This window comes from Schistocerca piceifrons, chromosome X, assembly GCF_021461385.2.
Source record: "Schistocerca piceifrons isolate TAMUIC-IGC-003096 chromosome X, iqSchPice1.1, whole genome shotgun sequence".
In the NCBI taxonomy this organism is placed as follows: Eukaryota; Metazoa; Arthropoda; class Insecta; order Orthoptera; family Acrididae; genus Schistocerca; species Schistocerca piceifrons.
This window is the reverse complement of record NC_060149.1, coordinates 874542453-874614541: the sequence shown is the minus strand read 5'-3', so window position 1 is coordinate 874614541 and position 72089 is coordinate 874542453.

Genomic DNA, 72089 nt, shown 5'->3' with positions numbered 1-72089 from the left:
AAATATGTCGTCTCAGGATCCAAATGTGGTTGTACGAATAAAGGAAAACATGACGCAATTGAAGGGAACGGAAAACGGTGCGAAAACGCCATATGGTGCAATAGAAAAATCTGAAAATGATCATTTTTTGACAGTCAGAGAATTACAACATTAAAAAGGAAACGGGAACGGTTTACACCCCCGCATGTTCATACATCAATTGCATATAGTTTTACCAGAGCATTGGTCACTTAACCATAAACTTTATTTCATTTATGGTCACATGGAGGGCGCAATAGTTGAAACCATGCAAAGAGTCGCAGCAAACTCTCAGTCGTATGAACAATTTAAGTTTGCATTCTTGGAGCGATACTGGTCCGCGGAAACCCAAAATAGGATAAAGTATGAATTGTTACAGAAGGAGTCATTTGAAAATTATGGGGAAAACAAGCTAATTAGATTTTTTGGAAGAACGACGAAAAAGAATCAGTGTTTAGACAATCCATGCAGTGATGGGGAACTGATACGAATGTACACAATGAAGTTACCTTTGAGTTATCAGCAATCGTTGGTTGGCAGAGCAGGAGGTAATATATGGGTATTTAAAAGGATGTAAAAAGAACTTGAATTCATCTTCAGGGAAGATAACGCGAAGAAACAACGTGCAGTAAGAGAAACTAATGGTAAGGGGCATAATAGCAACCGATTGGCCATTAATAATGTTTACAACGGCAATAATAATGTTGGAAAAGGTAATCGTTTTGGGGAGAATAGAAATCGCCCATGGGATAACAATAGCTATAGTTTGGGCAACTCACAGAGGTCAGACAATAGCTATGGTTTTGGTGACCCACGGAATTACAATAATGGCTTTGTTTCCAGAAACTATGGTGGTAACTATAATTAGCGATGTTGTGACTTGGCAAGAAGGCCAAGCCATTAGGAGAGGAAGCCGAAAGGCACGCGTTTAAGCTCACGCAGGCTGTCTTGAGGTCTGGAACAGTTAAAGGAGTTATACTAGCAAGAAAAGTACGTAGCTGCTGGAATACTTAACTTTAATCCATAATTGGTGAACATCGGTCTGACGGTACATGCATCACAAGATAAATAGCAAATGATAATGGCGCCTTGCTAGGTCGTAGCAAATGACGTAGCTGAAGGCTATGCTAACTATCGTCTCGGCAAATGAGAGCGTAATTTGTCAGTGAACCATCGCTAGCAAAGTCGGCTGTACAACTGGGGCGAGTGCTAGGAAGTCTCTCTAGACCTGCCGTGTGGCGGCGCTCGGTCTGCAATCACTGATAGTGGCGACACGCGGTTCCGACGTATACTACCGGACCGCGGCCGATTTAAAGGCTACCACCCAGCAAGTGTGGTGTCTGGCGGTGACACCACAAGCGATATGGTCACCGTGAAAATCAAACAGGAAGGTTTAGACGTTTTCCACCACAAAACCCAAAGTATTCGGATGCACTGGAATGCCTAGAACGTAGAAAGGTTGGGAGAATCAGAATTCAGTATTATAACACACGCGTGATAAACCGGTACAGGAAGTCGAGTTGAGGCCATCAAACCTTGGTACAAAACAGAATTGACGAGATGAACGGTACGAAGACCTGTCACATGAGATTCAGTCTCCAAATGAAGTTGATTTTATAATTAAATGTGAAAATTTACTAAGCTTTGATGAACAAGATTCTGAAGTAATTTTAGGGGCTGATCAGATACAAATTCCAGCATGCTGGGAGACAGTTGACTGGGAATAGTCCGATGAAGATGAACAAGAGTTGTCAACAGTTAATGTAGGCAGCTATACAAAAACTGATGATGACGAAATTGTGGAGGATGTAGTTCATTTACATGAAACTGCGAGACAAATGGTAAGCCAAGAGTATGGCTCAAATGGCTCTGAGAACTATGGGACTTAACGTCGTAGGTCATCAGTCCCCTAGAACTTATAGAACTATTTAAACCTAACTAACTTAAGGTCATCACACACATCCATGCCCGAGGCAGTATTCGAACGTGCGACTGTAGCGGTCGTGCGGTTCCAAAAATGGTTCAAATGGCTCTGAGCACTATGGGACTTAACTCCTCAGGTCATCAGTCCCCTAGAACTTAGAACTACTTAAACCTAACTAACCTAAGGACATCACACACATCCATGCCCAAGGCAGGATTCGAACCTGCGACCGTAGCGGTTGAGCGGTTCCAGACTGTAGCGCCTAGAACCGCTTGGCCACAACGGCCGGCTGCCAAGAGTATAGTGCACCATTCGCAACACCAGTACTGATACCCAAGTCAGATGATATATACAGGACAGGATCGTATAAAGAGGTCATAGAGGCATTTGATGAAGAATATGGACAAATAACTACATACCAGAACATTCAGATGACAGGTGTTAAGAGTAATGAGGAGAGAAAGGTGACTGTAACAAACCAATGGGAAATGCAGGCCCAACACATTGACAGTTTAACATATGACTTGATAAAGGAGGCGTTATGGTAAGAGTATGAAACTAAAGCTCCTCATAAGGTGCAACTGATCGTTCCGGTTGAGATAGGTGGCATGATTGTAGATGCCATCCTCGATACGGGAAGCGAAATGAGTTCGATTTCGGAAAACCTTACTGAGAAATGTGACGCTGAACAAGCGCTATCACTGTTGCGGACGAAACGTGTTAAAGCACCGACAATGGTTGCGTCGGCGGTGATTACTAGGCAAACGCGTGTAACTTTTTCCTGTCATGGGAAAGACATAGAAGCGAACATGGTAATTGTGCCGAAGCTATCTGTGCCCATAATCATTGGAGCCGATTTCATGCGTCAAAATCGTGTCACACCCAATATGGACGTAGGGTATATGATGCTCAGGAAGGTATGTCTTACTTTTTAAGAAAAACTCAGACATGAAGAAATACTAGGTGCTTACAAACAACTGACCAAGCAACTGAATTTGTATCAATCGGAGGAGGGACATCCACAGTATAGGGGGGCGAAAGAAACAATACCTGCAGATGACGAAGTAATGGTGGAAATTCATCAAGAAATAGATAATAAGTTGCGACAAGTAAGGGATATTTCAGATACAGACAAAGCCGAATTATAAGACAAAATGCCGAGGTGTTTCTACCAAAACCCGGTGCCATTAACAATTTTCAATACGAATTCAAGATTAGAGATTACAAGCCACTTAGAGTACTGCCTTACACTATTCCACTGTGTTATCGAAGACAAGTATTTTTAAAATTATACAAGATGCTAGATGATGGCATTATTGAAACTTCAACCTCAACATACAACAGTCCATTGCAAATTGTGGATAAGAAGTATGGAAGTATTAGGTTGCCATTGATGCACGACAGATAAATTACATTATCAATCCCTAGACCGAGCGCCCAGAAAAATTGGAAGAGCTATTACAAAAGTTCTTTGGGGTCAAGATTTTCTCTTCCATTGATTTGAGTGCTTGTTTTTGTCAAATAGGACTAACACCTGAATGTAGAAAGTAGTTGGCTTTTATCGCATTTGGACGAAGTTATCAGTTCAAAAGGCTTCCTTTCGGACTGAACATATCCTCTGCTGCCTTTATAAGAGGTTTAGGAACTGTATTGGATAAAGAGCTGCAACAGCGTCTCACTTAGTATGTCGATGACATATTAGTAGTTCAACCATCATGGAAACTTCATAATGAGGTACTCAATAAATTTCTAAGGACATTAAAAGAATATGGAATAACTGTGAACATAATGAAGTCCAGTTTTGGCAATAAAACGGTTGAGTTTTTAGGCAATGTTATTACTGAACAGGGAATTGAACCAAACCGTAGTAAACTGCAAGCAATACAGAATATAGGCACTCCATACAACAGAAAGACATTGCATGGCTTCTTGGGAATCATTAATTTCTACAAAAGGTTCATTTGGATAGAGTCCCTTGCTACCCTACGTTTATGTGCGTTAACTAGTAGAAAGATGTCTTGGGTGTGGGATGCGCAAGCAGAACAGGAGTTCCAACAACTAAAAAAGTCACTGGTAAAGGCACCAATTTTAGCGCATCTCGATTTGACGAAGGAATTCTGTATGGCGACCAACAGTGCTAAAACAGGCCTGAGTGTGGTATTCTTTCAACAATATGAAGAAGACGGACAGTGGCTAAGAAGGACGATAGCTTTCGCTAGTCGAGTACTTACCAAATGTGAAAATAATTACTCTATCACAGAGTTAGAAGTCTTATCAGTAGTATGGGGGTTCCATAGATTCAGATACTCCCTGTTTGGTCGAAAAACCAATGTGTTTATGGACCATGAGGCATTAGAATTTATGTTCAATGTAAAACCATTACCAGGAAGATTAAGTCGGTGGATGTTAACGATGCAGGACGTGCTTGGACCATCAAACATCATAGCTGATATCCTCTCCAGATTGCCGGAAGGAGTTAACGAAAGCAAAGTGAGTAATACAGAAGAAGAGCAAGTAGCCATATATTACTTCAAAAATGTGGCATCTGAAAAATACGTCACCAATACTTTAAAACAGTTAGGCAGGGAACAAGATAAGGACCCAGATCTCGCCATGGTTAAAGCTAAGTGGAAAAACCGGGAATCATGGGCCATTAGACAATTCTATCTCATAAAGGACAATGTCTTATTCTACAGACGTAATACAAATACAAGCTTATGGGTTGCCTGTATACCACAGCATCTGATAAGTCAGTATATTTGGTATACTTGTAAGTGAGTGGGTGTTGTGTTGACGAGTTGCGACATGGATTGATCTGACAAGTATCCTTCGGCTCCTGCAAGAAGCAATTTTCACCCCACACTACGACAGAAGTCAGACATACGCTCCTAATGTACCAAAACGAAATGCCTGAAAAACTTTCAGCAATAAATATCTTCTGCAGTCGTCCGCTGTAAGGAAAATACATAAAAACATTTTATTTTCTTATTTAACTAGTGGTATAGTTGGGTACTGGAGTATTGCTAGTTAATGTAAGAAAAACATTAAACGAACGGAAAATATTATTTATTGCATGATCTGAGAAAATCAAGTGAAAGTTTTATTTATAAACTGATACACAAATTTCCGGGTTCTTTTCGGAATAGGAGGTACCTCTTATGGATAGAAATCCTATTAATGAAATTTATATACAAAGTGTGGGAAAGCTCTTATAACCCTTATCTTTAAGAATGTTATTTACTCTGCAGAATGGTTGAGAGCTGTGCCTACTTAACTTGAACCATTATCTGATTGAATTTTTCTAAGCACAGTCGAGGATGTTGTGTGAGAAATGTAATGGTGTGACGTGAATGAAGTATGTTATTCCTAATGGAGGAAAGATGGGACTCGCCTATGCTGTAGTGCACAATACCTTGAGCTGCGACGACTGCTACCAGCGTCGTTTGCAAATAACAAAACTATCTCTTTCTATCTGGATTGACCTTCGCCAATCGAACTATCACTACACCTTGATGAAGTCAAGGACTCCTATCTGCCCCTAATCTAACTATTGGCGTCATACACCGGTTAGATAACCAGTCCACCGCAATGCCACTCAATGTTCGCTCGCAGGCACTAACTAATACTTTGTGTGCGTTCACACTGCACATAAAGTGTCACGGCCAACACAGTGAACAAACACTTAATCCTGAGCGACTCAATATAGAGCACCAATCCGATTCGCTAGCGACAGAGGTGCTCTGTTAGTGCAATACTGAGTAGAGACTTTGTTCTTCGCTCTCTGCATACACGCACGAGTGCACTCGCTCCTGCTACGTGTTCCCACTTCAAGAGCGTCACCGGGACCACCCTCTCCATGCAAAACGCAAAAGGATATATCATCTGCTGTCTTTCCCTCACTCCTCCAGCTCATTGCATCGTAAATAATCGCTGACATCGAAACAAGTGTCCAAGGAATAGAAAAGCAACTGGAATCACTCAACAGAGGAAAGTCCACTGGACCTGACGGGATACCAATTCGATTCTACACAGAGTACGCGAAACAACTTGCCCCCCTTCTAACAGCCGTGTACCGCAAGTCTCTAGAGGAACGGAAGGTTCCAAATGATTGGAAAAGACCACAGGTAGTCCCAGTCTTCAAGAAGGGTCGTCGAGCAGATGCGCAAAACTATAGACCTATATCTCTGACGTCGATCTGTTGTAGAATTTTAGAACATGTTTTTTGCTCGAGTATCATGTCGTTTTTGGAAACCCAGAATCTACTAGGTAGGAATCCACATGGATTCCGGAAACAGCGATCGTGTGAGACCCAACTCGCTTTATTTGTTCATGAGACCCAGAAAATATTAGATACAGGCTCCCAGGTAGATGCTATTTTTCTTGACTTCCGGAAGACGTTCGATACAGTTCCGCACTGTCACCTGACAAACAAAGCAAGAGCCTACGGAATATCAGACCAGCTGTGTGGCTGGATTGAAGAGTTTTTAGCAAACAGAACACAGCATGTTGTTCTCAATGGAGAGACGTCTACAGACGTTAAAGTAACCTCTGGCGTGCCACAGGGGAGTGTTATGGGACCATTGCTTTTCACAATATATATAAATTGCCTAGTAGATAGTGTCGGAAGTTCCATGCGGCTTTTCGCGTATGATGCTGTAGTATACAGAGAAGTTGCAGCATTAGAAAATTGTTGCGAAATGCAGGAAGATCTCCAGCGGATAGGCACTTGGTGCAGGGAGTGGCAACTGACCCTTAACATAGACAAATGTAATGTATTGCGAATACATAGAAAGAAGGATCCTTTATTGTATGATTATATGATAGCGGAACAAACACTGGTAGCAGTTACTTCTGTAAAATATCTGGGAGTATGCGTGCGGAACGATCTGAAGTGGAATGATCACATAAAATTAATTGTTGGTAAGGCGGGAACCAGGTTGAGATTCATTGGGAGAGTCCTTAGAAAATGTAGTCCATCAACAAAGGAGGTGGCTTACAAAACACTCGTTCGACCTATACTTGAGTATTGCTCATCAGTGTGGGATCCGTACCAGATCGGGTTGACGGAGGAGATAGAGAAGATCCAAAGAAGAGCGGCGCGTTTCGTCACAGGGTTATTTGGTAACCGTGATAGTGTTACGGAGATGTTCAACAAACTCCAGTGGCAGACTCTGCAAGAGAGGCGCTCTGCATCGCGGTGTAGCTTGCTGTCCAGGTTTCGATAGGGTGCGTTTCTCTATGAGGTATCGAATATATTGCTTCCCCCTACCTCCCGAGAAGATCACGTATGTAAAATTAGAGAGATTCGAGCGCACACGGAGACTTTCAGACAGTCGTTCTTCCCGCGTACCATACGCGACTGGAACAGAAAAGGGAGGTAATGACAGTGGCACGTAAAGTGCCCTCCGCCACACACCGTTGGGTGGCTTGCGTAGTATAAATGTAGATGTAGATGTAGAAATAGTCTGCCAATCAGTGTTACTCTTACAAACGGGAGAATGGCGCTCCATTTAAGCCAACCAATCCGGAAATATACAGCATCTGCGTTAGGCATTCACTGTCCACCTGAGAGAACTCTGAAACTGCGCACTAGGTCCGTCAAAACATGCGTACGCTGCAATACAGCGGGTTTTGCTTTTAAGGTGAACATGCAGGCCATTATCCCTTTTCTGTGGCAGAAAACTGTTTTGGTCCCTGGGTTGTCGTCCGGCAAGTGCAGCTGCGTGCTAACTCACCCTCCTACGTACTTTCCGGTAGGCTGGTTGCCTCCAACCGAACAAAAACTCCTGTGGGTGTCGTGTCTTGAACGTTTGTGTACGCCAGCCTCGATTTTTTAATCTCGGTGCGCACTTGCGATTTATTTATTATATTTGCAAAATGGTTCAAATGGCTCTGAGCACTATGGGACTCAACTGCTGTGGTCATAAGTCCCCTAGAACTTAGAACTACTTAAACCTAACTAACCTAAGGCCATCACACACATCCACGCCCGAGGCAGGATTCGAACCTGCGACCGCAGCGGTCGTGCGGTTCCAGACTGTAGCGCCTTTAACCGCTCGGCCACTCCGACCGGCATTATATTTACATATCGATTAAATGGAAATATGTAAAACTGAATCTACCCTATCGAGTTTGGGCTTGAATGAAACGTCTTGATGCGCAGAATACGATGGTGAGGTCGGAATATGTAAGAAATTAAGGTCAGGAGACCACGCCACCTTACATACTCATTTGAGTAACACTCATTTTGGTCATAAGAAATGTTTTTTTACAATTAAAGATATCTTGTCACTTCGCAAATATACAGTGAAGAATCGGATAGGTTCTGGCTAAATGTAAGAAATGCCAGAGAGCTAAACATGTAACTTTTCAAACGAGGCCACCAATGTTCCCTATCATTCCAGAGAAACTGAGACGCATAGCAGCAACAGGTCTCATGGATCTATTACCTCGTACACAGAGAGGTCATGTATTCATTTTCGTGGTCCTAGTATTAACATCGAAATACGTGACGTTTACTCCCTTGAAGAAAGCAACTGGGAGCAGTGTAAGCAAGCCGCTGACACAAGATTTCCTTCGACAAGTTGGTCGTGTCGATAAGATGCTGTCAGAAAATGGACCACAACATCGTTCAGCGCAATGGCAAAACACTCTGCGACGACATAAAATGAAATCTATTTATATTTCCAAATATATGCCAAGCGCCAATCCACTAAACGAACGATGAAGGATTTAGGAACCCCCTGTCACTTGTGTTGTAGCAAGCAGCATAATACGTGGGACAGACATTTGTCTGACTTCCTGGATTTGGTAAAGGAAATGCCACATGGCAGTACGTTATTACCTCCAATAACTGTTCTGAAAAATAAGTCAGCACCAGACAAAATCTGGGAAGTAATTAAATTCGCACCAGTACCTAGAGTACGCATCAACATCTAGTAAAATTGGCACTGAGCAATTTGTAGGCTGCAGCATTAAATAGAAAAATCCCGAGCAGGCAAGATGGCTACATCACGAGTCTTTTCACTAGGACAAAAAGTACTTGTGAAAACCCACTGTCTCTCTAGCAAGAAAAAACATCAAAGCAATAAGTTGTTTTCATTACATAAAGGCCCAATGGAAGTAAGTAAAGTGGTTCATGATAATGCGGTCGAATTGATTAACCCAGAAACAGGAAAATCATTGGGCTTGCACAATGTGAGCCATTTGAACTAGTATAAAGGGTAAAGGCGCAAATATTAACTCCACAAGAATAATTAGTTGTATCAAATATCCAGACTCCAATAAGAGCAAAATCTAGAGGTCAAGGAGTAGGGAAGCTAAGAAAATGCATAAAAATTTCTTTTTAATTTGTACTTATCTCATTAACATAAAAAAGGATAACTTTCTCAGCAGGATAGTTGTGAAGGAAGAAGAATAACGTAAGAACTAAGTAACTCTTCTGCAAACGAAATGTGTTATGAGGAAAGAGCAGTAAGCACGGAGAAAGATAGAAATTAGCATGTGGATAGCTTGACGAAATAGTAGTAGATTCTCTCCTAACATGTAGTGAACTAGAAAAAAGTTGACTTTTTTAATAGATGAAAGGAAACCAAGAATTAGGAGTGAAGTAAAGAATTAGAGAAGAAGGAAATATTCATTTGTGGTTTGTTCCGTCACAGACGGTGAACATTTAGTTGGGGAGATAATTTGGGGGAAAATGAGAAGCATTTATGATTTGTGGAAGGTACCACATGTTGCTATTAAAATGAGATGTCATGGAAATACATATAAAAGATTGTTAGGAGATAAGAATTAATAGTGAGAATTGAATTATTAAGGAACGCTAGTTATTTCCTTGAAGGATGTAGACATAGGAGTGTGAGTTTAACACAGGGATGATTTCAATAAGGGCGAGTATGAAATGGGGAGGAAGTAATATTAAAGTTTCCTGTGTAGGAGCAGGAGATAGGGATAACTATGAACTAAGAAAAGTACAAGCTCTAAAATCATGGAATTGGACAGAGGAGAAAGTTTAAAAAAAGGTAACAAGAAATAGAGAAATACTGTATTTTGAAGATCTGTTACAGCTTATGCCGAAAAGAAGAGATTGCAGAGAAAAAGACGCTGGAGTCGGAGTCAAGGTGCGGAGTTATTATGATCTGTGTACCTGTAGATAGAAAAAAAAGACTTACTAATACGCTAACCTTCATCACCATCAATTTTCCTCTTACTATCCATTGTGATGAAGATGAGGAAACCATAACCTTTATATTAATAGAAAAAAATGGTACATATAGAAAGGGGATAGATGTTGATCTAGTAAACAAGATGTACGGTTATGAAGAGTATAAAAATGAGAACCCTATGTATACTTTAAATACGGAATTTTTGTAAGGTCTCTTAGTAGTTTAGTGTTTGTAAAGCTTATAATGTATCGTAAGGGAGAAAGGTCTGTGATAATATAGGTACTAATGCCATGTAAATTAGAGAAATTTGGGGATGTAATATGACCAAAAGTGGGCACTATCTTGTATTGTACATGACGTCATCAAGCATGATGCATCATCATTGAGGCCAGATCGACAGCAGAACTGAGTTGAATGGTTAGGCATGAGAGGAAGGAACATTGATTGTGGGTGCCTGGTACGTCAGATTTCGAGATGACGAAAAGAAATTCCTTGGTGGAAGCAACAGTCCAAGAGGATAACACCTCTGGGCAAAAGTATGGGGATCTACGACGAATTCTGAATAAGGTCAACGTGTACCATGACGTGATCTTTAGTCACGTGAAAGTCACATGCGATCTTTAGAACAACAGTTTTGCTAAAGAGCTAGATCCTTAGGACTTCTGTCACAAACTGTTAAGAGATATACCGAACTTAAAACTAGAATCGGATCATTTGTCATAATATTGGCTAACTTCAACTTGTACACAAACTTCTATTTAAATTTGATATTGTTGTGTTCGGTGTAACTGCGGCTCAGCAGGACGTAATGCGTTATCTTGACAACTGTCTTAACATTATCATGTCACAACCTATGAAAATTCGTGTACTTCTTTGACAATAATTCTGAAATTAAACAAATTGTATACAGCTAAACACCATTGTGCTCTGTCCTAAAATTACTGTCCATTCCTAACCCCAGTCACTGATTCTAGAGACGCTAATGCACCCACAGGGTGTTTTTGCTGATGTCCAACAAACGTGAAAAGGAGTGGAGTGTCAGAAACGATTTTCGTGTCACTGCTCCACGGCTTTCTAGGAAGTCTTGACACTTTCATAAACAGATGATATTACTCTGTGAGAAAACTGCTTACGAATACTTTTTTGTTTCATTCTGGAGGACGGTATGGTAAATAGGAATCGGAACAGTCTGCCACATTGAGTGCTGGGGCTCCAGAGTGGCCTACCTGCCTTCAGTATGACACCACAAGGTCTCTGGTTCCCACAAGAAAGCGTCTCCGTGGATATATTTCTCCAGCTGTTTGTACGTCTCCAGTATGAAGCAACGATTAATATAAGTTGGAAAGTGCTGTATTTTCATTAATTCTGCTTTCCCACATTCATCAGAACATGTTTTAAGCCCTAAGTTATAGTAGCACACAGGTTTTAGACGTAGGCTTCACTACTGGTTGATTCGTGAACAGGATTACACCATGAATAAGATGATGAAGCAAATCACCGGCGTAGACAGTGCTGGAAGTACTTGCGTGGCAGACAGCATATCAGCTGATGATGTCATGCTGGGCCGGCCGTTGTGGCCGAGCGGTTCTAGGCGCTTCAGTTCGTAACCGAGCGACTGCTACGGTCGTAGGTTCGAATCCTGCCTCTGGCATGCATGTGTGTGATGTCCTTAGGTTAGTTAGGTTTAAGTAACTCTAAGTTATAGGGGACAGATGACCTCAGATTTTAAGTCCCATAGTGCTCAGAGCCATTTGAACCATTCGATGTCACGCTGGTACCTTCCTTCTGTAACGAATCATATATTTGGCACACGCTCCCCTCTTCTTCTACCGCTTCTCCTTCTACTCGTCACTCATCTCTGCATCCTCCCCACCAAAACAACACTAAATCGTAATATTACTTTGCTGAGCTAGTGACGCTTGTGAAGATGAATGTAACATAGTCCTTCAAGCATCAGTAGTACAGAGGGCTTAAATTGTCAGTCGCGCCTGAAAACACCACCTACGTGTTGTTAGAAGGGAACCTCTTAAGAGACACGACCATGAAATTAAGCGACAAGTTCGTAATGAGAAATTCCGTCACCGGAGACCTAGGTGTCTTCCCATACGTGCAACAAGATTATAGCGCACTTATTGAAGAATTGAGAAAAAGAGGTAGGGACTGTCCAGTTACGCCAATCACGATTATAAAGTACTTTAGCCCTCCCTCAAATTTTGGAGATTTTGTGGAAGCACAGAACAGGAGCATTGCAAAATCCACAGGAAGCTGGCGAGTGCAGGGTGTTGGCATGCCGGTTACAGCAACAGGACTGATTACACAATGCGTGGCAGGTCATGGCTGGCACCGCGAACCTGCAAGTGCAGCATAAAACAGGGTTCTTACACAGCGGGTTGTGCGGTTTCTCCATGGGCGGGCCATAGAAACATTCTCGTGAGCGTGACCGGAAGTGGCGCTTTGGCACAAATGACCCACTGTCTCGTATAAATAGCTGTGACTTCTTAGCAGAGTTGTTCACAACTCGACAGATCTACGACGACGAGGGGCCTACGCCAGACATCGCTGCACCATGGGTCAGCAAGACTCCACAACGAACCCAGTCAGCCACCAACTTCTAGGACGAAGCCCTTCTCGCAGCTTCCAGTCATCTTCTGTGCCACTGGAGCCACTCGCAAACAGTACGGCACATGTAACTGCTTTGCGTGCTGCAAGTTGGCTGCAGGTGTCAACATTCCGTGGCCTATATCTCAGGGCCCACCAATTCATCATCAGCCGTGGTCACATTGCCTGTACCTGCTGTACCATACGTCGCAATAGGGGGTGTCTGCCACGCTGTGGTGTGGTTGTATGAGTTGTAGTACAGTGATCGACGTTTTTAATAATGTTTTACCAAGTTTCCATCAGTCTGCATCGTCGCCATAACCCACCGCCGCTGAACAGCCCTGCACAGAAGTGGTCTATCACCACCAGTTTGGCGTCGCTACCAATGCAGACAATAAGGACATATCACACTGCTAGCCTATCTGCGATCATGAAATACTGTGTGAGTGCATGGGAGCACAGACCTTTATTCGCAACACCAGCACTGGTAGTTAACAGGGTTGACAGGAGCATTTAGTAGTGTGTCAATTTTGTGTAATTATTAATAAAAACATTTGAAAGCACTTTTGTTGACTGTTGTCTTTGAAGGAAGCCACATTTGCATACATTTGCCCTTGGGGGGCCGCCCTCATTGCCTACCTCGCCGCCGCCGCCAGTCAGCCCACATGCTATTTGCTCGTTTCTTTCGTCAGTCGACTCGACTGAATCGAGTTATCGACTCGTTGTCCTTTCCTATGTAGCACCAAGACCACCTACAATAAATCAGACCACAACACAGAAACCAAAATGGTGGCAGTCTTAGACCAAGTATTTCAGCGGTACCTTAATACGCTTTTTTTACAAACTTCATAAATGGAAAGTAGGTTCTAAACTGCGTAAGAAATGTCATATTGTTATATATTATTCCATATTCAAACGCAAATAAAAAGTTGTATTTACCTCACAAATTATGCAATAAGAACTATGACGAAGTAAAATTTGGAGATGCAACTCAAAATCAAATCCAAATAGACTACTACACAACACATGAAAATTGCATATTTGGACACTAACAATAATTTGGGAAATAGAAGCTACATAGCAATAATAAGTGAAGGGTGCAGCTAAAGCTCAAAATCAAACAGCACGCAGTTAATTCTATTCATTCACTGTCATTATGTAATATGTTAGAAGTGGTTTGATTTTGAGTGTCTGTTGAATTTATATGCTGCTCAGCTCGGCCTCTTTGCGTTTTGTTACTTTTGTTGCAATGTCTTCATGAGTGCCTCTTTTTTGTTTTTCGTGTGTTCGAGCAATTTCCCTTGAAACAAAGTTTTCATTCAAGAGTTTAGAATAATTATTATTAAAAATATTGGAAAGCACTTTATTACTTTTATTGGCTATTGTCTTTAAAGGAAGCCACATTTGCACTCATCACTGAGGTTACAAGTGGCATTTTCACACAATTCAGTTCCTAAGGCAAGTACTGCACTCTTTGACTTTCAAGTTTGAGAAATTCTGATTCATATGTGCTGCTAATCAGAACTTGAGCAAGTTTATGTATATTACAAGACAAGGAAATCATAATGGAAGAAGGACATTTTAATCCCCCACGATTCAGTTCACTGAAGTAGGATAGGAGTTCTTTGGGTTCACACTGCAGCGAAATTTCATCCTCTGTCTCTAATATTTCTTCACAATCTGAGCATTTTCCTCCTTTTCTCAGCTTTTCAAGTACTGTTTTGCTAGTGTAGCTAGCAATACAGACCAAGACTTCCAAATCTTCATCCATCATGGGAACGTTTGCTAGTTCTTCTAGAGCACGTTCTAATTTACCTAAATTTTAATATGTGTGGTGTTTTAGACTCTAATTTACTTTTGCTGCAAAATCATTTAAAGTAATTTCACCACGTTTAGTAGATCTGAGTTTTAGGAGATTTATTACTTTGAGTTTACTCTCAGATTCCAAGATTTGTTCGACTGAAACATTATATGTGCAGCCACTGAGCCATCTATAAGCTCCAAATCTTGCTGCTAAAGCATCAGTGTGTAATTTTGCTGTAAGAATGTGCAACCAATTGTAAGTGTTAAAAATATATCTGCATAATTGAATCGTTGTTGCAAGTGTGTGAGAGAAAGCAGTGTATGTTTCATTGGTTAGTCTTCCATGAGTATGCAAGGCATGCCAGATATCAACATATGTTTTCAAATTTTCAAGAAACAGAAGTTTGGAGTCAGTGGTTTCAGTGATTGGGCTAGCAGTGTCATCTGATGGGCATTTACCTATCATGACATGATGCACAACAAAAACTGTCCACAATTTAATGATTAATGCAATTAGAAATCTGATTCCCTGACTTTTCAAAATTTTTTTGGTGCCACATTTTTAGAATCAAAAACACTGAAAGCAAGGGAAACATTCTGTCTCTCAATAGAAGTTGGATATACTGCCTTTCTCACTAACTTTGCGGCAAGTTTCAACAGTTTATTTTTCTCAGAATGAAACAGGTTCCTTAAATCTGAAAATTTTGCGTCACTGACACTATATTCACATCCAGCATTTCCTTTATCACAGCGTAGAAAGGCGTTAATGAAAGCAAATGTTTCCTCAATATTTGGCACTATGAATCATTCATTTTTTTTTCATTCAACCAGTTATTTCTGATACATTTAAGCAAGTGCATACTGTCAAACAGAAGAAAGAGAGATATGGACGGAGCAATTGGATTTTTAATACATGGCTGTAAAGTGCCGCTACACATAAACTGATACAGTTTCCTATTAGTGCTATGGTTATCTGTTACCAGACACATTACATCATACCGAAGCTCATACATTATCTTTTATACACAAATTGTCATTTTCAGTAGTGTATCAGAATTAACATTTTAATGGGAAAGAGAGCTACTACTTCCTTATAATCAGAATGTAAATATGACGCCATGAAAACCTGTATTGTACCTACTCTTGTAGTATCTGAAGTATTCTAACAACAACGAAACATCTATCCTGCCTTATAACAGAAATTTGAGTTAACATAAACTTCATCTAACATCACTGAAATTACCTTGTCATTTTCCTGAAGCAATTTATTTTTTTCCCTCAAGAAATCCATCTATGATCGACCACTACAAGGTTGATTTGGACCAATTTTGCCTAGAAACCACCTTAAACAGGCAGGATGAGATAATGTTAACACATTTGTTTTTCTCAAGTGGTGGTAGGCACCAGGAAATGAGAAGCAAATGGTTGCTGCCCATATGAAAAGCTAAGGAGAATATCTAATTTGCTTTGTTACTGCAAGTTGTAATTGCTCCAAAACAAATTTTGTTTTAAGGGCTATGTCATCATCAAAATCACTACCAGCTTTCAGTGCTTGTTTGTGAACATTGACTAAAGTTATAACCTTGTCAATGTTACCAATAGAACTATCTGTGAAACCATTTACGTGACTCGCCAAATTGTCGAATTTCGTCGATTTGTCACATTTCAAGCTATCTTGCTGGCCAGACTGTAATATCCATTTCAAGGTTTCTGTAGGCAAACACATTTTTGTGAAACACTTTTACTTCCAAAGAACTTGATATCTTGAAGCACACAAACTAATGACATATTACTGACTGAATCATCCTTTAATTTAATAAAGACTCGTAGTCATCACTGAAAAGTGTAAATGGATAAACATTCGTTTTCTGCACTTCGCTTTTAAAAGGCTGAAAGTCAGGTATATTGTCATTTTCGCACCTATTACTGAAACTACATCCATCACGTTCCAATAGCTGTTGAACACGTTCTTCAGGATTCTTCCTTTCCTTAGGAACTGATACTGTGGGATAAGAAGGTTGATTGGGAACGATAGTTGGAATTGAATCATTTGTTTGGTTTGGTTTTTTCGTGTTACACGTATGGGTTCACTATTTTCCACAGGAAAAATGTCTTCTCTAAACGAAAACTTAGGTTCAAAATGCTTAATGCATAACCATAGTTTTATCATTCACATCAAAATTATCTCTATGAATTAGTTTAATACATTTGTTCCTCAATGCTGTTTCCTTGGGAAACTTAAATGTTGACGTATCGTATGTTTTGCACAGTTGGATTTACAACCTGGTACACAACAGCTACGGCCCATTACAAGAACAGTTTACACTTTAAATTATGACGAACGTACTACAGAATCTAGAAAATAAATACTAGCAGAGCACGTGTGATGACATTTACAGCATATAGGTAGAAATAAATGCTTCAGCTAATAATCTCTTGAATGTCACGTATACAATGTTACACACACGTTACGAAAACACAAGCACGCTGGTTTGTTTCCCCCACGATTGCTGCCATAATGTCAACTATCGATATCTGCCTTAAGGTCTGATTTACCGTAGGTGGTCTTGGTAGCACGCACGTCCGCGTCATCGTATTTTATACTTTTCTGTCTTGCACATAGATAGCTAACACATACCTACGAGAAAAGTTGCGGCCAATAGTGATCTCGATACGTTATTCTGTCTTGTGCATGTTCGAGAAAAGTCGCGAATATTCTACTGTTTTCTTGTACAGAGGACCTCCGATAGATAGCGTTATAAATACGGACCATTCGCTGAATAGGAAGCCAGTTTACATTTAGAAGCAGAAATATTAAGACTGAAGATTGAATAAGTAGAAAGTCCTAGTTGTAGAAGAGTGAAATTTAGTCAAGAGTGAGAGTGATCAGTTTGTTGTGAAGTATTAATAATAGTAACTCATAGTAATTTATCAATTAAAATGTTGTTACGTAGTGACTTTCGAGAAGATATAGGCCCGCCATCGAATGCACTAGAAAGGAACAGCATTGGAAACTCCCCCTTTTATTATACTTCGTAAGGTACATACTGGCTTGTCGCTTTAACAGTACGCATTTATTAACACTCCATAAAGGTCTGGAAGCGAACATTCTGACAGCGAATGTTCTCGAAACAACCGAGCCACATATGTAAGGGAAGCAGAGTCGCTACCAGGCAGTCAGTTTGAAAGCTTCAATCGTCGCGATAACTTGGAAGTGATAAAAAGTGAACATCTGCGATTATTGGCTATTACCACTGACTTCAGTCAATGTTGTGCTTAGTGATATTAGAAAAACGCGGAGTGTGATCGTGTGTGTTTCAGTGCTAAGTGTACTAGTGTTGCATTTTTCATTGCGAATATAGTGTTTATTCGAGAATAATTGGCATCTAATTTACCTAAGTCGTAACAATGTAATAAAATCGATCGTTATGTAATAAGAAAAATAAAAGTAGAAACATCTGAAGATTCTGGTCACCATTCTGCCCCAAAAACACCATCAGATGTACAGGCAGAGCCCTGCACTTCGTCGAAACTTCCACAACGAAGTTCATCGAATGATTCCTTTAATCCCACGGATATTTGCAGTTATTTGGATATATGAATGTCAGGAAGTATTAGTGATGATATAAAACCCAAGCCTCTCAGAGCTTCAAGGAAACCTGAAAAAGGTTATATCTTTCCTACTTCCGAGCACAACGAGATGGGACGGGTTGAACGTAGACAAGTGCACGATAGTCACATTGAACAGTATCCATGGGTGGTGTTCTCAAAAGTTAAAAAGGGACTTATTTGCATTAACTGTTCAATTTTTTGTGAATAATAAAATGGTCGGATGAAAGAAATCCATTATCACTAAGAAACTTGTGACTCAACCACTAGCAAAGTTTGGCAAACTCACTAGTAAAGATGGTGACCTTGAGACCCATTCTCAGCTCAAGTACCAGGTTGAAGCGTCAACCGATGCAAAATTATTCTTATCGACACGAGACAACCGCGAACTTGAGGTCATAAATCAACTGTCAAGACAGAGAATGGAAAGCATTAGGCAAAACAGAGACCGTCTTGTACCTATAATAAAAGCAATCATATTTCATGGAAAGCAAAATATTCCTTTACGGGGGCAAAGAGATGATGGAAGTCTATTAGAAAACGAAAATAATTGTGGAAGTATAGTGACTAACGAGGGAAACTTTAGAGCGCTTCTAAGATTTAGAATTGACACTTACGTAAGTAAAACAACATGTAACGAACTTATTTCTTGCTGTGAAACAGTGACGTTATCGAGAATGCTGGAGGAAGCCAAAGATTCTCGTTATTGCAGCATACTCTTCGATGAGACTACGGACATAGCGCACATCGCCCAACTCAGTTTAGCTGTAAGATATCTTGATGGTGGCAGTCAATTACACGAAAGATTTTTGGGTTTCGTTGACATCCATAAAGACAATTATTGTAGCCGAGACATTGACAATAAACCTCAAGAGAGTCAAGATGAAGAGCGTAGCGTTACTGGTGAAGTGTTAGGTACTACGATTCTAAGGAGAATGGAAAGCCTTTCTTCTGTCACTAGAGAACTGTGTGGGCATAGGCTGTGATAGTTGCTCACTTAATATGTCAGAACTGAAAGGAGCTGTGGCAACAATAAAAAAGAAAGCAATAAACGTCCACGTAGCACCGTGTCGAAGTCATCAGCTCAACCTTGCTGTCTCTCGCAGTTGCAAAATTACAAGTGTGAGAAACTCACTTGGTACTATTGAAGAAGTAGTATCGTTCTTTACAGCGTCTAGCATACGGTTCGCAACATTGAAGAGTCACCTAAAACAGTCGCTGCAGTCACATTGTCAAACGAGATGGGTTGAGCGACATGATGCTATTATACAATTCACAGCTGATCTTGGAACAGTTAGCAAAGTTCTTAAAGAAATACAGTACTGGAGAGATAGAACAACGGCTGCCAAAACCAATATTCTCCTTCGAGCTCTCCCTAATTACGAGTTTATTATCACTCTATTTACTCTGAGTGACATTATGAGCGTAACACATCCAGCTTGGGCATCGGATGGCAAAAGCACAAATAGATTCGACGCTCAAGGTATACGACGGCATGAGAGCTAATACTGATAGCCATTTTGCTCGTATTGTTGAAGAGGTGAAGTCAGTTATGGAAGAGTTAGACGTGGAGATGAGTGTTCCTCGTCTTACGGGCAGACAAAGACACAAGGAAAACTACGATCACAATGATGATGCTATGACATATTGGAAAATAACTGTTTTTATTCCAACACTGGATCATGTTACGACTGACATGAGGCAATGTTTTGCTGAAGAAAATATTTATCATTTAAAATTCAACATACTTTTGCCCTTAGAACTATTGAAACATGCCGGTAATGATCTGGCACATAAATTGAATTAGTACTTAACTGAACTGGCGTTCTTTGAAGAACAATCACTCTTTGTCATTAATAAGTGTGTTATGGGAGAGATTCTTCAATACAAGCAAACGAGCATAAACGTCCTTAATGATCATGTTTCTGTTATGCAAGCGTTGTCTGTTTGTCCTAGGTCTGACTATCCTACATTGCACACGCTGTACAAAATATTTGCTTGTCTATCTGCATCTACTGCTACAGTAGAAAGAAGTTTTCAACACTGCGGCTTACGAAGGCATGGCTGAGGTCGACAATGAAGGAGGATCGACTTAATGGCTTAGCTCTGTTGAAAACTCACCCTGACACTGATTGTCCTATTGACGATGTAATTAACCAATTTACCAGGAAGAACAGGCACATTGAATTTATCATTTAAGGAAGAGAACCACTATTGTAACTTTTTTATATCGTAAGATGGCAATGTCTTGTATATGTGTAAAATCAGTTTAAATAAAACTTACTTAAGCTTTGCATGTGATTTGATTATTTTTTATTACGGTAAAAGTAAAGACAGCTCAAGATATCTTTAGCGCTCCCTCCTTGAGATTTTTCTGTATCCGCCATTTGTCAGTTGAGGCGTTACGGGTAATACTTGCAATACGTCCACTAGATCTCCAAATAGGAAAAAAGTACCATGTATTGGTTGAAGAAAGAATAACATCATGAGGTGCAAAATGTAATAGGAATACAGGTCGCAAGCAAGCAGCAAATTTACAGTCAGATTCTCCACCTGTGGCAGAAACAATGGGATGATGCCTATCAGCGAGATAACCTATAGCTTCCTCCCACATATAAGACAGAGATTAGGAATGAGATAATAGTGTGGCACAGAGAGCACAGGTGCATTGTTTTGGTGTGGGTTGCACACATTCAGGGGAAAGCATACATTCTGGGCCAAACTAGATTGACATTTGACCTCTCCGACTCCACTTAACCTATCGTTATGCTGACTCATGACACCTTGGCCGTTGATATATACCTGCTCGGGATAATCCATCCTTCTCAGAAACCCCAACCACCCCAATTCCCCTCCTCCTTCCTCAGCACTCTTGAAAATCCCCAACACTCCGTCCCATCCTCGCCAATACAAGCACACTTTTGATATCAAACTAATTGACCAACTAATTAAATTGATCAATTTATTACCTCCTCCGCCTCTGGGTTGGGAATCCCCCAGTCCACCCCTCCTCTTCCCCACATCCTCCCCCCCCCCCCCAACAGAAAAAAACTGCGGAGAAAAGCACGCAGTCGGTGCAGAGCTGCCGGTGTGGAAGGTGCAAGTATTAGCCTGTCCTGCAACTACATGTCCTAATTATGTAATTACACTGCTGCAGATTGGAAGTGTTGTCTTGTTGGAAAATTTCCGCGTGTGTGCTCAACCTTGACGTACAGGGATCGACAGAGCTAGTGTGTAGTGCTACCACCAGAGAATTCCCACCCATCGCCCCCCCCCCTCTCAACAAAAACTGGCGGGAAGAATCTCTGAGATGGTGGACTGGAAGTATCCCATGCCTGGAAATTCAACAGGATTGCAACGACAATAATATATCGCTTATTTATAAAATTCAGTTTGCAGGGGTTGGATCCCCCTTTTATTTGGCAGGAAAAGCTCATAATTCTCTGCTGTTTTGGAAGATGCAGGCTTGTATAATACATCAAAAAGACGTAATTAAATATGTTAATAGACTGATGTTTTTCCAATCGCACAAGGAATCACGTCTCGAAATCGATGTCAACATAACTCATCACACATAATTACACTGTCACAGATTGCGCTAAACATATCGGGCGATCTCCGGGCTACACCACACAGTGCATGACTGCTGTCACCTCGTGCGCTGCCCCATGAAGGACCACGAGCCATCTCGTGGTATTAGCACATCACAAGTGCCTACTTCCAGTTACAAGTGACTGCGGAGCAGAAGTTAGCCTCCTTTGATATTTGATACTTGGGAAACCACCTCCACTTTCACTAAAAGGGCTACTTCAAGTTTGTGCATGAATCAACGTGTCGAAATATGCAAATGGAGGTTTTTCATCCCTCCTTAGAACTGTGTGTTCCTATTGGCTAATGCTGGGGATAAAAGGAGAGCTGACACAATTTCGATATCAACAGTAGAGGGAAATAGTCCATTTTCACTACCCCATCAAATTCATTGTTTACCAATTCACAGGATCAAATAGATCGCTTATAACACTCACCATCACGTAGAGTTTTGCTCAGGGTCCTTAGCTGATAGGTTCAATGAAGGGGTTGTCTGTTTAAAATAGATAAAATCTCTGACTTTATCCTATGAAGATAAGAATACTCGTACTTTCTGACTCTTATCGACTTAGGGGGACAGGCAAATCAGAATAAAATCTTACCGATTTTTTTTAAGTGTTTTCGCTAAGGAACGTAGTTTTTGCTCCTCATCTCTGTTGATGACTATTTCCTACACTAGGAAGCGATATTTGTGTCGTGTGATGTAGGCAGTGTAAAAGGGTTTACAATACGTCCACATGTATATGACCCTCACAGAGTAATTGAGAGGGTGATTTAGCAATAATACAGAAATTGAGAACTATGCAGCATGTCATTGGTTGATAGCATCACGAGATCGACGCTATGAAACGTTTTATTGACATGACAGCTCGTCGAGAGTGGTAGCTTGGACCTTGAGTAATTGAGCAAAATGCGTTAAAATTACGGAAAACCCGGTAAAATTTGGGAAATTGCAGGGAAAATAGGTAAAGTTGATGGAAATAGGACAAGAAATGTGGAGGGATGAGGATACTTACATGGTCGCCTTGGTGTATGAAAATCATTCCATTCCTCCACCAGTGGGATTGACAACTGATGGTGCATAGTATCTGTGCTCTGTGGGTTTAAGTCCTGCAGAATACTTCTTGTTCTACATGTGTTTATGCACTGTAAGTCACATAAATGAAAGACTCAGTGTTCAAAGATTTGGGGGTCAGGTTGACTACCACCTAGGACACAGAAACAGTTACCACGTACCTGGGTGCAACATGCACCGCAAATGTGAGGAATCAATGCTATGGGCCTATTCGATAACATCGAGACATCTGCTACCACATCACTGTGGAAAATTAGATTAAATGTAGAGCTCATCACCTTCGGATAGCTGTTGGGAAGTGCTCCACAATGTCGCAGGCTCTTCCAGTTTCCATGTATTGAGGTCCTTCCACATTTTTGTCAATAAGAAACACCGCCTCTCTCTTTTATTGCAACCACTCTGTGTGTTGTGGGAGTAGCTTAACTTACACCATGTGATGGCCAGCTTTCTATGAGAGCTGATATATCGAAACGCCAGTTCAGCACTTGACACAGACAAATAAGAGACAACATTCATCCATGTGTTTTGTGGGCCTGTAAATAAATGGAGTGATATAGTAGCTGGACTAAATTTAGATTTTCATCTGAATGCTTACTTCGCAAGCCATCGCACGGTGCGTGGTGGATGGTACCCTGTACCATTATTAGTCATTCCATTTCCTATTCCACTCTCAAATATAGTGAGGGAAAAACACTCATTACGAGTGCTAATTTCCCATGTCTTTTCTTTGTGGTCCTTATGCGTAATATATGTTGACGGTGGTGGAATCCTGCTGCGGTCAGCTTCAAATATCGGTTCTCAGTAGTGTTTCTCGAAAAGAACATTGTCTTCCCTCCAGGGACTGCCGTTTGAGCTATGTGGCGAATATAATCCAACTTCTGGAAAAAAATTACTCGTCATGCAAAGTGACTCTCACGATCAATTTAAATAATTGGTTTATCAGTTTGATATCAATGATGCGCCGCTGGGCGGGTGGATGTGACTCGGCTAGAGTACTACTACGCATGTGATTCGGGAGTTGGAGAAGCAATCAGGCGTTTTTTCGTTGCGTCGATACCTTTTAACGAAATTTCAATCTCCAAAGTACACAGGGAAAGGTGACCATCGTAATAAAACCACGTATACTACCGAATTTATAAAGTGACACACAGTATAAAACTGATATTTACAAATGTGTGCTGTTACCTTAAGAGACTTCACATGTGACGAAGCATTTCGTTAGTTTCAGAGAGTTCGAAAGCAAGGAAGCATATTGTAACAGGGATAGATCTTAGCACTCCGTCATGAGCTAAAAATGAGTTTAATGTCCTAGTCCAGTGATGCAAGACGTAACAAATATTAAATTGATTATAAAAGATTTTGATACCTGATGAGAGAATACTTAGAGGACATATAGCCTAATCCATTCTGTTACAGGGTTTTCACAACAATTAACGATACTTTAGTGATGTGAAAAGGCGTATGTGCCCCGATTTCTTCTGTCTTCGAAAATAACTCGTGTAAAAGGCTGAAATCTACACTTCACATTAGAAGTTTGAGGTGTATGGTCAACAATATCCTGTCTCGGATTGATTAAAGTAGATTTTTTAAACTGAAGAGACTCTATGTGATGATGGAATTGTCATTAGAGCTATACGTCGAAGGCGTGCCTGCTTGTCTCACAGTGTGCTGCAGCTGGCAGCATGAATGAACACGAGGCTTCAGTCGACCAGAAATCATTGCTTAGCTTAGCCTGTGGTAGACTGTTTGTCACAAAGAGTGCTCCGAACTGTCGGCTGTTGGGTGCGGCTGCAGTGACAAGTCCAGGCGGCGGCGCTCGCTGGGTAACTGATTAGCAAAGAAATCAGTATGCTGGGTGAACAGCGACAGAAGCGGAAGTATGTGTACCGTGAGAAGATTCTATATTACGGGTGTTTGTGCTGGACGATTATTCCACCACGTAAATTGACCAGTTCACTGCTTGGTGACAGTCTCTCCGACCTATGAGCATTACTTAAGGCCGGTGTGTGGATGTCACGGGATGAGCGTGGAGCAAGCGATGCATGTGTGGGATTCTCCTGAGTGGTGCCCTTGCCGCTCTCAGCTGTCGGCGGAAAGTGTGCTCTTTGCAATCGCAAGTGTATGTGATTGGTAGGATTTTTTCACCCGATATGTTTAGTGTAAACGTTGTGGTGGATGAGTGTGCTTGTGTTGTTAAACGTCGGTGCATACAAGTAGATGTATACTGGGAACACGAACGCACTTTCACAAATAGAGGCATTTTATGTACAAATAACCGTAAAAAATTAAAAATCCCATTTTTAGATAAAATAGAAGGCAATTACTCACACGTAAAACTACATTTTTGTATATAAATAACTACAAAACTCCAATTTACACACTCATCATAACCAATGAGCGCAAATTGACAGATATAAACATAATGATGTAGCTGAAATTATACTTTCAATTACCATCGAAGTATAAAGAATATAAATTAAAAATATACATTTAATAAGGTAGCTGAAATTATACTTTCGACTACTTTCAAAGTAAAGCAATGCACAGTCAGATGCAGAGTAAAAATTCCAGATTGTACTTCGCACGAAATACTCAAGGAATACACAGAGTGAATTATAGATCATGAAACTCATTATAATTATTTTTCTTTATTCCTTTATACCTCAGTTTAATATTGCCTTACCCAGAAAACTGAAAGACCACTTAGTTATTATTTTATGATACCTGACTGGCAAAATAATTTTAAATTTTTATCTAGCTCCACACATATTTTTCTCAATATCTAGTATTTAAATACAACCTGTAATGCAATATGATTCACTTGCTTCTAGCTCATTTATCTTTTCAAAGAATTAGAGCTGTTTGCATTATTGAGCTTGTTCAGAAAGTTTCCATTTATATAGATTAAAAATTTCATAAGTTTACAAAATTTTTAATCTTATAAATATGATTAATGTGTGAGATGAATTTAAATTTGACATTTTTGTTGAGAGAAATAATAAACCAAGGAAGAAACTAGTTTAATATAATATTTGCAAATAATATTTTAAATCATTTTCAATTATTGAACATTTGAGAAGTCAGGATCACACTGACAGTATTGATGTATTAAAACGAATTTATGGAGCAGATGAATACAATATTAGATTTGATAGTTATAAGGAAAGTTCTATAGAGATATGGGAAGAAATAGAAAACACAGATTCCCTCCTTTCTATGACTGTAAAAAAATAGCAACTCATAATTTACCAAAAATATTACAAAATTATATTAAAGTCTATTCATTATTTTTAAAAGTTTCTCACTCAATAACCAGAGATTTAGAGGACAGAGTACAATAAAAACAAATTAATAAATTTATTCAATTTATGTAATAAACGTGGTAAGGATTTTTATTCTACATTAGAAGCAATTGAGAAACTTTTTCAAAGTCCAAAAGGCACTGTATCATAATTTTCTGTTGTTGTGCTTCTTGAGTAGAGTCTCCATTTATACAGAAAAACTGTTATTTATATTTTTATATTAAGTTATATACCTTATAAATAGACTCAGAAAACACGAAGAATTCTACATAGGTTTATGCTGTTGACGAGATAGCAGAAATGACGTATAATGCTGGCCGGAGTGGCCGGACGGTTCTATGCGCTACAGTCGGGAACCGCATGACTGCTACAGTCGCAAGTTCGAATCCTATGGGAATGATGTGTGTTGATCACAAAATATTGCTCCAGAAGTTGCACCACTGTGGAATAAGGGGAGTAGTCACAATTGGTTCACCTCTTACTTTAACAATAGGCATTAAAAGGTCATTATTCACAGTGTGGAGAATGGCTTGTGATGTGGGGTCTGAGTGAGGTATGGTCAAATGGGGTTCGAGGGGGGGGGGGGGCGTTCCCCAGGGATCGGTCTTGCTGCCACTCTTGTTCCTTATTTGTATAAATATGTCCTCTAGTATTATGGTTAACTCTGACGACACTAACTTGTTACTAAGGGATGTTGTGTGCAGCATTGGCTCGGTTTCAAATAGTGCAGTTCATGACGTTAATACATGGCTTGTAGAAAATAAACTAACGCTAAACCACAGTAAGATTCAGTTTTTACAGTTTCTAACACACAGTTCAACAAAACTCGACCTTTTTAATTTCACGGGATGGGCATATGATTAGTGAAACTGAACAGTTAAAATTTCTAGGTGTTCAGATAGATAGTACACTTTCGTGGAAAGCCCACGTTCAGGATCTTGTTCAAAAACTTAATGTTGCCATTTGTACTATTAGAATGGTATCTAAAGTAAGTGATCGTTCGACACGAAAATTAGTCTACTTTGCTTATTTTCATTCTTTTCATCTTTTGGGGTAGCTCTTCCCATTCCAAAAGGATATATTTGGCTCAGAAACGGGCGGTTCGGGCAATAAGTAGTGCAAGTACGCGAACCTCTAGTCGACCCCTGTTTACTAGTCTGGGTATTTTGACATTGGCCTCTCAGTATATATATTCTTTACTATAGTTTCTTCTTAACAGTATCAGCTAATTTCCAAGAGTAAACAGCTTTCATTCAGTTAATACCAAGCAGAAATCAAACCTACATTTGGCACGGACTTCCGTAATTCTTTTACAGAAAGGTGTGCAGTATACTGCTGCATCCATTTTCCATAAGCTACCATAATAATTCAAAAATCTTAGAAGTAATCCACGCACTGTCAAATCGAAACTCAAGAATTTCCTCATGGGACACTCCTATTCTATTGAGGAGTTCCTTGAAAATTTAAACTGATTAATATGTTATATTGTTGATTGTGTTTATTTAAACTTGTGACTTGACTTTTTTTTGGGTTCATAAAAATTTATTTTATCTGTTATTACTTTTATGTTGTAATTTCATGTACTGACACATTCCATGAAACTTTAGATTTTCTCCTCAATTTGATCCTACAGAACTGGACGTGCCAATGAATATATAAATAAATATAATGCAATGTTTACTTTGTTTATCGTTGCCATTGCTCTGGTTTGTATCAACACTACAAATGCTGTAGCGCTGTTGTGAGTTACTCGTTGACTAAGCAGTTCAACTATGCTCCATAGCCTCATGCTGCACTCACCATTGGATACTTCCAATCCCGCGCCCTGTTGCTATTAACAGCCAATATTGTGGTTGCATGGTATAGATAATACTCAGGGAGTCAAATGCCATAAACACTGTTGGCCTTTTGCGACCTCGCACTCAAGGAGTTTCTTGTTAGAAATATTGTAACTTTCACTTCCCATGGGGTTCGTAGAGGCCACTGTTTCTAACATCACATCCCTGCAAGTACCGCATTGCTATTTTTGTAATTACTGTCAGTATTGATGTTGATACAGTCACTACCAGTAAATTTCAAATGTGTTCCACGTTAGAATACAAGCGCTTCGTGCACGTGTTATTCAGAATTATGATGCAAAGTTCCTTTGGGTATGCATGCATGACCAAAGGAATGGGCACTGCAGTGACTACAGTCATTGGAGCATTCATCTTCAGGCTTGCCTCCCCCATCCTGTCCCTGAACCACTCTCCTCCGAGTTGTTTGTGTGTGTGTGTGTGTGTGTGTGTGTGTGTGTGTGTGTGTGTGTGTGTGTAGCTGGAAGACAGGTTAAATAAAGCATCTTTAGTTCTATAATGGTGCCCTTCTAGAGGTAAAGAAAGTAACTTAACCAAAAAGAAAACAAGAAAATTAAAGCATAAATAAAACACAAATGCCAGCCTTCCAGCGGAATCAACATTTGACAGTACACCAGCTGCTACCCTCGATCAACATGAGCACAGATCCTTGTAACCTGTCATTAGGACTGTTACGGTGCTCGCATATTTCCAAGTCCGTATCGATCTTAGTGCTGAGTTTTCACTCAGACGGCGTTTTGGCGTTAAGGGCCGCAGCTTAGCTGGAGGCATGTGAGGAGGAAAGAGGTGGCTGCCTTGGAGTGGAGAGAGTTCGGCTCGGCTGGGGTTGTTTGCGTCTGGACGCTGAGTGGGGCCCGATGGGAAGACCGGACCGCGATTTTACGGTTAATAGTGTGGATAGCGGCGTGGTGTGCCGTTTAAATTGATTCGCAAGGGGAGCAAAATCTCGCCTGTTGTAGTTTGTCGAGCCTGAGTTTGAAATACCTTCTATATGCAGCGGGATGTCATTTCGTCCTCCTGTCTCTCCGTCGCTGGGATTGCTATCCTCGTTTACCGTCCCATGGATGTATATCGATGGGGTACGCTGCTCTCTGTACTCTACTAGACGCTGGTGATGGAAGTGCGTCGTTAAGCGGCACGTGAGTCTGCGTGCTTTATGTTTGATCTTCAAGTGCATAGTCATCGAGTGGCACTCCTTAGAGTTTGCCTTGCGCAGTTAGATTGGAGTTTATATTGTCTGGACGCTTGGCACCTCAGCAGGCGGGTCGGAGCCACCTTCGCGACTAAACGGAAGACTATTGACTGAGAGTTCTTGTGCTTTTCATATTGTTCATAAATTGTTGTTTTGGTATTAAGTTGGCTGAGGTTTCTTATGGATCTCCCGGAATTTGGTCTGTTGTCCGGCCCGGGCTAAGTCTCGTTATTTTAAAAGTCGGTCCTTGTTTTGACGTAGTACGATTTTGGTTTACTGCCTGGTGGTTCTGGTAGTACGCCGGGTCGCTGTGGTTGAGTTGCATTTTGTATGTGGCTGTGTGCTCGGAGCCGTGGAGTACCATTTGTGTGAACTGCTTCACTGGGGAGTACTGATCGGGCCATTCTTGGTCCCCTGCTGTATGAAATGATTTTATTTTAATTTTAAAGTAACATTATCACTTAAATGCTTTAATTCTTCTTGCGTCAATTGCAACTTGGGTACTGAGAAATTTAGTAGTGTAATTACGGAAGTTTTAATAGTGGCACGTGACCCTTTACCTGTATCGTTATCTGTTAATTAACGAAAGACCTTAAGCTCATAGTCATATGATGTGATTTTCTTAAATTATTGTACTTTTATGTCATGTTATTGTTTTTTTTTAATTTGCTGATCACTGGTGTACTGTTACAAGTATTAAAATGTTTCAGGTAGCTATTACTTGGGTGGAACGCGCGGAACCACAACGGAGAGAGTAGTTGCGTGCCTTACGTGTCCGTTGTTGGCGCAGCCTGGTGTCTGTTGTTTGGTTTGGTGCACCTGAGTTAGGTATTGTGTTGCCTCCTCCCTTGCGGCCCCGCCGTGTTCTTCTCATAAACATTTCCTTCAAGGCATTTTAGTTAATTTTATGCTAGTATTATTTTAATTTCTTACATTGGTAAAACTGTGCGGCCTTCATTATGCACACTGTTTGTCATAGCGGAGTTCATGTGCCATTGTAATTTCTTAAACTCCATTGTGTGTGCCCTTCGTGATAAATATTGTTTTTCATAATAGATTTGAGTATAGCAATTATTATGTCTCACATATCATGATGTGCGTGTGTAATGGTGCAATAAATGGATGACTGTTATTTCTGTTTCCGGCGCCCTTCATGCCTCCTTTCTTGTCCCTATTGATACGCTATCCTTGTACTTGTGAAGGTAACCACATCAAGGATCTGTACATCTTCACAAAGAAAGGGTTTATATGGTTCTGTCACTTTTTCCGGTCCATTTAGTAAAATTAACATGCACATGCGGTTAACGTCTCATTCCCGGCACACCCCGACTGTGGGGAGAGTCCAAGAAGACACTACCCAAATAATTAGCAAAGTATTGGCGGTAGCAGGGGTGGCGTCATAGACGAGTGAATCGTTCCAATAGGAAGGTCCAAACATCGAGAAAGTGTTTGTCATTATCATGGTAAAGATACAATATGGTCAAACCCTTGACTCATATCACGGCATTCATCTCAGCATTTGGATAAAACGTCATATCTGGGATAAGAAGGGATGTCAGAGTCACTGCTGTAGAGGTCATTTGCTGAATGAGGGCCAACATCAGTCTCGTCAACCTCCATGGTGGACTCACATTCCAGACAGCGTTCATCTGTATCAGATAGATGGCACTGAGGACATCATGGAGAATCAGCCATACATATGGAATGGCGTCTCTGGCTATTCATATGTTTGTGGTTGACCACCAAATACCAGGCTGGTGTGATGTCAGAATCCTGAAGAGTGCCATGTAGTGAACACTAGACCACTGGCTAAGTAACTGAGGGTAGATGGCTTTCAATTAGATGAATTCCTCACATCATGCAGCAATAAACATCATGGGCCCTCTGCAGCCACTCAATCGGCAGATCGGTCATGACATAACTGGAGTCCACAAAAACTCCTTTAGCTGAGATAGTATCAGCGAAATATGCGCCACTGTATATGGCGACGTATAGACCAGCTACTCTAACCAGCACATTGACCATTCCAAGACTGCCTTTAGTGGTAAGGACGGTGAGTGTGTCGTATCGCACTTTCATGATCATTTCCACACTGGTTAAGTAACCAAAGACTACCTGTAAACTGCGTGCTGTCGTTTCAGCATCGGGAGCACCATGGCCAGATGGGGCATCCTGGCCGCCGGATAGATGCTGACATATGCCACCTACTGGACCATGTTCAAAGGTCACAACAAGATGCTGCTGACATCTGAATGTATGCCTTGTAGGAGGCAAGTATAGGTAAGTGTGCCATCCGTCTACTGTCACGTGTAAAGATCACATTTGATTATATCCTGGAATGGGGATGAGGCTAAGCTCCCTTCTGGGAAGCTGCTGCCGATAATCATTGTTCCTGACTTCTCCGAATTCAAGCAGCTGCCGGCTATGGTCCCACACTGTGCAATCCAGTCCTGTGATCTTTGTGCTTTGTCTCGTGTACACACTCAAAATACTAGATCATCCACATACGCACAGCAGATAAGGTAACGTCTTTCAACATAAGTCCCTGCAGCCGACATCATAGTCTGTATCACAGTGGCTTCATGGCAATGGCATACACAACCACCAACAGTGGACAACCTTGCCTCACAGATCGGACAATAATGATTTTGCCCACTATACATCCATTGATCATAGCTGTGAAGTCGCACCACACAGAAGGCGTATGACTGTGTATGAAGGACGAGGGGTGGGGAAGGCTAGCATTGCAGCAGCACCTTCTCAAAATAATCGTGGCGTGCCCTATTGAAAACATGCTCGAAGTCAACTGATGCTAAGGCTCCATGTATGCAACAGTACAATGACATTGCAGTAATAACTGAGCGTCGTCTGTATGTTGCTTTACTGCAGAGACACATATGGTATGTAGAGAAGACTTTGTGCAGGACACCTGAAGTACAGCTAGCCAGAAGTGTGGTAAATATGTCGAAATCGCTGTTGAGCAACGTAAGAGGCCAGTAATGGTCAACACCCCTTCCGGCAGATGGCTTGGGCGCCAATATAAGGATGCTATCGACAAAGACAGATGGCATCTGCACTACAGAGTTCATCAGTTCTTGTTACGTTGCAACCCATCGGAGCAACATAACATCACGAAACGTATGATAAAACTCTGTTGGGAGACCTTTGCTGAGGGTGTCGGTGCCGTATTCCGCCATTATGGGGTCCTTGAGGGTCGGTTCCGCATTTGCATCAAGGGTCCAAGGTAACAAGCGGATGACTTCACCCGCCGCCGTAGCATCTTTGTCTTCTGAAATATATAACGGCCGGTAATGATCCAAGAAGGCATTGGCGATATCCTTTAGGACCGTCAGGCGCCGGCCATCTGGCATATCCAGCACAGAGATCAATACTCTTCGATATCTGCGACGCTCTCGGATAATGTAATGCATGGCTGGCGGTTCAACCCCGACCTGGTCTTGACTATGCGCATGCACAAGAATGCCCTTAAGACGAAGTCATTTAACCATTGTGATCCTTGCTTGCAGTCGATGGACCTCAGCCTGACGTCCTGGTGATGGTGGATAGGTGGATATCTCCCCCAGTACCATGAAATAAAATTATCTGATGTGCCATCACACAGCCTCTCGAACGCAGTTCATCATCACACACCACATTGCAGGTTTTGCGCAATCGAGTCAACACTGGATCGTGGAAGGAAACATTGGAAGCCGCTTCTCATAGTTCCTCCACGTCTCCACTATCGTCTGCCAACACTCTGAATCGTCGAGTAATGCGACATTCATCTTCCATGTGCTCCTGCTGTGTCACAGCTTTTGTCGTGGGAAGGAGATGATGCAGAAGTAGGCATCATGATCGGTAAAAGCTGCCAGCCGTATCTCAGCATCAAACGCCACTGCCGTAAGTCCGTGGGGACATAGAACCAGTCAAGGAGACTCGCAGAATGCCCAGTAACGTATGGGTACCTCTGTCTGTTGCCTCGGATACTCCGCCAAGTGTGAACGAGGCCGAGGTTTTGTACCAAGCGTTGCAGTTCCTAGCATGTGCTAAAGTGTGATATTTGATCCAGTGGTAACAGACAACTGAAGTCGCCCTTAGGATGATATGATCGTAGCGTCCCTCGAATAAGGGCGCGACCTCTGCCACATAAAATTTCGAGCGGTCTTTCCTCTTGTCTGTACCAGAGTGGGGCGAGACATACACAATCATGACACCCTGATATGTGATAGCAAGTTCTCGTGCTGATGGAAGATAGGTCACACCATCGATCGTGATGCTTTCATTCACTAAAATGGCATTGCTACTGCCATTATCCGTTCATGGTGCCTTATAAAAGTCGCATCCATAAATACACTCCTGGAAATGGAAAAAAGAACACATTGACACCGGTGTGTCAGACCCACCATACTTGCTCCGGACACTGCGAGAGGGCTGTACAAGCAATGATCACACGCACGGCACAGCGGACACACCAGGAACCGCGGTGTTGGCCGTCGAATGGCGCTAGCTGCGCAGCATTTGTGCACCGCCGCCGTCAGTGTCAGCCAGTTTGCCGTGGCATACGGAGCTCCATCGCAGTCTTTAACACTGGTAGCATGCCGCGACAGCGTGGACGTGAACCGTATGTGCAGTTGACGGACTTTGAGCGAGGGCGTATAGTGGGCATGCGGGAGGCCGGGTGGACGTACCGCCGAATTGCTCAACACGTGGGGCGTGAGGTCTCCACAGTACATCGATGTTGTCGCCAGTGGTGGGCGGAAGGTGCACGTGCCCGTCGACCTGGGACCGGACCGCAGCGACGCACGGATGCACGCCAAGACCGTAGGATCCTACGCAGTGCCGTAGGGGACCGCACCGCCACTTCCCAGCAAATTAGGGACACTGTTGCTCCTGGGGTATCGCCGAGGACCATTCGCAACCGTCTCCATGAAGCTGGGCTACGGTCCCGCACACCGTTAGGTCGTCTTCCGCTCACGCCCCAACATCATGCAGCCCGCCTCCAGTGGTGTCGCGACAGGCGTGAATGGAGGGACGAATGGAGACGTGTCGTCTTCAGCGATGAGAGTCGCTTCTGCCTTGGTGCCAATGATGGTCGTATGCGTGTTTGGCGCCGTGCAGGTGAGCGCCACAATCAGGACTGCATACGACCGAGGCACACAGGGCCAACACCCGGCATCATGGCGTGGGGAGCGATCTCCTACACTGGCCGTACACCACTGGTGATCGTCGAGGGGACACTGAATAGTGCACGGTACATCCAAACCGTCATCGAACCCATCGTTCTACCATTCCTAGACCGGCAAGGGAACTTGCTGTTCCAACAGGACAATGCACGTCCGCATGTATCCCGTGCCACCCAACGTGCTCTAGAAGATGTAAGTCAACTACCCTGGCCAGCAAGATCTCCGGATCTGTCCCCCATTGAGCATGTTTGGGACTGTATGAAGCGTCGTCTCACGCGGTCTGCACGTCCAGCACGAACGCTGGTCCAACTGAGGCGCCAGGTGGAAATGGCATGGCAAGCCGTTCCACAGGACTACATCCAGCATCTCTACGATCGTCTCCATGGGAGAATAGCAGCCTGCATTGCTGCGAAAGGTGGATATACACTGTACTAGTGCCGACATTGTGCATGCTCTGTTGCCTGAGTCTATGTGCCTGTGGTTCTGTCAGTGTGATCATGTGATGTATCTGACCCCAGGAATGTGTCAATAAAGTTTCCCCTTCCTGGGACAATGAATTCACGGTGTTCTTATTTCAATTTCCAGGAGTGTAGATGGGAACTGGTAGAGGTGCACTTCACTAAGGAGTGTGACGTCGAGATCTGCCGCTCACAACAAGTCACGAAACATCTGCTGCTTGACCTCAGAACTGATGGTGCGGAGGCTGATAGTGAAAATCCGGTAGGCCTGGCATGGGAGGCAGTACTCGTGGCGCCTGTTGGGAGATGTGGAAGTGGGAGACCTAAAGAAAGCCCAGGCACTGGTTCTTTTTCTTTTCTTTATTTTTGAATCCGCTTTTGACCGAATTCCGCCAGCTGAACCGACGGTCATATCTTCCTGCTGTCAAGATCTTCGTCTTCTGTTGACACTGTCCTGCAGGTATCGAATGGAGCCATTCGACGTTTCTTCCATTGCTTTGGAGCCCATTGTTTTCAGATATGAGTGTCGGTATCCGACAACAACTAGAGAGCACTGCCATCAGGGACAAAAGTGTCTGTTCTTACCACCAAACCTGAAGTGGGCAGCCTCTCCTGCAGGGACGTTCCCCCTTTGCATTGCAAAACCGATGCCATGAGTTGCTCTATCAGTGCAGAATGACCGTCTCTAGTGCCCTGCCGCAGCGTCAAAGTCTGCTCAGCGTCGACTGAAGGCGAGGCTTCTGTCGACTGTCGTTCAGAAGGAACATTTTGAAGGGCCTCCACAAATGATATACTCTCTTTTCTCTGTGAGGTACTGGATGGATTAAACAAAAGATTTCGAACGCTAGGAATATTTTTTATTTGTTCACCTCTTACTTTAACAACAGACATTAAAAGGTCATTATTCAATGTGTTGAGAATGGCTGTGATGTGGGATCTGAGTGAGGTATGGTCAAATGTGGGTGTCCCAGGGATCAGTGTTGGGACCACACCTGTTCCTTATTTATATAAATGATATGTCCTCTAGTATTACGGGTAACTCTGAAGACACTAACATGTTGCTAAGGGATGTTGTGTGCAGCATTGGCTCCGTTTCAAATAGTACAGTTCATGACGAAAATCCATGGCTTGTAGAAAATTAACTAACGGTAAATCACAGTAAGATTCAGTTTTTACAGTTTCTAGCACACAATTCAACAAAACTCGACGTTTTAATTTCACAGGATGGGCATATGATTAGTGAAACTGAACAGTTAAAATTTCTAGGTGTTCAGAAAGATAGTAAACTGTCGTGGAAAACCCACGTTCAGGATCTTGTTCAAAAACTTAATTCTGCCATTTGTACTATTAGAATGGTATCTGAAGTAAGTGACCGTTCGGCACGAAAATTAGTCTACTTTGCTTATTTTCATTCGCTTATGTCATATGGTATTATCTTTTGGGATAGCTCTTCCCATTCCGAAAGGATATGTTTGGCTCAGAAACGGGCGGTTCGGGCAATATGTGGTGTAAGTTCGCGAACCTCTTGTCGATCCCTGTTTACTAGTCTGGGTATTTTGACATTGGCCTCTCAATATATATATATATATTCTTTACTATCGTTTCTTGTTAACAGTATCAGCTTATTCCCAAGAATAAACAGCTTCCACTCAGTTAATACCAGGCAGAAATCCAATCTGCATTTGGATCGCACTTCCTTAACTCTTGTGCAGACAGGTGTGCAGTATACCGCTACATTTATTTTCAATAAGCTACCGCAATAACTCAAAAACCTTAGCAGTAATCCACGCGCTTTCAAATCGAAACTCAGTCGGCCGGTGTGGCCGTGCGGTTAAAGGCGCTTCAGTCTGGGACCGCGTGACCGCTACGGTCGCAGGTTCGAATCCTGCCTCGGGCATGGATGTGTGTAATGTCCTTAGGTTAGTTAGGTTTAATTAGTTCTAAGTTCAAGGCGACCGATGACCTCAGAAGTTGAGTCGCATAGTGCTCAGAGCCATTTGAACCATTTGAACGAAATCGAAACTCAATAGTTTCCTCATGGGTAACTCCTATTCTGATGAGGAGTTCCTTGAAACATTAGGCTGCTTTGTATGCTATATTGTTGATTTTTGTTTACTTAAACTTATGGCTTGACTTTTTGTCTGTCCATAAACATTTTATTTTACCTGCTATTACTTTTATGTTGTAATGTCATGTACTGACACATTCCATGAGCTTGGAGATTTGGTCCTCAATTTGATCCTACGGCAGTTAATATGTAAATAAAAAAAAGAATATGTCAATGGGACAACGTTACATTAGGCGACATCTTGTCCTCCTCCGTCGGCAGTTGTGTGATCCACGTTTGCATACAGCTCGCTCTGAGACGTCTTCCTTGCCTGCCAAACCACCTCCGCTACGACCTTGCCTAGTCGGCGGTGCGGGTCTCCCGCATCGTCCCCTACGCTCCTCGGAGTATGGGACCTCATCATCATCGTGCCTGCATCCTGAACAGGTCTTTGGTTGGCCGCCATAAATTACGAGCACGCCATCTGCCGATTTTGAAATTGGACGCGACATGTTTAGTAAGGTCTGTTCGCACCTGGCGTACCCCATTCAGAACTGAGTATGTGGTGAAGTGTGCCCATTTTTCCGCCATATGGCTTATCGCAGTGCCATAGGGACTCAACCCTGTGTTCACTATCTCTGCTGGCACCTCAAATGGCATCTCGAACACACAGATCGCCCTCTGGCCTTGACGTGCCTGTTATATTTTCACAGGACCAATGTGTCCATTCAGATGTCTGAATTTGAGATCACTCGTCTTTTTGAGAATCCTTTCACAAGCCGCGTCGTCCAGCAGTTTCACATAGACCGTGCTGCTCACGATGGAGAGATGAATCCGTATTAGTTCGTAAAATTGGGGCCAAACTGTTTAGGTCATCGGTCCCTAAGCTTACACACTACTTAATCTAACTTAAACTAACTTACGCTATGGACAACACATACACCCATGCCCGAGGGAGGACTCGAACCTCCGACGGGGATAGCTGCGCGGACCGTAACAAGACGCCCAACACCGCGCAGCTATCCGGCGCGGGGTGTTAGGTCGTGATAATCGATGTGAGCGTCATCTCGTAAAAAACTGTTGAATTTCCAGTGCTTTCGGTCGTGTACACTCGGTCGTAAAACTGAAATGCAATGTCGACTTTCTTTGTGAACATGTCATGTAGCGTCGAAGGAAGTAAGCTGCACGGAGACGTCTGTGCAGCACAACACCGCTCGCACTAAAGCGGTAGGGTGGTAAACCGACGTCCACTGCCCTTCCGAAGTAAGACTGCCTTCGACATGCATGCATGCATGCTCGAAGGAACTTTACATCGTAATTCGGAATAACATAGGCGCTGCAATATCGTATTTATCTGCCGACACCGGACAAATGACTTTCAAGTAAGATGTCTCACTTGTACAGGAACATACATATTGGATGTACGAGTACAGGCTATAGACGCATGGCTGATCACATATGGACGTTTAGGTGTGCTTATGAGTTAGGCACGGACAGTCAAATGTAAGGCGACTGCTCGCGAGAAGCGTAAAATCCGGGTTGGAGTCGAGGTCCAGCACAAATTTTCATTGTCTTCATTCCATTCTACACCTGATGGTTGTCCATATTCGCACTGCGAATACATTTAAGTTTTTTAGTAATTAATGGAACTAAGCGTGTATGATCATCAGTACATGTGCTGTGTATGTTTTCGTTTTAACATAATGGAAGTGATACTTCTCGGTGAAAGCTGCTCTTGTAAAGTAGTGTCCATCTCTGATGACATCGTTGTCGATGGGACGTTAAATTCTAATGTTGTTTCCTTCCTGCCTTTCGAAAGCCTATGCTTCGATTCCAACTCATAATTCCACAAAAATTGTACACTTCTAACTCGATGTGGATCCACTGTTGATACATTACTCAATGTGATCTCAAAGGAACATCTCCAGATAAGCCGCCCTTCTGAAGAATCGTTTTTGGCTGAGACTGTCACACAATGCAGTACTAGTCTGCTCACATAAAAAAAATTGTTTCCAAGTGGAATCATGGAATATTATTTAATGCAGTAATATAATTAATATGAACCCATGACATTCTTGACAGTGTTTCATATCAGCTGGTATCTTAAGGTGCATAATTATACTCGAATAGACTCACACTTTCTGATTTCTATGAATTGGTGAGAACGGAGAATTTCTGAATTATCAACAGTCTCCAAGAAAATTACGAACTATCGTGAACAAAAGCATCCAAACGACTTGAATTACATTCATGCAGTCCACATAACGTAGCTGTCTTGCTGTGCCTCTAATCTCTTTATGGTACAATCTTCATAGTGCTCTAGTTGCGCAGTCGGCTGGGGAACCGTGGAGACAGTGGAAGTGGTGGTGGGTCACTCAGAACGCTGTAGGGGAAATAGCGAGTGCTGGAGGGAAAGTGCTGTCCGAAACTGAACCCTACGTTCACATTATTCGTAAATATTAAGTGTGGTCCCTCCACACCCGCACTTGCAGGTGAACTTTCAAAAAAGATCTATTATCACCTCTGCTTTCGTTAATATCTAAACAGAATTCCGCCGAAAATTCAGCGATTTATTTTCGCCTACCTTGTTAACCATTTGTAACATTCAGAGAAGCATCATACGTGACAAATTTTGAGTAAAACCTACGCATTTCTCTGGTTGCCATGGAAAAATTTGCTTCTTTTGCCAAAACACAGAGGACTTTACAGTGTCTCACCTCAATAACATGTTGAGCAGAAACAACTGCGAGAAGACTCTGAAACAGTGGTTTATTGAGCTATTAAACGAGGAACTGAGGAAAAGTAAAGTCAGTAGCTTACAAAAAAGCACATCCTCAGCACAAAGAAACGTGTAATGTCTTCATATATTTTGTTCAAAAACCTATAGCATATCTCGTTTCACCAGCTATCGATCACCCTTAAAAATTACGTTCTTTCACCCCAAAAGTCTGCTGTTACTGGAATAACAAGGTAGACATTGAAGTTTTACATCATAACAATATGGTAAAACACTCTCCTCCTTGCATGCTATCATTTGCCAAAATCTCATGTCGATATCTGAAACCGTTTATGAAATATGAGGAATCTTGCGGATATTTCACTCAGGCCTTATCAACGGTGCGGCGCGATCGTAAATGAGTGTCCTGTATCAAACCAATTTTCTCAAGATTGGTGACAGATAGCTAGCTCTAGCCAAGTCTAAAGAAAAATTCACTGCATTAGCTAAATTTCGTAGGTAACAAGATACTATGCAGTATGCAGCAAACGCAAAATCATAGCGACCTCTATTTTTCATTGCACACTTTTCCGCATTTCTCGTAGTGACTTTCTTTCACGTAAATATTACAATAACTATGACCATTAACGATATGATGGGCACATCATCATGAACTTGTCATATAAAGCTATAAGTAAAGGAAACTGAAATTTTTTTACCGAATAGTTTCTGTAAAATCGTTTAGGAAAGATTGCAGCGTGCGCGCCTCGATTCTGTCATCGCTGACTGGCCGAAAGGTGGGAAACACTTATCGGCCTCCCCTTCTGAACAAAGGAATGAACTCGCCCAGCGCTTTGCACGAAAGCTGGCCTCGGTATCCCGCGCGAGCTGTGCTAGAGCCCTGCAACCGCCTGGCCTACCCGCGCGGCGGTGTGCGAGAGAGAGCGCCAATACGATTCGCGAACGTTGTAGGAAGTTGCCGAAGATTACCGATGCTAATGCCAGCAGCGTAAGCGCATGTACAAGCGGCTGTGTCAGCCGTGTAAGCCACGCGGATTTCACGTGCCTGCACTCACTTCCACACAGGCTGCCAATTTACAGTGTGCATATGCGCAACAGGCTTAACCCGTCAGGATAGTCGAGAGCTCTAACGCGCTGCTTCCTTGACTCGGGTAGGCGCGCCACCCCCGGATCGAATCTGCCCGGCGGATTAACGACGACGGCCGGTGTGCCGGCTGGCCTGGATGTGGTTTTTAGGCGGTTCTCTACATCCTACTAGGTGAATACCGGGCTGGTCCCCACGTCCCGCGCCGGCCGGAGTGGCCGAGCGGTTCTAGGCGCTACAGTCTGGAACCGCGCGACCGCTACGGTCGCAGGTTCGAATCCTGCTCGGGCATGGATGTGTGTGATGTCCTTAGGTTAGTTAGGTTTAAGTAGTTCTAAGTTCTAGGGGACTGATGACCTCAGAAGTTAAGTCCCATGGTGCTCAGAGCCATTTGAACCATTTGAACCCACGTTCCGCCTCAGTTACACGACTCGCAGACATTTGAAACACATTCACACTATTTCACGATTTACACTAGACGTAGACAGCTGGGGTACACTAATTCTGTCCTGGGCGGTATGGGGTGGCTGCAGGAAGGGTATCTGGCCACCTGTTAAAATTCACCATGCCAAATCCGTACTTAACCCTGCCGACACTGTGCACAATGCGGGATAAACGCAGTAGCAAAAGAAATAAAGAAAGAAAGATATGCGCAATAGGGTTCGCTTAGCACCAGACTTGGGTGAAATTTATGTGAATGGCGAATATCGAGTACAGATATAAATTAGTATTCGTGGATAACAAGTACATACACCAAAAAAAGTTTTGCATCACCCCCAGTTCCCAGAAATGAAAATCGACTTTGGCTGTGGATACTGTATCAGAGACACAGTCCCATTGACTGTGCCACTAAACCCACCAAAGATGTAAACAACCATGCATGAGCAGTGCCTATTAGACGGAGGAGGTCTGACAGCCGATCAGTTCTAGTCATACCATCAGGAAGGAGGTACACGGCTCGTGTTGTCTATAGTTAAACCATGCCTATACGGTCAATACCGCGGTTCAATAGCGTCCGCACTGTTACTTTGTGCCAGGAAGATCACTCAACAAATGAAGTGTCCAGGCGTCTCCGAGTGAACCAAGGCGATGTTGTTCGAACATGGAGGAGATACAGAGAGACAGGAACTGCGATGACGGATTATGCCTCGGAGGAACCTTGACAGTAACGCCACCATGTTATGCGCAACATCACTCCCGACGCCCATCGTCCATGGCGAGGTCCATCTTCGCAACCACACCACCATGCAACGCGGTACAGATGGGTCCAACAACATGACGAATGGACCGCTCGAAACTGGCATCACATTCTCTTCTCCGATGAGTGTCGCATATGCCTTCAACCAGACAATCGTCGGAGACGTGTTTGGAGGCAACCTGGTCAGGCTGAACGCCTTAGACACACTGTCCAGCGAGTGCAGCAAGGTGGAGGTTCCCTGTTGTTTTCACGTTGCATTATGTGGGGCCGTCGTATGCCGCTGGTGGTCATGGAAGGCGCCGTAACGGTTGTATGATACGTGAATGCCATCCTCCGACCGATAGTGCAACCATATCGGCAGCATATTGGCGAGGCATTCGTCTTCATGGACGAAAATTCGCGCCCCCATCGTTCACATCTTGTGAATAACTTCCTTCAGGATAACGGCATCGCTCGACTAGAGTGGCCAGCATGTTCTCCAGACATGAACCCTCTCGAACATGCCTGGGATAGATCGAAATGGGCTGTTTATGGACTACATGATCCACCAGACACTCTGAGGGATCTACTCCGAATTTCCGTTGAGGGGTGGGACAATCTGGACCAACATTGCCTTGATGAACTTGTGGATAGTATGCCACGACGAATACAGGTATGCATCAGTGCAAGAGGACGTGCTACTGGATATTAGGGGTACCGATGTGTACAGCAGTATGGGCCACCACCTCTGAACGTCTCGCTGTATGGTGGTACAAAAAGCAATGCGTGGTTTTCACGAGGAATAAAAAGGCCGGAAATGATGTTTTGGTGGTCTCTGTTCCAATTTTCTGTACAGGTTCCGGAACTGTCGGTACCGAAGTGATGCAAAACGTTTTTTGATGAGTGTACTATTCGAAACACTATTCACTTACGCGCATAAAAGCACTTATTCGTCGTCAGTGAATAAAAAATGTTAAGGATAATAGATAAATCTGAAATCCAATTGGATCTATAGCTCCAGTTCTTCGTCATTCAGTAAACGAATGTACTTCTCGTTTCTTGTAAATTACTTTTCAGAACAACTTCTTTTGAAACGTCTCGTTAGAAACTTTACTCGATTTACGGAGATTTACCGTTATCACACTAAAGAAAATACGTTCCACACATGCAATGCACTCCTGAATTCGTCTTTAATTATGACTTCGATGTATGACTTTCAGGTCAAATCTTCTTCAGCAAAAATTGAGGAATCATCAATTCCGATCTAGTTTCTGGCAAATAATTCGTTGTGATTCGACTTTAATTTCACTTCTCAGATCGCATTACTAAGAAAATCTTTTTACGTCATAATGTCTTTCAGGGCCTTCCATGACATTTCGTTGGCTATTATGTGCCTGAAGTTTGTTGTAAGCCTCCCTTGGCCATGGACAACAATAAAGTGGTTTACTTGTTTTTAAATCGTGGGTAAGACTTCACTGCAATAATTGCACTTGGCATAGAAAGGTGGAAAACGTCTTACAATCGGCTCTTGACACTTTCGCGATGCCCAAGTTCCCAGTGTGCTGTAATATTATGAACTCTTTTATGTGGGCCACTCCAAAAGAAATACACACTTTTTTTTAATCCATCTTTTATTCTACATGTTTGAAAGTTTTACAGTGTGTGGATACAACCTTTAGGAACAATATTTTCATTCCTCCACATAATTTCTATCCCTCTCAACTGCCTTACACCATCTTGGAACCAGCGCCTGTATACCCGCACTGTAAAATTCTGGACCCACCTGTTGGAGCCACTGTTTCGCAGCGTGACAAGGGGCTCATCATCTTCAAACCTTGTTCCACGAAGAGAGTCTTCCAGTTTCCCAAAGAGATGATAATCACATGGAGCCAGGTCAGAACCGTAAGGCGGGTGTTTCAGTGTTGTCCATCCGAGTTCTGTGATCGCTTCCATGGTTTTTTGACTGATATGTGGCCGTGCATTGTTGTGCAACAGCAAAACATCCTGCTTTTGCCGATGTGGCCGAACACGACTCAGTCGAGCTTGAAGTTTCTTCAATGTCGTCACATATGCATCAGAATTTATGGTGGTTCCACTTGGCATGATGTCCACAAGCAAGAGTCCTTCGAAACTGAAAAACATCATAGCCATAACTTTTCCAGCAGAAGATGTGGTTTCGAATTTTTTTTCTTGGGTGAATTTGCATGATGCCACTCCATTGATTGCCTCTTCGTCTCTGGTGAAAAATGATGGAGCCATGTTTCATCACCTGTCACAATTCTTACAATAAATTCATCTCCACCATTCTCGTACTGTTCCAAAAGTTCACTGCATACCGTTTTTCTTGTTTCTTTGTGAGCCACCTGGCACAAACCCTTTTTAACGCCAACACTTTCAGTATTGTGCATACACTTCCTTCCCCTATCCCAACGTAGCGTGACAATTCGTTCCCTGTGATACGTCTGTCAGTAGTCACCAATTCGCCAACTCCCTGCTCATTGTCTGGAGTGCATGCAGCACGAGGCCTGCTGCTGCGAGGACAATCCTCAATATTGCCGTACCCGCTTTCATCACGTAACATGCTTTCCCACGGACTAACTGTACTGCGATCGACAGCAGCATCTCCATACATCTTTTTTAACCTCTTGTGGATGTTTCCCACTGTCTCTTTTTCACAGCACAGGAATTCTATGACAGCACGTTGCTTCTGACGAACGTCAAGTGCAGCAGCCATCGTGAAGACATGCTGTGACGACGCCACTCACGGGAACAGGTTGAACCAAGTTTGAAAACAAGCGGGAAGGATGTATCTACACACTGTAAAACTTACACACATGCAGAATGAAAACTGTATTTTTACAAAAATAGTGTGCATTTCTTTTGGAGTGACCCTCGTATGTACTCGAACCCAGTCTATCTACCAAAATTTTTCAATCTCAAAGCTCTATGTAACTGCATAAACGGATGTCGGATCGAAAAACTATTTCATGTTCTAACGACAGGCTCAACTCAGATTCAATTCTACAACACTTTAGATGACTCTGGACGTTCAGCAGCAGTCCATAAGCGTTTTAGGAGTCTTTAAAATGAAAAGTCTCTTGATGTGAAACGTTAGCAACCACTGACTTCTTGATTGGTTCACTCATTTTGTAGCACTGCAACTTGCATACCCGACAGTGTTAGCAGTCTAAGAAAGGTTTCGAAGATGGAGAGATTTTGTCGGCTGCCTTCTCATCGTTGGCTACTTACGTTGTTGTAGCGCCATGTTTGCAGTGGAGCGGGATACGTAATGGCATGTGCACAGACAGATGAAGGGGGTCGAGTCGGTAGTGAGTAAGGCCGTGACGCACTAGGCATGCAATCTGCAGCAGCCAACAAATAAATAAAGTCGTGCATGGTAGCCCGCGCACAGGGCCGTGCGACAGTCAGCTGGCGCCGCGCTGCCAGTTGTGAGCAGGTTGGCTCGTGGGGAACTTTCGAAGCAGCCAGACCTTCCTTGCATCGTGAAGTAAATTTCATGATCACTTTCGACAGCTTGTAGGACTTGCGAGAATTTCCAGTTCTGGAGTGACAGTACAACATGTCTTCAAATTTATAGTCATCTCGCTCTGGCACATTGTAAACCAGCACTCATTTATTACAGCAATTGCAAATTCATCTCTAACATCGATGGGGCGATGAACAATTCTCCGTTCTCCATTTATTTGCAAGAGTATATTCTATAAACCGCCTAATCCGAGACAGCCGGTTTTTAAAGGTTCTGTATTGTTTGTTAAACCCCTTCCTCCATAAGAAAGCATTAAATTATTCAGATATACCAAAAGCCTCGACTCCGACAATGACGCACGGCATCGGTACTCCCTTGTTTTCTTCCCGTAAATTTTTACTAAAGAGATTTTCATGCTAAACTGATTACATAAAAATAGATGAGTCACTATATTTTCCGTATGCTCCACCATCTACGCAAGTAAACTTACAGTCTGCAGCTCATAAAGCAAGTAAAACGATGGAAAAATAATTTTTATAATTATAATAATTTACATTTATAGTTTACATTTACATTTATAGTAATTTACATGAACCATTGACAGTTTACATTTATATTTACAGTTTACTTTTACATTTTTAGTAACTTACATAATCATGGACCTAGCCGTTGGTGGGGAGGCTCGCGTGCCTCAGTGATACAGATAGCTGTACCGTAAGTGCAACGACAACGCAGGGGTATCTGTTGGGAGGCCAGACAAACATGTGGTTCATGAAGAGGGGCAGCAGCCTTTTCAGTAGTTCCAGGGGCAACAGTCTGGATGATTGACTGATCTGGCCTTGTAACACTAACCAAAACGGCCTTGCTGTGCTGGTACTGCGAACGGCTGAAAGCGAGGGGAAACTACAGCCGTAATTTTTCACGAGGACATGCAGCTTTACCGTATGGTTAAATGATGATGGCGTCCTCTTGGGTAAAATACACTCCTGGAAATAGAAATAAGAACACCGTGAATTCATTGTCCCAGGAAGGGGAAACTTTATTGACACATTCCTGGGGTCAGATACATCACATGATCACACTGACAGAACCACAGGCACATAGACACAGGCAACAGAGCATGCACAATGTCGGCACTAGTACAGTGTATATCCACCTCTCGCAGCAATGCTGGCTGCTATTCTCCCATGGAGACGATCGTAGAGATGCTGGATGTAGTCCTGTGGAACGGCTTGCCATGCCATTTCCACCTGGCGCCTCAGTTGGACCAGCGTTCGTGCTGGACGTGCAGACCGCGTGAGACGACGCTTCATCCAGTCCCAAACATGCTCAATGGGGAACAGATCCGGAGATCTTGCTGGCCAGGGTAGTTGACTTACACCTTCTAGAGCACGTTGGGTGGCACGGGATACATGCGGACGTGCATTGTCCTGTTGGAACAGCAAGTTCCCTTGCCGGTCTAGGAATGGTAGAACGATGGGTTTGATGACGGTTTGGATGTACCGTGCACTATTCAGTGTCCCCTCGACGATCACCAGTGGTGTACGGCCAGTGTAGGAGATCGCTCCCCACACCATGATGCCGGGTGTTGGCGCTGTGTGCCTCGGTCGTATGCAGTCCTGATTGTGGCGCTCACCTGCACGGCGCCAAACACGCATACGACCATCATTGGCACCAAGGCAGAAGCGACTCTCATCGCTGAAGACGACACGTCTCCATTCGTCCCTCCATTCACGCCTGTCGCGACACCACTGGAGGCGGGCTGCACGATGTTGGGGCGTGAGCGGAAGACGGCCTAACGGTGTGCGGGACCGTAGCCCAGCTTCATGGAGACGGTTGCGAATGGTCCTCGCCGATACCCCAGGAGCAACAGTGTCCCTAATTTGCTGGGAAGTGGCGGTGCGGTCCCCTACGGCACTGCGTAGGATCCTACGGTCTTGGCGTGCATCCGTGCGTCGCTGCGGTCCGGTCCCAGGTCGACGGGCACGTGCACCTTCCGCCCACCACTGGCGACAACATCGATGTACTGTGGAGACCTCACGCCCCACGTGTTGAGCAATTCGGCGGTACGTCCACCCGGCCTCCCGCATGCCCACTCTACGCCCTCGCTCAAAGTCCGTGAACTGCACATACGGTTCACGTCCACGCTGTCGCGGCATGCTACCAGTGTTAAAGACTGCGATGGAGCTCCGTATGCCACGGCAAACTGGCTGACACTGACGGCGGCGGTGCACAAATGCTGCGTAGCTAGCGCCCTTCGACGGCCAACACCGCGGTTCCTGGTGTGTCCGCTGTGCCGTGCGTGTGATCATTGCTTGTACAGCCCTCTTGCAGTGTCCGGAGCAAGTATGGTGGGTCTGACACACCGGTGTCAATGTGTTCTTTTTTCCATTTCCAGGAGTGTATTCCAGAGGTAAAATAGTCCCCCATTCGGATCTCCGGGCGGGGACTACTCAGGAGGACGTCGTTATCAAGAGAAACAAAACTGGCATTCTACGGATCGGAGAGTGGAATGTCAGATCCCTTAATTGGGCAGGTAGATTAGAAAATTTAGAAAGGGAAATGGATAGGTTAAAGTTAGAGATGGTGAAAATTAGTGAAGCTCGGTGTCAGGAGGAATACAGGTTTATAAATACAAAAAAGTGGTAACGCAGGAGTAGGTTTAATAATGACTACAAAAATAGGAGCGCGGGTAAGCTATTACAGACAGCGTAGTGAACTCACTATTGTAGCCAAGATAGACACGAAGCCCACACCTACGACAGTAGAACAAGTTTATATTCCAACTAGCTCCGCAGACGACGAAGAGATTGAAGAAATGTATGATGAGATAAAAGAAATTATTCAGATAGTGAAAGGAGACGGAAATTTAACAGTCGTGGGGAACTGGAATTCGATAGTAGGAAAAGGAAGATAAGGAAAAGTAGTTGGTGAATATGGAATGGGGGTAAGGAATGAAAGAAAAGCCGCCTGGTAGAATTTTGCACAGAACGTAACTTAATCATAGCTAACACTTGGTTTAAGAATCATGAAAGAAGGTTGTATATGTGGAAGAGGCCTGGAGACACTGAAAGGTTTCAGATAGATTATATCATGGTAAGACAGAGATTTAGGAATCAGGTTTTAAATTGTAAGACATTTCCTGGGGAGATGTGCATTCTGACCACAATCTGTTTGTTATGAATTGCAGATTAAAACTGAAGAAACTGCGAAAAGATGGGAATTTAAAGAGAGAGAACCTGTACAAACTGAAAGAGGCAGAGGTTGTAGAGAGTTTCAGAGAGAGCATTAGGGAACAACTGACAAGAACAGGGGAAAGAAATACATTAGAAGAAGAATAGATAGCTTTGAGAGATGAAATAGTGAAGGCAGCAGAGGATCAAGTAGGTAAAAAGAAGAGGGCTAGTAGATATCCTTGGGTAACAGAAGAGATATTGAATTTCATTAATGAAAGGAGAAAATATAAAAATGCAATAAATGAAGCAGGCAAAAAGGAATACAAACGGCTCAAAAATGAGATTGACAAGAAGTACAAAATGGCTAAGCAGGGATGGCTAGAGGGCAAATGTAAGGATGTAGAGACATATATCACTAGGGGTAAGATAGATACTGCCGGCAGGAAAATTAAAGAGACCTTTTGAGAAAAGAGGACCACCTGTATGAATATCAAGAGCTCTGATGGGAAACGAGTTCTAAGCAAAGAAGGGAAAGCAGAAAGGTGGAAGGAGTATGTAGAGAGTCTATACAAGCGCGATGTACTTGAGGGCAATATTATTGAAATGGAAGAGGACGAAAGTGAAGATGAAATGGGAGATATGATACTGCGTGAAGAATTTGACAGAGCACTGGAAGACCTAAGTCGAAACAAGGCCCCGGGAGTAGACAACATTCAATTAGAACTACTGATAGCCTTGGGAGAGGCAGCCCTGACAAAACTCTACCATCTGGTGAGCAATATGTATGAGACAAGCGAAATACCCTCAGACTTCAAGAAGAATATAATAATTCCAATCCCAATGAAAGCGGGAGTTGACAGATGTGAAAATTACCGAACTATCAGTTTAATAAGGCACTGTTGCAGAATACTGACACGAATTCTTTACAAAAAAAATGGTTCAAATGGCTCTGAGCACTATGGGACTTAACATCTGAGGTCATCAGTCCCCTAGAACTTAACTTAAACCTAACTAACCTAAAGACATCACACACATCCATGTCCGAGGCAGGATTCGAACCTGCGACCGTAGTGGTCGCGCGGTTCCAGACTGAAGCGCCTAGAACCGCTCGGCTACTCCGGCCGGCGAATTCTTTACAGACGAATGGAAAAACTTGTAGAGGCCGACCTTGGGGAAGATCGGTTTGGATTCTGTAGAAACGTTGGAACACATGAGGCAATACTGACCCTGCGACATATGTTAGAAGATAGATTAAGGAAAGGCAAAACGACGGAATTTGTTGTTCTGGATTTGGCTTGGAACCCAATGGCCATTGGTAACTTCGTTCCTGGTCAAGACCCAGTCATGGCAACAACTGACGTTACTGACTAGGCAAAATGAGACATGAAGTATCTAAGTTTCCAGCAGTATCAGTTAGTAAATCTGAACTTGAAAATGAAGGACGAACATTTTTGTACTGAACTGGGAATCCTATCAAGGACCTTATCCCCCTGTTAACTAACCACGAAAGACATTTAACGTACTGTCATTCACAAGTAACGAAGTGTACACGTGTTTAAAACTGAATTGGCATGATGACACAAAGGAATTAAAGACATTAGCTGCCAGTGGACACTGATTTATATCACTCGGGCAAGTTGAAAATTTGTGTTTTATCGGGATTCGAATCCAAGTCTCCTGCTCACTAGGCAGATTCGGTGATCACTACACCATCCAGACACACGGGGCACCACAACCACACGTATTACCTTAGCACACCTCCCGTCAGACCCAGATTCTGAACTGATACTGATGTAGTGCCCCTGCTCGTTAGCCTCACCGATTCCCATAAGAGTTAGAGCTTGGAGTGCATCCGCCCTGAAGGTATCACTGGCCATTATCGACGTCGGCGCGATGCTGTGAGTAAGGAGGCTAATGAGCAGGGGCACTAACTGGTATAAGTTGAGAATCTGGGTCTGAAGGAGGCATGCTAGTCTAGTCTGTGCGGTGGTATCCGGTCAGCACATCTGCCTAGTAAGCACGAGACCCAGCACAGTCTGGCACAAGTTTTCAACTTGCCCCATTGATATAAATCAGTGCTCACTGGCTGCTAATGGCTTTAATTCCTTTGTGTCTTTATTCATAGTGACTGCAGGATCCAAATGGGGTCTGTTCTATCGGACATATCTGAAAGAACAGATCCCACAAATTTGAATTGCCATGATTTACAGTTTTGTGACATGGATTCGTACCCAGCACGTAATCGGACTGTTAACTAAGTAAAATCACATGTAGCATATCGAAGTTCTTTCACCATGAGCGAAAGTTTTGAATTTGAAGTGAGGATATAATTCGTTTTACCTGACTGGGAATCGAACCCAGCACTTACTGCCATTGTTTTCCATCCACGAGTATTCGTTGAAATTCAATGCTTTGCTCACCGGTACTGAGATGATTGCATGTTTGATTATATATTACGCCATCTATCGTTATTTTTGACAGTACATGAAGAGGCATTGAAAATGCAAATTATTTTTCGCTAGTAGTTCGGTGCGCACATTGTTTCCTATCCACGGATAGATGGTAAATATCAACTGTTTGCTCACCAGCAGTGAGGTGATTGTATGTTTGATTAGAAATAACGCCACATATCGGTATAGTTGACAACACATGAAGAGGAATTAAAAACGAATATTATTTTTCACTGATAGTTCAGTGTGCACATTCTTGCTCGACCAGAGTACGAACCCAGATACGTGCCTTTCGTGGAGACCTATAGCCGTTTACTGTCATGGGGATAACAACGAAATGGTAGAGCTATATCGTTCCGAGAGAGTCAAATACTGCGGAAGAGGAGTCTGAATTCGAATCCCAATCCAGCACCAAAATATACAATGTCTCAAGTCCAAATAAAGTAATAGTCCTGTGACTTTAAATGACCATTGGTTCATCAAATAAAATATAATTTCTAGTGTAAGGAAGATTAGTGGTGACTGAATTTCTGATTGTCAAAAGTTCCGTCTCTGTTATGGCCAAACCTAAACCGTCTCTGCCTCAGTTGGAATCGAAGGGATATAATGTTTATTTCGGATTCTGAACTATGGTGCAACGTGACGCTTTTCACTTGGCGTTGTCGAATGTAAGGTAGATCAGTTCTTGCCTAGTAAAAATGGACACAAGAAGTGGGAATTGATCCCATAGCTGGGATCAGTCCACCAGAGCACTGTTAAGTCATAGTTTGTGCAGCAGATTCATGAGTAAAGATGTGCTTATCTTACAATTTAGACACGGTAAACAACATCCTGCTCTCGGTTAACTGTTTAATTATCAGCAGACTTCAGACACGGAAACTATTGTAGTCTCATGTCAGCGGGATGCAAAGACGCTTCTAGCCACCATAACCCCGTTTGGAAACAATTTTGAAATTTTCAGTATTTCACAAGTTTGATACGAGAAATACCACTGCAGAGTATTAAGTTACAAGAAAATTCCATTATTATTGTCATTATTGCTATTAGTTTCTTCATTCTGCTACTAATATATGTGTCGTTAAAGGAGGCGTTTAATGTTACTTGGTCACTTTTAGAAGGATTTTCCCAAAAACGGGTAATTATTTAGTTATTTCCATGTCTAGGGAATACTTTTCAAGTTAATGTCGGACATCTCCAATTATTCGTTGATTACGTTAAAACTAAATGAATAGTCGAAGACGTTACTTGGTGAAGATGTTACCTGATAACAGAAATCGCGTTACATTACTGCATTCACTTAGCAATGACTCTTGTAAAATACTAAACTGGCGGCAATTCCAGTTCAAAAGCCAGTTGACATTAACATATTCCGTTAAATGTCACAGTCACGCCTTCCAGAGGTCTTGGTCGACGTAACCTGTTTCAAGTAGCACTCTGAAGAGCCTTAGAAACTGATACGCCTGCCTGATATCCTGAAGGGCCCCCGCGAGCACGCAGAAGTGCCGCAACACGACGTGACGTGGACTGACCTAATGTCTGAAGTAGTGCTGGAGGGAACTGACACCATGAATCTTGTAGCGCTGTCCAAAAATCCGTAAGAGTACGAGGGAGTGGAGATCTCTTATGAACAGCACGTTGCACGGCATATGCTCAATAATCACACGCCAACGAAAAAAAATTTTTTTTAATTTTTACGTCGTTAGCTGATCTTTATAGATTTTTATGAGCTGAATCCAAATCTAGCTTTAGTTTTTTGTATCACCCATAGTTTTCGAGTAATATGCTTTTGATTATATAGGATAACAATCCTATGCTATACAGTAAATGGGGGAATTAATGAAACGCTTTGTTACAACATAAGCATGGTTTGTATTTACAGTAAGCTACTTACAACAATGATATGTGTTAACAGAGGTTTCACTTGTCAGCTGAAATTGGTTTTGTATTTTCTTTCTCTTTTTTCTTTGTACCTTCTTGTGTAGCTTTTCCTATGATGAGTCGCTTGCTGAACTTCTCGGTGAAGTGACCAACCGTAGTCCCCCATCATGTTGGTCTTCCAGTGGCCTTGGTACCGTTTTTCCATCACTTTAATGTCCTGGTTAAAACGCTCTCCTAGCTCCTCACTAGCATCCCCCATATTGTCCGGGAAATAATCAAGGTGACTATTCAAGAAGTGAACTTTCAGACTCATTAAACATCCTAAAGTTTTAGACTTCTTTAACATTGTAGCTATAATAGAAACATGTTCTGGGTCTTTTCCATGTACTAAGAACTTTGTAACGACTTGCTTGAATGATCAACACACACATAACATACCTTATACGGTGCCCAAAATTTATCTTGATCACCAAGTTTAGATCCAAAGTATGATATATAAACCTTTTCCACAATATCTGTAATGTTTCTTTAGTGTTTTTTAATCACAAAATTGTCAGCAGAGATTTTACAACCACGATTAGACATTGTACTGAGCACATGTACAGGAAATGGGAAAGTGAGGGTAGGTTTACAGCAAACAAAACGCCATCTGTTAACACAAAAATAGAATCGACCTCTTTTTGCCACCAAATATTTTTCAGCAGTGCTACCAGCGTCATCTACATTCATTACACCTACTTTTTAAATTATTGTAACTATATAAAAACTGTTAAATTCTTTAAAAATCGCTTAATTTGATAAATTTAACTGCAAAATGTGAAGAAATGGTGGTGATACAGTTTTTAAGTATCATATTTGGATTTCCCACCGTAAAAAAACAAAAAAATAATGTATTTTTAGCAAAAAACTTTTTCCATCGTTGACCTATGTAATCTTCATGTCTGGGGAGTATGGTGGGCAGCGGAGGTGTTCAAATTCAGAAGATTGTTCCTGGAGCCACTCTGTAGCAATTCTGGACGTGTGGGGTGTCGCAAGTCGGTAGGAATGCACAATGGACATGAACGGATGCAAGTGATCACACAGGATACTTACGTACGTGTCATCTGTCAGAGTCGTATCTAGAAGTATCAGGTGTCGCATATCACTCCAACAGCACACGCCTCACACCCTTACAGAGCCTCCACCAGCTTCAACAGTTCCCTGCTGATATGCAGGGTCCATGAATTCATCAGGTTGTCTCTATACCCGTACACGTCCATCCGCTCGATACAATTTGAAACGAGACTCGTCCGACCAGGCAATATGTTTTCAGTCAACAGTCCAATGTCGATGTTGGTGGGCCAGGGGGGGGGGGGGGGGAGGGGGGCATAGAGCTTTGTGTCGTACAGTCATCAAGCCTACACGAGTGGGTCTTCGGCTCTGAAAGCCCATATCGATGATGTTTCGTTGAACGGTTCGCACGCTGACACTTCTTGAAGGCCCACCATTGAAATCTGCAGCAATTTCCGGAAGGGTTGCACTACTGTCGCGTTGAATGATTCTCTTCAGCCGTCGTTGGTCCCGTTCTTGCAGGATCTTTTTCTGGCCGCTCCGATGTCGGAGATTTGATGTTTTATCAGATTCCTGATATTCACGGTACACTCGTGAAATGGTCATACCGGAAAATCCCCACTTTATCGCTACCTCGGAGATTCTGTGTCCCATCGCTCGTGCGCCGACTATAACACCACGTCCAAACTCACTTAAATCATGTAAGCCTGGGACTGTAGCAACTGTAACCGATCTAACAGCTGCACCTGATACTTGTTGTTTTATTAGGCGTTGCCGACCGCAGGGCCGTATTTTGCCTGTTTACATATCTCTGTACTTGAAAACGTATGCCTATACCAGTTTCTATGGCGCTTCAGTGTATAAGGAAGAAGATACTGCAGAGGATCAACTGTTTACGTTGCAGTAAGCTCAAATTTTGGCACTTTAAGTGCTCGAAGCTACATTTTCGCGAAATTAGTTTAAATTTAGTATCCTCTTCAACAATGCAAAAAATATCGCACAGTTGCAAATCTCACATCCGATTGAGTGGCCTTACTCTTAGTCGCATACCAGAATCTCTAACGCTGTGGAAGACCAACTTCAGTAACTGTGGTATCGACCAGAGATCGCGGTGTCACATGAAAGTCGGTAATGCACACTGGTACCACAGTGGTCTCGCTACAGCCCGCAACAACCAATGGGAGACCCCTTCCCCCCCTCCTCTTTCTCAGCATAGCAGTGCCCTCATCCTGAGGTCAACGTAGTGTCGAGAATGCGAGAGATCATCCCAGTTCGTGACCTCATTACTGTTGTAAAGTCTAATAATGCGCCTCATGAGAACAGTTTGTTACTTAGTGCAACAGGTGGTTTTTAAACAAAGTCCACACAGTCTGAGCCAGGTAAATATTTTCGCCTGATAGCACTGCATAAGTATTTTGCCTAAGACGTATCATAACTTGTATTCCTGTAATTGTGGAAACTATTCCTTGAACACCGAGTTGAACTGCTAAGGGTACGGTACTGTTAAAGCCTGTAGGAGGGTTGTAGGACAGGGTCATAGGGCAGACGCACATAAGTATAGGCCTATATTGTTGACGTCTGTTCTAGAATTGTGGAACACCTTTTATGCTCAAGAATTATGATGGTTTCGGAGAACGAAAATCTCCTCTATAAATATCAACATGGATTCCCGAAACAGAGATCTTGCGAAACTCTGCTCACTCTGTTCCTCGACGAGATCCATAGCAGAATAGACAACGGCGATCGGGTGGCTTCCGCATTTCTTGACTTCAGGAAATCTTTTGTCACCGTCCAGCACAGCCGTTTAGTGAAATAAAAACTAGTTTACCCAGAATCTGATGAAAACTGCCACTGAATTCAAGACTTCCCTGCAGATAGAACGAAACACGTTGCTCTTAATTTCCGAAGTACCCTAAGAAAGTGTGATAGGACCGTTACCTTTTACACAGTATGTAAATAACCTATTAGAAAGTGTCGGAACCTCTATGCGACTGCTCGCAGATGATGTGATTTTCTATGAGAAAGTAGAACGCCAGAAGACAATATCGATTTGCATAATGACTTGCATATTATTGATGTATGGTGCAGTTTCTGGCAGACGATCCTGAAAGTAAATAAATGTATCATATTGCGCATACGTAACAAAAGAAATCCGCTAATGTACAATTACACTATTTATGACAAATTGGTGGAAAGAGGATCTATCGCAAAATATCTAGGAGTAACTATCCACAGCGCCCTTCGGTGGAATGACTAGATAAAATAAATAGTAGGAAAAGCAGATGCTTGACTGAGATTCATAGGAATAACGTTAAGGAAATGTAAGTCATCAACGAAGGAAGTGGTTCGCAAGACATATGTTCGACCAATTCTTGAATAGTGTTCATCAATCTGAGCCCCTTACCAAGTAGGATGTAGAGACGAGATAGAGAAGGACGGCGCGTTTCGTCACGGAATCTTTTGGTCAGCGAGAGAGCGTTACAAAGATCAGTGGACTCCGATGACAGACCCTACAAGAGAGGCCTTTTGCATCATGGAGAGGTTTACTATTGAGATTTCGAGAGAATACTTTCCGAGAAGAGTCTGACAACATATTTCTTCCTCTCACATACATGTCCCGAAATGTCCAGAATGAGAAAATTCGAAAAATTAGAGCTAATACAGAGATTTATCGACAATAATTCTGCGGGCGTGCCATTCACTAGTGAAACAGGGAAGGTGGGATCATTTAGTTATACCAGACACGCGTGTCAGGTGGTTTTCAGAGTATTGAAGTAGATGAAGATGTAGCCGTGAATGAATTTGACTTCTGAGGCGAAGGAAGTACTCTTCGTTACCTCTTGTCTTCTCAGTAGGTTCCCACTTGCAATGTCACAACTCAAGGAATTTGATAAGTCGCATTCTTGCACTTTATAGAGCCATTTCCTGTGTCCTAAGATACAGCACATCTACGATTCATCTCTGGGTAAAGAGGATGGCAGATGAAGTCCACATCAAGCGCCGTAGTCACTCTGTACGTCCACGGACTGCCATGGAGCATCAAGAAAATAGCATAATCCACTGCAGTGATGAAGACCCTTTCAGGACAGTATAGAATCAAGGAACATCCTTCAGCTAAACCGGAGCAGGTCGACCACAGGAAATGCTGAAAGGGCAGCATAAGGTTGCCCAGTTAAACTTCGCACTGGCTTCCTACCGCTTTCATAGTGGAAAGAAGATATATTTACGGACGAGAAGGTGTTTTCTGCTGCGCCAAATAGTTCTGTCGATATATGTGGCCCAATTGGAGCGAAAGTCGACAGCAAATATGTCCATCAGCGGCGAAGATGTGGTCGAAATTCTGCCACAATTCGAGAATGGACATCAGCAAATGGTTGCGGCATTTTGTGGCAACTGAACCGTACGCTTTCTAGTCATTGAAGTGTGTTAAACACTGATTTCAAATGAACAGAGACGTTGATCTGTTGGACTGGCCTGCCAAAGGTATTGACATCAATCCTATAGAGGAAGTATGGGCAGAGAGGGAGAAAATTGTTCCAAGACCTGCACCAACAACCCAGGTCGCGCTGTACGAAGCAGTTCATGATGCGTGGGAACAGATGTCGCAGAAAAACAGATTAATCTCGAAACTTGTTGCCCTGGTGGCTAAATTCTGCTGTAGACGAGGATGGAAACTGGACATGGTACTGAATCTATTGTGTTATTAAGGAGAAAACTTTGTTTACTAGAAAAGAACTTTTTGATTTCTCTTCGTTTGATTTTCTTAAGCATTTACGTCACTACAAAAAAATCGTTTGTCTTACTCTCATTTTTACACTGAAGGTCCAACAATGTGCAACAATGCCAAAGTTATTTAATTCAGAGAAGAGCAGCAGAATTTACATATAAATCACTCTCACTCTTGATTCTTCTCAGTCGTTCAGGAGACTCTTGATTTTACATTATTTTACGACCTTTGATCAAGACGACCATGACCAACATGAAAACAATTTTTTTTTCACATGATGCATTAAGTAAATGCCGATCAAGGCATCAGAAAGAAACCATTTAGTTTTTTACATCGAGAAGAAGGCATTATATTGATTTGCGTTCTCCTTATGTACATGCAGGCAGTACACCAATACCAACGGAAACATAAAAGAGATATCATTTTCTTTTCATGCTAAGGAGAAAGTCCAACCTATAAAGAGAAAGAATGGTGGAAGGCCTGTGCTGTATTTGCAAAGTCGATTGTTAAAGTTCACTACTTCCTCAGTTACATTACAAATACATTAAACGCTACACTTGTAATTGCCCACTTAAAATAATAAATCTTGCCACAAATGAAAATTACTGGAAGTGAGAGGATTCGAACCCGCCACCCGCAGAACATAAATTTACCGCCTTTACCTCGTATGTCGTTGGCAAATTAACATTTGTATTCTTCACCTAAATTTCTTCATATATTTGTTTTGCGTCATTAATCTTCTGCATATGCAGCACGAAATACGTCAAATGGTTCTTGGGTTTTCGACGTGAGAAAGAGTGATTCCCAAGAAGTTTCGACACCATTCTCAGCACATTTTTGCTGAAGTAAGCCTTTGATGTTGTTCTCTGAAACACAATTTGTATTCTTCTAAATACACTTTAAGAGAAAAAACAACGACGCACCACGAGAGAATTATCCAGATGGGACGAAAATCGATAGATGTGATGTACCTGTGCAGACAAACAAATAAGTACAATCTCAGAAAAATTGGATGAATTAGTCAAGAGAAAGAGCTTAACAAATTGAGCAACTCAATAACGGGTTGTCCACCTCTGGCCCTTATCCAAGCAGTTATTCAGCTTGGCATTGATTGACAGATTTGTAGAATGTCCGTCCGACTCATAGCGTGCCAAATTCTGTCAAAATGGCGCGTTACATCGTCAAAATCCCGATATTGTTGCAGGACTCTTTTCACTGAGCTCCATATGTTCTCAGCTGGGGAGAATCCGGCAACATTGATAACCAAGGTTAGTACGAAGAAGGCAAGTACGAAGACAAGCAGAAGATGCTCTCCCAGTGTGAGGGTGGTCATTACCTTGCTGAAATTTATGCCCAGCATGGCTGTCCATGAAGGGCAACGAAACGGGGCGTAGAGTATCATCGACGTACCGCAGTACTCTAAAGGTGCCGCCGGTGACAACCAAAGCGGTCCTGCTATGCAATGGCACCACAGACGATCACTCCTGGTTGGCGGGCGTAAGTCAGGTTCGTATCCCACCGCTGTGCGGTTCCTCTCCAGACGCGTCTTCCCTGGTTTTCGGGAATCAGTTTGTAACGGGACTCACCACTGAAGACAATTCTATTCCATTCAGTGAGAATCCACGTCGAATGTGCTTGACGGCACTGCAAGCGCTCTTGTTGGTACACAGCGGTATATGGTAGTCGGCGCAAGGGGCGCCGTGAACTCAGCCTCGTTTCTGTATTAATAGTCCTTGTCGTCACTGAAGCACCAGTTGCACGTCGGATCGATGATAATAACGATTCCGGGGCTCTGAGTGGCTCTCTGACGAGTGCTCGATCCTCATGCTCTGTCGTCTGTCTGGGATGATCCCTTCCCTCTTCACGCTGTGTTCAGCCGTGAGTCACCTCTCCTGCCAACATCGTTGAAGAGCGGCATCGCTTCTATCGAAAAGTCGAGTAATTCTTTGATTTCTCCAAACGACTTCTTTGAGCCCAACTATACTGACACTCTAAAATGCTGACATCTGTGCATATAGTTCACGCGCCTGTCGGCGAGGCATAGTACCGCCCATCTAAGTACACGGAATGAAATTCACAAAGACTTTATGCTCTGGTCCCGGAATGTCTCCCGTTTATTACCCCTGCCAGCTGCGCGATGAAATTGAGCTGCAGCGTCACACATTCATCCATCGGCCGCCACAGTTTACAATTTTGCATTTTTCGTCGATACCTATGTGACAGTTTGCATAACTCCTTCGTGGTGTGTCGTTTTTTCGTCCTAAAGTGTATGTTGTTACATTATTTATAAGGCAATAAGTGCATTGCTCCAATAGCCAGGTACCGCTATTGGGTATCGATTTGCGAAACAGTTTCCAGTTAAGTCGTAGCATGTGATTTATACTAATTGCAAGTTTCACCGCTCTGTAGATTATTGCCAGATTTATTTTTTTCGGGTTCGTTTCCATATTTCTGTTTGGTTCCTGCACATGAATAAGAGCTCTAAACTCTCCACTATCTGGCAGGTTGTACAGATCAGTATTATTTCGTGTAATTTTTCGCCGCTCGATATGACGTCGGTAACTGCATCGTACCAGATGGAGCGATTTTTTGTTGGGACTATCGTGCTATTGATGTTTCGCCAAATATTTATCCAATTGTTTGTGGGATGCCTTTTGATAATGGGTTATGGGCAATCATCTTCCGTGAGTGTGCACTGTTGATTTTACGCAGGCTTGTTAACTGAGTTTCAACATAACTGACTTCAGTCTAATACCTTCTCACACAATCCGCATTTGCAGTTATATGGTCCCCATTTAGTGGGACTTCTTTGCCTTCTGGTTCGAGGCAGGTGACTAATTTCCTCTTTATAAAATTCGGACAAGTTTCAGTTATCTTTAATATCCTGTAAGTGAATAAAAAAGCGCTTTGTGCTTATATGTTCCGTAGTCCAAATTCTTCTTTTTGACGGTGTAGATGTGTCGTGTGGAATGGAGTCTTAAATATCGTGCCTGTCTAGAAATACCACCCGGGACTTCCTGCTACTCTGTCCGCAATATCGTTGGGTATAGACAGAGTTGTTACAGCATGGTAAACCTTACTGTATATATAGCTGTTTATAATTGCGATCTTCTGCAGTCGGTCTAATTCTCTGGCATTGTGTTCGTTCATTGCTGTTTGGATGACGTTCAGTTTGTCCTGCATCGAATTAGCCGTTATAATCATCCCTACTTGTTTCCTTCAATTTGTTCTTTGTATCCATGCGTCCCGCATGTAGTCCTTATATTATCCTAGTAGGACAAGGTGTGATTTTTGGTGATTTAGAACATTACCAGTCGCACTCGTACAGTCTTATAGGATTCGTATTGTTCTATGCAGATGACCGTTGTTACTGATATTAATACTGACGTCATCTGCGTATGTGTGACATACTGACTTGGTATTCAGGGTTTAGAGGCCACGCAAATTTTTGTGTAACTTTCTCAAGAGCAATTCCAGCGTGATTGCATAAAGAGTTACAGATAGCGAGCAACCCCGTCGCACGTCTCTTTTGGCCGACATTGGTCGGATAATTTGACCATTTATTTTGAAAATTCATTGACTGTCAGAAATACACTGTCGTATTATACTAAAGACCTTATCTACAAACTCATTTCTGCGCATTACGCTGCACGGTGCCCTGCACTTTGTCAAAATCGTAAGCTGTCCCATATTATGTGTATTAAATGCCGATATTCAGCTAAAACACTCAACATGGAATGTTCTCTTTTCGCTCTTATTTGATATGGACCGAGTATCATGTGGAGAATTCCTTTTATCCTATTATTTAGCAGTAGTGTCTATATTTTAAAATCAGTATTGAATAATGTTACTGGTCGGTAACTTGGAGTTAGATGATTTGGGTTTATACTACTCCAACAGTCCGTCTGTGAGGATAGAGGTATACATTCACCAGACATTATTTCGGTATAATTACGATCATGTCAGTTGCGGCCTGATCAAGTACCAGAAAATCGACAGGTATGTTTTTCAAACCAGCTGCTTTCTTTTTCAGTGACTCCTTAATTTTTGTTTGCAATTCCAATTGCGTTATCCCTTCTGATATAGTTTCGATGTCTTCCTGATTGGCGTGGGTTGCGATGCCTGATAAAAAATTATCTTGAGTTTTTATGTTTGTTTCAGTTTCGGCCTACCTGTCTGTGAAACTTTGTGCGATTTAGTTTTCGATTGACATTTGTAGTATTGGAACAAAGCTGTTTCTAGTCCACTCTGCATTGTTGACAGATGTATCAAAGATGGCGACGATGACGTCATCCAAGACGGCGGCCATGAGATCATTCAAGCTGGTGGGAAGTTTGAATTTTGGTGGGAAAGAGCCACGCCACCCTCCCCAGAAAAATGGGGTGAAACTCAAATTCCAATAGGATATTGCACCACACCTCTCTTATCTCTACTAACCAAAGAAAATGACGGGAAGATATCTCACATGGGCTACCTCCACTAACCTGACTCTCCTGACTGCCACTACCTCCTACGAACTGGCGCCAAGTTTGAATTCCAACATGATAACGCACCACACCACGCTCATCTCTACTAAGCAAAGTACTTGTCTTTATTATTTAACCAATTTCAAGCAGATGTTTTCACCACTGGGTCTGGACTCCAACTTAGTTCATATTGTCGCCACCAGAGGATGCTCTTCTGACGTCAGGTGATTACGCAAGAACCGTTATTCAAGATGGCTGCACCCAGTGTGTTCACCACTGAGTCCAGAGCCCAACTGACTTAGTTCATATCGTCACCACCAGATGGCGCAACAATGACGTCGGGTGATGACACAAGATCATCTGCTCTCTGTCTGTCTCTCTCTCTCTCTCTCTCTCTCTCTCTCTCTCTCTCTCTCTCTCTCTCTCTCTACGCGCAATATAACCGGGCACGTGCCGTGTCAGCGGCCCACGAGCAAGCGACTGCTGATGTCACAGCCTCAAGCTCACACCTTTATACTTGCGCTGGACATAGTCTTCTGTAAATATGCTAACGAATTTAATTGAACACAAGTGACACCAGCGTCGCCTATCTAACCTATCAATTACTTAAGTACTTAATTCCTTTTCAATTTTAATCACATTCAGAAGTGATTTTGTTCATTCATGACGTAGCACCCCCCCACCCCTAGAATGCTACACTACTATTGGCTACTGCATTAGTCACTTGATTTGACTATGTTGAACCTAGGACTTGGAATCAATTTTAACCAATGCCACACCCACCTGGAGTAGTTCAACTCTCCACTACGATCCTCAACCCAGCACCACGTCCCTTTACCGACCCATGTTGGCGTGCTATTGTGTACTAACGTGTACTAACGTGCACTAACATGCACTAACCTGTACTAACGTACACAGTGCATGACGTCATCCAAAATGGTGGGCCGAAATGGCGGTAAAACAGATCTGAACACAAGTCTTTATTTTGTAGGCGGTGTCTCCACCATTAGATTTTGTGTCCAACTGACCTAGTACACATTATTGCCACCAGACTGTACAGTCATCCCTCCTATTACCTAACCCCAGATGGTGATCTCTAGGGACGAGAATGGTGCCAAAATGACTCAGGCTGCGCTGGGCTGCTGGGGAGAGTAAAGAAGGAGTGCACTCTATTTATTTTCGAACATTTTATATACATATGGAATATATTTATCACACTGATAGAAAAGACATGCTTGGATTCACGTCACACAGCCCACAGATCTGTAAATTACTTCTAAATGATGCTCTCCAGACACGCAAACAACTCCTAATTTACCCAAATAATTTAAGTACAGACAGTAACACTCACCCTAAATATTGCAGCACAGTGATGTGTAGAGATGCTCAGTACATGTAAATTGCCCAAATAATGCATAGCACAGCCTACAAACCTACTCGCAAAATAATCCAACAGACACACATTGTGCACAAGCAGCCTCCGCCAACACAGCTGCCCACAGGCACGACGCAGATACATCCCTCTTCATACTTCACACAAGTGAAATTCCTATCCAAATACGTGTTCACCTAGATACATATGCTGACGTGATCGGGCGCGAATGCAGCCGCGACCTGCCGCCGAAGGCAGGTGAAAGTTGCGTCTATACATTTTCACTTACACCGACGTCACAAATCTCCAAGGCGCAGCCCCCATACTCGAGACACCTCAGGCCGGCATTGTCTTTACCACAGATAGCAGAATAGCACAGGCTGCTTCCATCTAACAGAACATACGTCACGTGTTCAGCTGTGTGTACCCACCCCAGCATGGCTCACTCCGTGTCTCCCGGCGAAATGTCTGCATGGCGGCTCGCCATCTAACAATGTTCTCAATGTTATTTACATCACATGAGCCTGAAAAAAAAATAGCCAAGTCGACCTCTGAGCAATTGTATAGTGTCCCAGAAATAGTTAACGCTAGCTTTTCTAGATGTCTCAGCTTGTATGCATGGAAATTCCTACTCTAACAGAACCTGTTTACCAAAATAACATCGAATGCACTCATCCCAGCGCTCCTAACGTCTTACCCCTCCAGATTTCAACATACATAAACGCTCCCTCTGATATCTACAGACCCCTATATCCCAGCACAAACGATGTCAGTGAATCGAACATTCTGATTGGCTCTTATCGAATTTACACGCCGAATTACTTATGCCACCAGTATCGAAGCACCATCCACCTATTCTTTCTGGGGCTTTTTACACAGATCGCTAAATTGCATTGACAGTTAAATGCCCAAAATTGTCTCCAGATTATCAGATATATACCAGACTCACAAGAATATTGCAAGTGAGGAAGATATTTACCACACTAAGTACAATTAAATATTACGATTGCTGCTACAGTGTGACACCAATCAATGTACAGGTAATCTCTCCTCTTGATGACTGTGCTTCACTATCTATAGTGCATATAATTTTTTACTTAAAAACTGTCACGCATACCCTCGTCATTATCAATCTGTTCAATCTATACATCCCTCACGATAGTACACACAGTCATCCTCTCTAGTCTTCGGCATGTCACGCCTGCACTCCCACCCGATCACGTCAGCACGTGTGTCTAGGTGAACACGTTTTTGGATAGGAATTTCTCTAGCGTCAAGTATGAAAAGGGATGTATCTGCGTCATGCCTGTGGGCAGCTGTGTGTGGTTTGACAGCTGACGACAGCACCACGTCGTTGGGGTTGCCTGTGCGCTCTACTGGACAGAGGTTGGATGAGGGTGCTTGTGCACGTTGCGTGTCTGTTGGATTATTTTGCAAACAGATCTGTAGGCTGTGCTATGCGTTATTTGGACAGTTTACATGTACTGAGCGTGTCTACACGTCACTGTGCTACATTATCTAGGGGGAGTGTGAATGTCTGTACTTAGATTATTTGGGTAAATTAGGAGTTGTTTGCGTGTCTGGAGAGCATTGTTTAGGAGTAATTTACAGATCTGTGGGCTGTATGACGTGAATCGAAGCATGTCTTTTCTATCAGTGTGATAAATATATTCCATACGTGAATAAAATGTTCGAAAATAAATACAGTGCACTCCTTCATTACTCTCCCCAGAAGCCCACCTCAGTCTGAGTCATTTTGGCACCATTCTCGCCCCTGCAGACCACCATCTGGGGTTAGGTCATAGGAGGGATGACAGTACGATCTGGTGGCAGTAATGTGTACTAGGTCATGCGCTGTGTACGTTGGTGCATGTTAGTGCGCGTTAGTACATGATAGCACGCCAACATTGGCCAGTAAGGGGACGTGGCACTGGGTTGAGGCTCGTAGTGGAGAGTTGAACTATTTGATTCCAAGTCCAGGCGGGTGTGGCACTGGTGAAAATTGATTCCAAGCCTTAGGTTCTATGAAGTCATATCAAGTGACTAATGCAGTAGCCAATAGGAGTGCAGCATTCTAGGGGTGGGGGATGCTAGGTCATGAATGAACACTGTGCTCATAGTGGGAAAATGTGGAACTTCTCATTTGATCATTGAATATTGAAATTGTAAATTCACTTGTGAATGTGATTAAAATTTAAATGGAATTAAGTACTTAGGTAATTGATGGGTTAGATGGGCGATGTCGGTGGGCTGTGAAATCAGTGGTCACTCGCTCGTGGTCCGCTGATCGGGCGTGTGCCCGGTTACAATGCGCTCGAGAGAGAGAGTGTAGACGATCTTGTGTCATCACCCGACATCATGGTAGCGCCCTCTGGTGGTGACGATATGAACTAAGTCAGTTGGGACTCAGTGGTGAACACACTGGGTGCAGCCATCTTGAATAACGGTTCTTGCGTAATCACCTGACGTCAGAAGAGCATCCTCTGGTGGCGACAATATGAACTAAGTTGGAGTCCAGACCCAGTGGTGAACACATCTGCTTGAAATTGGTTAAATAATAAAGACAAGTACTTTGCTTAGTAGAGATGAGCGTGGTGTGGTGCGTTATCATGTTGGAATTCAAACTTGGCGCCAGTTCGTAGGAGGTAGTGGCAGTCAGGAGAGTCAGGTTAGTGGAGGTAGCCCATGTGAGATATCTTCCCGTCATTTTCTTTGGTTAGTAGAGATAAGTGAGGTGTGGTGCAATATCCTGCTGGAATTTGAGTTTCGCCCCATTTTTCTGGGGAGGGTGGCGTGGCTCTTTCCCGCCAAAATTCAAACTTCCCGCCAGCTTGAATGATCTCATGGCCGCCGTCTTGGATGACGTCATACGCTGTTGCCATGTCTACATGACACTATCTTGTATGACGTCATCGTCGCCATCTTTGATACATCTGTCAACAATGCAGAGTGGACTAGAATACACTTTGTTCCAATACTATTTGTGTGTTAGAGATACTGCCTCGGTCATCTGCTAACTTATAAGTGATCTTGTATTTCCCTTCTCGTTTCTATTATGATGTAAACAGTTCCATCATTACATCACTTTGGTTGCGTGACCTGACAGTGGTTCCCTCCATATACCGTCTGATATGGGCGATAATTTTTCCTTTAATGTGCTTAATTCTAGTTATGTGGTCTATTAAACACGTCATATTTTTATATAACTCCTGTAGAAGCATGAAATAATATTCTAATGTTTTATTCCGCCAGTAGGCTCTTACTTTCGCCAATTAATTGAGGAATTTTTTTGTTTGTGATTTGGTATTTTCGCCTGCACGTCACCATTTTCGAATATTTGCTTTGCATGGATAGGCACTTGATCCAGATGTGTCCCACCAATGCCTGAATTTCCAGTTCTGTAGGGCGGTCTGTGTTCATTTGCCATACTCCACATTGTAGAAACTTCCTCTGCAGTACGAGTATTTCTACTTTGTGGTAAGTTGAGTGATTAGATAATGTCAGTGGTCATGTTTCACCGTTCATGACATAATTGTTGTGATCGTCATTCATGTACAGTCCCTCCTATCAGTGTTTGATTGCATGGTGATATAAGTGAAAGTGGTGGTATTGGAATGAACGTATATCCAGGTATCCACTAATTTGAGTCCATCCACTAAAACTTGCAGGTATTGGCAGAAATTAGAAACGGAGACTTCGTTCAAAATGGTTTAATGTACATTTGAAATTGCCTCCAATGATAATCTTGTTGTAAAGTAGTAGTAATAAGTTGGCAACTTCTGATTTGAAAAATTCGTTTCTCCGCCCGTGACTACTGCTGCCCATGGAAGCATACATATTTATGATTAACAGCTCCTGAAGTTTTACGGTGATTCCTCTGCTTCATTCAAGCAGCGTTTGTGTCATGTATTGAATAACTTGTTTATATAGAATAACTGTTCCGCTTTAACTCCTTATATTGGTCATTGCGTCATATCCTGTAATTTTCTTATTTTTGTATGAGACTTCTTCCTGATACTGGTGTATGCTGCATATAGGTATTGTTTAAAACTTTTTTTTATTTCCGTCTCCGATTTAGTTCTTTATGACTTCCCTCAGGTTCACCGCCCAATTTCTAATGTTCGCAGGCGGGTTTCCACTAGTTCTGGTTGTCGATTTTCATCTTCCACTTCGACATCTGTGTCTCTTTGGGACATATGTGATTTTCTATCACACTGTTGATTACGTGTATCTTGTTTCTCTATTTTCAGCATTTTGTTTGTTCTGTTTGTCCTGTATCTCCTCTTTTGACTGTCCATGAGTGCTGTGTTTGATTGTGCGGGTTTCCGTTGCATGTTAGTCCGGTTAGTTATGAGACTGCTTGTTTGGTTCATGAGAATGGTTGATTTTATTTGTGAAGTTCCTTCGTAAAGAAGTTGTTAACTGTGCCCATTACATTCCTTGTGATATGCCTTCAGCCATACCTTGTGTTTTATTCTGGTCGTCCTTTATCTGTTTGTGCTCCTGTGATCTCTCATGGTTGGATAGTTGTTAATTTGCATCGTTTGACTCCATTGGCTGACTTCTAGTAACAATTTGTTCCTACGTAAGGCTATACTTCTGGTTCCTATCTGTGTCAACTTCACTGGAGATGCGCTGCTCTTAGCTTTCAGTGGTGCTATGATCGATGCTGTGTCACTGGCCACTGTTTCCACCGTTCCTACAGGTTCACTGTCGTCCACAATTTGCCTCCTTATTACTTTTGCAGCATTTGTTGTTATTTCACCGCCAGTCCTTGGTTCCTTTCTCCGTATTGGGGCGAGGTTTTGGTTAGCAAAATAACCTGCGGGCACTCTGTTTTAAGATTTTCTGATGAGCCTCAAATAGCACACCTGTGGGGTTCGCCATCATATATGAATGGGTCTTTGAGGACATAGTTGTTGAGATATGAAAGGGCGTGTCTCTTCGTTCCCATTTTTACGTTTCTTGTGCCATTGCCGACATTAAAATACTTGTAATTTATTAATTAACGTTTCCGTCAGACTTCCATACAATATTTTTATTAGTAACTAGTTTCGAACACTTTCATTCATTCTCAAACCATAACCGATGTACGTTGTAAGTATAAGGTTATTAAAAAAACATGAAATATAAAATTTTCAAACATTTTGTGTGACATATTACGGTGGTGCAATAAATCTTTTATGACATACTTGGATTTGTAATGTTTCACTGTACATAATACATTTGTTTTTACATCAGATCAGTATAACAAATGTTATTTGGCTGTTTTTCGATTGTCTTGATACATTCAAAATAATGTAGTTATGTTTAGTTGTTCGTATACAAAAATTTGACAGGAACCTTCAGCTATTGTGTGGTGGTATGATCTGTCTTTCCAGAGATCATAATATTAAACTAAATACATAAATAATGTGTTGATAAAGGTCTCAGATGATATCACACTATTTTATAAATTACTGATATGTTATCAGCTAAGTGTTCCACTGAATCATGAATCACTTTTAAAAAGAGCACAAGGATTTTGTGTTTAAATTCGGACTGGTTTCTCATCAATGTTGAATGTACCAAGCCAATAGTAGTACAGTCAAATAACATTTTATATACTAATTTGATGTACTAACAAATGTGTTATGTACAGTGAAGCATTAAATATGCAGTTATGTCCTAAAATATTTATTGTACTACTCTAATATTTGCACACAGAATGTTGAAAATTTCGTGTTCATATTTTGTTAATTACATTGTAACTTATAATTTACGTCATGGTTTCAGAATGAACAAAATGCTCGAAACTAGTCACTAATAACAACGCTATATGCAAAGCTGACTATAACATTCATTAATAAATTACAAATACACTCCTGGAAATTGAAATAAGAACACCGTGAATTCATTGTCCCAGGAAGGGGAAACTTTATTGACACATTCCTGGGGTCAGATACATCACATGATCACACTGACAGAACCACAGGCACATAGACACAGGCAACAGAGCATGAACAACGTCGGCACTAGTACAGTGTATATCCACCTTTCGCAGCAATGCAGGCTGCTATTCTCCCATGGAGACGATCGTAGAGATGCTGGATGTAGTCCTGTGGAACGGCTTGCCATGCCATTTCCACCTGGCGCCTCAGTTGGACCAGCGTTCGTGCTGGACGTGCAGACCGCGTGAGACGACGCTTCATCCAGTCCCAAACATGCTCAATGGGGGACAGATCCGGAGATCTTGCTGGCCAGGGTAGTTGACTTACACCTTCTAGAGCACGTTGGGTGGCACGGGATACATGCGGACGTGCATTGTCCTGTCGGAACAGCAAGTTCCCTTGCCGGTCTAGGAATGGTAGAACGATGGGTTCGATGACGGTTTGGATGTACCGTGCACTATTCAGTGTCCCCTCGACGATCACCAGTGGTGTACGGCCAGTGTAGGAGATCGCTCCCCACACCATGATGCCGGGTGTTGGCCCTGTGTGCCTCGGTCGTATGCAGTCCTGATTGTGGCGCTCACCCGCACGGCGCCAAACACGCATACGACCATCATTGGCACCAAGGCAGAAGCGACTCTCATCGCTGAAGACGACACGTCTCCATTCGTCCCTCCATTCACGCCTGTCGCGACACCACTGGAGGCGGGCTGCACGATGTTGGGGCGTGAGCGGAAGACGGCCTAACGGTGTGCGGGACCGTAGCCCAGCTTCATGGAGACGGTTGCGAATGGTCCTCGCCGATACCCCAGGAGCAACAGTGTCCCTAATTTGCTGGGAAGTGGCGGTGCGGTCCCCTACGGCACTGCGTAGGATCCTACGGTCTTGGCGTGCATCCGTGCGTCGCTGCGGTCCGGTCCCAGGTCGACGGGCACGTGCACCTTCCGCCGACCACTGGCGACAACATCGATGTACTGTGGAGACCTCACGCCCCACGTGTTGAGCAATTCGGCGGTACGTCCACCCGGCCTCCCGCATGCCCACTATACGCCCTCGCTCAAAGTCGTCAACTGCACATACGGTTCACGTCCACGCTGTCGCGGCATGCTACCAGTGTTAAAGACTGCGATGGAGCTCCGTATGCCACGGCAAACTGGCTGACACTGACGGCAGTGGTGCACAAATGCTGCGCAGCTAGCGCCATTCGACGGCCAACACCGCGGTTCCTGGTGTGTCCGCTGTGCCGTGCGTGCGATCATTGCTTGTACAGCCCTCTCGCAGTGTCCGGAGCAAGTATGGTGGGTCTGACACACCGGTGTCAATGTGTTCTTTTTTCCATTTCCAGGAGTGTATATTGAGTTGCTAATCCTGATACAAACACAGTTTTGGAATTACGTACATTAAAATACACGTTTGGGGTCCACTTATTGGTCACTTGTAGCCCGTACCATACGGTACAAGTGCACTTCGGATCATGTGTCGTATTTCAAAACGTAAACTAAAATCTTCACCATCCTTAGTCCTAATCCAGTGAAGGTAATTGTTACCCTACTGACGACCCTGATGTATGCACAAAGTTTTCCGATCCTTCTGAATTTTTCATTAACCTTAAACCTGTTTCTTCATCACACAGTCTGAGATGAACACGAAATCATACTGAAAGCCTTGGATATCAGAGTCTCTTAAAAAGATTCTACGATGAAACTAAATACCCATTTCTGCAATCGTGAGTTGTTCATAATCATATTAGAGTGCAAATTTCATTGTAGATTTTCGTACTACTTATTTCATAGTCGAAATTTTATTTGAGCATTTTCAGAATGCTTACGTTGACTGCTGCCTCGTTGGCATGCCATAAGAGAGAGCGTGAACAGACATCTTTGCCCGATCGCTGCCGCGACAGAACACGATACCCACAGTTTTCTATGTCTGGCAGTCAGCACAAACTGGCCACACCTTAGGAACCGGAAGTTGGTAGAGGATATAAGCTTATCAGCTAGAGCCATCCACTGCCGCATCTCCTAGTGGTCTGGTGGGAAATGGCGCTAAAAGGCGCGTTGAAGTCCACTCGTTACTCAGTACTGAAATTCGTCTGCGCACTAGAATTATATATCTGACGGACGCAAAATCATAATTTTCCTTTTTCAGCTCTCCAATAGTGCAAAAATATACTGACGGAAAGCAGTCCCAGCACCAAAAAGTAATTAAGGTAGAGTAATGAAATCTCGGGAATACATTTGTATAGGTAACATATTTAAGTGATTAATATTGCAAGATCACAGGTTAGTGTAAACGCGAGATAAGCAATTGCAAACGTGAAATGCTGGTACATTAATTACTTGTGTAATCGCCAGAATGTTGAATGCAAGCATGCAAAAGGGCATGCATTGTGCTTTACAACTGCTGGATGTCAGTCTTTGGGCTGGAGCTCCATGCCAGTTTTACCTGATCGGTCAATACAGGGACAGTTAATCCAGTTTGTGAATGACGCTGTAGATGTCACCCTATGACGTCCCTATATGCTCGATTGCAGGTAGATCTGGTGATCGAGCAGGCCAAGGCAGGATCTCGACACTCTTTAGAGCACAGTGGCTCACAACAGCGGTATGCATTAGCCTGCTGGAAAACACCCCATGGAATGCTGTTCGTGAATGGCAGCACAACAGGTCTAATCACCAGATTGGTGTACAATATTGTAGTCAGGTGCATGGGATAACCACAGGAGTGCTCCTGC